The sequence below is a fragment of the Enhydra lutris genome, unplaced genomic scaffold (genome assembly GCF_002288905.1).
Source record: "Enhydra lutris kenyoni isolate GAN:26980312 unplaced genomic scaffold, ASM228890v2 scaffoldscaffold62, whole genome shotgun sequence".
In the NCBI taxonomy this organism is placed as follows: Eukaryota; Metazoa; Chordata; class Mammalia; order Carnivora; family Mustelidae; genus Enhydra; species Enhydra lutris.
The window spans coordinates 13,918,811-13,990,899 of NW_019154146.1; the positions used below are offsets into that span (position 1 = coordinate 13,918,811).

General features: G+C 35.8%; 2 pseudogenes; one reads left to right on the forward strand and one right to left on the reverse strand.

The window, feature by feature from the left end:
• Positions 1 to 32,885: 32,885 nt before the first annotated feature.
• On the reverse strand, positions 32,886 to 35,488 carry LOC111158734 (annotated as a pseudogene).
• A 4,144-nt stretch (positions 35,489 to 39,632) lies between these two features.
• LOC111158735 lies at positions 39,633 to 40,045 on the forward strand (annotated as a pseudogene).
• Positions 40,046 to 72,089: the final 32,044 nt, after the last annotated feature.

Here is a 72,089-nt window from a genome sequence, read left to right on the forward strand (position 1 = left end):
TCTCCTCGGCAAAAGATGATCAATTTCATTGTAATATTTTTTCACTTAGTCATTCAAATATTTTGGCTTTTATGTAGCATCTTCTTTAAAGTTTGCTATTTTTTTTTTCCTCTCCTGATTCATTGAAGCTAGTTAGCTTACTAACTTTGAAACAAAGACAGTGCTTTTCTTTAGCACTGGCAATTTTTCATTTCCTTTTGTCAAAAATGATTAGCTTAAATGTGTATACCCTTAGACTTTTACCAAGTGAAATTATCTTTTGACCATTAAATACTAAAAAGTTCTGAATTCTTCAGTAATTCACCAATATTCCAACTTCATATTATACTTGATATTTTTACAATGTAGTTTTGCTTATGTTTATTTTCTTATGAGACTCCTTGAATAGCTTTAGTGACCTCTTTATATACCAATTATGTGAAATTTGCCTACTCATAAGGCAGTTCTCAAGTTTAGTTCCACATGATGAAATACTCAGTTCAATTATTTTGTGTGCTTAATGAAAACTAAAATGCAATTTAATACTACAGGAACTAGGCAAAAACTTAATAATGAACTTTACTATAATAATAATTATACTTTCAAAATATTATAGCTTAACAATATCAGTATCCATTTTTCTTAAAGACAGAATTTGAGTTATTGCTAGCTATTTACATTTTTTCTTTCACTTTTGAATTAGAAAAATCCCTTCCCTCCAAATTAATCAATTACTCTCAAATAATTTTCAATAAGCACAATCTTTCCCTTTTCAAATGCTCATGCACTGGGTCAAAATTTGAATAAATACAATAGATTCTCCTTTTAGTTTCACCATCTTTATTTACTTACCTGAGTCACAAGATTGAAATCATGAGAAAAATGTTATTATGACAGAAGTCTGATGTGTATGTCTCATAAATGTCATTGAATGGCTATATCAAAATATATCCCATTCCCACCTGATTCATGGGCTTATTGGGTCTTAGATAACATATATAGAAGCCCTCTGAACACTAAAAACTAGAACAGTATCAAATGAATAGTTTTTATTTGCTTCATTATTTTCTCCTGTTGTAACTCAACCTTCATTATTATGGGATCAAAGTTCTGCCTCCATCATTTAACTTCATATTTCTCATAGTGATTAGAATATCTCCATCAGCATCACTAGGGAGGGAGATATTCTGTTTGAGAATTTCTAGACTATATCCCAGACTTGGAATCATAACAATGGGGGATCTGGCCCAGGGATTTGCATTTTAATGAATATCTGAGACAGTTCTTTTTTCACATTAAAGTCTGAGAAGCATTATCAATGTGTTTTTCATCTCTTTCTTACTTTGTTATTCTTCAATAACATCTTCACGCAGATTGACTGAGAAAAGGGCCAGATTTTTCTCACTGCTGTTTATATCCATACTCTTTGAGATGTGATTTTTTTAGTTCTTTCCAACCATAGGTAAAATTTATTTTCCCATCGTTGAATTTAACTTGCTTTGGTGGATCAAATGCCATGGAGGTGGCAGAGTACCCAATCTCAAACCTAGGTCTTAAAAGGACTTGAGCACTTTTGCTCACTGTCCTGGAAACCTGCCGCCACCATGAAAACAAATTGAGGTGAGCATTATAGAGAATGAAAGATCACATGGAGATACCTCATGGTCCAAGCTGTCCCAGTTTAGGACACCCAAGACCAGTACCCCTCTACTCCCGTTGTAGTCAAATGCAGATGTACGAACGAGGGCAACCAAGAAAGAAGTAGCCATCTGACTAAAAGATCCATAAGCAATAATGAATGCTTACTGTTTAAGCCACTGAAGTTTAGAAGATTTGTTATATAGAAATCAGTAACTAATATAGTTTAAGCATCAAGAAACTAAACTTAGGTAATTTGGGTGGTTTTCCAAGGCCTTTGTAATCAGAGAAAACACTTTGCCTTTAAAACTCATCTGAAACTATACCTTAATTATGTCTTTTTCTAAATAAATAGAAAACGGGCATATAAGCTATTTTAATTTAATTTCACAAAGTAAAAACATAAATCCAAGTAAATAAATTTAGTCCACATCATTGTCTGACTTAGCACTGCCTTCAAGTTTGCATCTCCATAGCACCTTCACATAGCTGTATAATCCTTAATATGATTGAAGGTAGTTTGTTTGCATTAGCTAGAAACTTCATTTGAAGAGAAGAATAATTACTTGGTTAATTGAATATGCTTAAATATGTAAGATAACATGACTCTATAATAGCTGAAAAGGGAGAAATAACAATGGAAATTTTTTATTTGCCTATACACCTTTCTCTGTCTACGCTTTTTGCCTCTTCAAATTTAGTCACTTATTTATTCAGTTATTAATTCTATGCAGATAAGTTCAAAACTTCAAAAGCATGGAGATGTCTAACAACAGCTTGTTTTTGAAGCATCAGATACACTATACCAACTCCATGTTCGATAATTAAACTTGGTATAATGCAGACACCTGTCAAAGGATGAATAAAATTCAAGGTTATGTTTGGTATAAACCCTCAGCTTTATTTTTTCAGGGCTTTGTTTAAACTTTATGAAAATCATGTTATGGCTCAATATAATTTTTTTCCCAAACAAAGCAAACACCCTTTTAGAAATACTACAGCTCTAAAGGTTAAAGTTGTATGTCAGAAATAAAGCAATTTGACAGCAAAGGAATCCTTAGGGATTTTTTAAACATTGAATTCCCAATATAAACTATTATTCAATCTATCACAGTCAAATTTTACACTTAACAGGTTATGTAAGCCCTTTTATTTAACAGACATACTTTGTTTAGCATTGTGAGCATTTAATCTATGGTTGTTTATTAGTTTTAATATAAGTAATTTACAATATAATGTCATTTAAAAAACAGTATTTTAGTTTTGTGAGAATTGTTCCAAATTTTCCTTTTAGTGAAATCTGTTTCCCTACTTAAAAACTAACATTGATGATTTCGTATTTTTCTTTCTCAAAAAGGATTTAATTAGACAAAAACAGATGTATTTAAAACTCAATTCTTCATTTTCTCCAGAAAACCTCAGATAAACCGTTTTGTTGCTCTTTTTATCAGGGTCAAAATTATCTCTTTAAAAGACTATTAAAGTTTTAGGTTTTTCTTTTGTTATCACGTTTGTAAATATTTGCCAAATGAATTAGGAGCAAATACTTAGTTTTGCAAATAAGCACATTCTGTTTTCATAATATTGACGTAAATGGCCATTAACTGCAAATAATAGTAATAGCAACCAGGAAGAGAGAGACTGAACAATTTTTACGTTTCCAGACACTGATTCCAAACTGGGAACTTGTTAGTGCAGCAAGGAATATCCTTATATTGTCTGCATAGTAGTTTATTTTAATAATTTATGTAATGGTCCATTTTTACAGAGTGTGAAGTACTTCTCTGTAATGGTAGAGGGTGATTTCTAGGTAGACTGAAAATGCTTATCTACACATGGGTATCGATTGTCAAGGAGATGAAACTTTCCTTTTGCCACTTACGCCAGCAACAAGAGAGGGAATAGTCAGGACAGCTAGAGCAGTTGGTCTGCAGACTTGACAAAGACATTTGTAAAAGTTACCCACACTCGTAGTCCTCAAAAAAATCAGATTTCATGTAATCTGAAAATGCTAGATTGTCAAAAGACAACCCAAACTGGAAATTCTGGGAGCAAAAGACAGAGGGACTATCTTTCTCCTTCTAATATCAGCCCTGAAGCAAGAGTCTCCCTTTGTTGTTCATGAATTGCAGTGGAATGTGGAAATGGTAGGGAAAGGATACAGGGTTAAAACAGTGATAATAAAAGAGAATATCGTTATATTGTTTGTGCTATAGCTTATTTCAAAGATAATTCTAGATAAATGGTTTGATGTTTGTCTACAAATGTTAGTTAATATTTGAAGAACCCAATCAGAAATTACAGTAGAGGTGGGGGGGTGTCTAAATAGCATAAAGTTTGCCTGGTTTGGATCAACATCATCAAGCATTGTTAGTATTAACTCATGGAATGGAATAAACAAACCTAACAAGCATGGAAGTTTTATACAACAGATTACCTTTGACTGCAGTGTTCAGAGTCCCCACATCCTTCCATTTTATGGAGGTTCTGCCATCAGGTTTGATCATAAGTCTAGCCAGTTTGGCCATTAGAATATCATTGTGCCTGCTTCATATGTTTTCCGCTTAAGGTTTTAGTCGCAGTGCCTGGGCATAGGGACAGACTTCCCTGTACTTCACTGTGTGGCTGTGTTTGTGCCCACTTGTATTAATTCATGATTTGGCAGAATTTGGCTTAGAGCTTACTCTCGTTATAATTTACCACTTGGTAACAAGGTTGTGGGGAAGGACAGAACAATTCTCAACTGTCTCTAACCCTTGAAGAATATCAATATTTAAACAAAGAATGTGACATTTTCTAAATGACTAAATCGACTAAGCCAAATATAGAGGAGAGTTAAAACCATGAATTTTCTTTTAGTTCTGCTGAGATAAAACCTTTCCAATTAATTGTTGAAAATGTCTATTATTTAATAACAGAAACTTACAATCCATGATATTGGTTATTCTGTATTGTACAGCTGATATATACATGTAAGTATGTTATAACTTCATGTGTATTTATGTATGGTAATTGTTAAATCAACCCTAAACTCTTCATTTCATGGGTTAAAGTCATCAGTGATGACAATCTTATCATCAGACCTGTACTGTATTTCTATTTTTGCTGGAAAGTGCTAGAGTGTGTAATTAATGTGCAATAGGTCCTGTCATGGGTTATTTATAAGACTGTAAGAGAGACAAAGTGACAGGTCATATGACACAAAAGCAGGGTATGCTGAATTATGATGTCTTCAAAAAAGTGTAAGGGAAAGACAGCGTGCCACACAAATATCATATCAGAAAATCAAAAGAAGCTAGATGAATGTGTGATTAGAAGCTTTCTAAGCAAAGAGGGATAAGTAAAGATACACCAGATAAATGGAATAGCACAGCTTCATAATCTGTCTATACCTCTGGGACAGTAAGAAGCTCAAAGTCACTATGGTAGAGGAGAGAAGGGTATGAGAAGGGAAGAGATGCCACTAGAAATAGTTATGTTAAAATCAGATTACAGAAGATTTTGATCACTAAAGAAACAAGTGATCATTTTATCTTAGGGTGATGGCAATAGAGGTATTTCTGTTTTGTTTTTCAAAGATTTGTTTATTTATTTTAGAGAGAGAGAGAGAGAGAGAGCACAAGTGGGAAAGGCAGAGGGAGAAGGAGAGAAAATTTCAGGCAAACCTGGCACTGAGCAAGGGGACCAAGATGCGGCTCCAACCCAGGACCCTGAAATCATGACCTGAGCCGAAACCAAAAGTCAGTCACTAAAGCAACTGTGCTACCAAGGCACCCCATATCTGTCTGTTTTTAACAAGTAATGGGGGGCACCTGGGTGGCTCAGTCATTAAGCATCTGCCTTCAGCTCAGGTCATGATCCCAGGGTCCTGGGATTGAGCCCCACATGGGGCTCCCTGCTCAGCAGGGAACCTGCTTCTCCCTTTCCCATTATTCCTGCTTGTGTTTCCTCTCTTGCTGTGTCTCTCCCTGTCAAATAAATAAATAAAATCTTAAAAAAACAAAAACAAGAAATGGATGACATAATGAAATCTACAGTGATGAATGTGTGAAATCAACAGTTAAGAATGTGTTCCATTGGGGATTGTTTTCAAGGGTATGAGACTGTGGAGGAAGGAAAAGTGAGGAGAATGAGTGTACAATAACAATCCCATTTCTTTCCTTATTAAGTATAAAGGTTAACAAGATAAACCCATTTCTAGGGTTTGAAATGAACAGCCACCAAAACCAACCAGAATCCTCATTGCATAAAAATTATGTTGGGAATCTTGCTAAGACTGACATAGACACAAAATTTCCAAAATGTAAAGAAAGGTATTAAGAACAAATAAAGTGAAATGAAAAATTAATTTGAAGTTATCTTTACATTTTCCAAGGAGAAGAACTTTTCAGGAAGGCAAAATTTGAGTAACTTCTGATGTGTTGTTAGCCTTTCAACCTGCCTGTAAATTACATTTATAAATTAGCTTATCTTTTTGTATGGATACAACAAAAGTCTTTTTTTATGCATTCTCACTATATGCCCTATGACAAGAAGTAGTTTCAGGAATCCTGTGTCTTTGATGTAGGTTCACTTAGAATGTCAGACTCATATATGCTCTTTATATAAGCTCCTTGAATCTGTGTAGGCATAAAAGTGCTTAAAACACCAATTCATAAAGCAATTCTGTCAAATACTATAAAAACATGTAACCCATGCTTGAGGCTCTATAGTTCTGTCCCTTGCTGTGACCTACATTGATTTGCCATTTAATATTAATAATTGTTCATATACTAGGATTTTTTAAAAAGCATTCAAAGCCGACTTTGATGTGTGCTTTCTTTGAAAAGTCATAATTTGTAGCCATATATGACACTACCCATTTGCAATGCTCTGTGACCCCTCAATTTAGATCAGAAACTAATGTTGCATATTTGCCACATTCTATCTGCCATATTCCCAAAGGTCATCATTAATTTTTTATTTGCTTTTTTATATTTCAGTGTCAATTAGAGCATAATTCAGTACTCTTCAATTTCCAAAATGAGAAGTGAAAAAGCTGAGAGTAGCAATTATCGAGACTTCTTACTTTCACACCAGACTTTGTAAGACTCTATTATCAGTGCTAGACCTCTAAAATAACAGAAGCCTAGAAGTATAAGCTAGCGTCTGTCCGTAGTTTTTAATAACAGAGAAGTTTTGCTACAATGTTGGACGTAGAAAAAAATGTCAGATACAAAATCCACACAGAATAAATAGGTCTTAAAACTGAGCATAGAGAGATAATTAAAGGACACCAAACTCAGTGTGGAAAGAGAAGGAATTTATGATGTATCTGCCAACTAGTGACTTACTATGGGTCTGCAATCCTTTGACCCTATTTCCTGGTGTTCAGGGATTCTTATTTATAATGCAGGTATAATACCTGCCCTACTGTTTATCTTTCTGTATTAAACATTTTCCTGAAAGATAATGTATAATTTATAAGTGAAGAAGCATGCCATAGGAAATAATGTTTTCTGTATTTTATGCTTATTAGTTTCACCAAAAAATGAGCTTATTAAAGAATCAAAAAGTAAAATCGTATGTAAATATAGAGTTCAGTTTCCAACACTAAAGTAAAATTTCTATCCAAAGAAGCCCAGTATAGAAGACCCCAAACTGCTGAATAAAATATTTTAAAAGTCTTCCAAAATGTAAGACTAGTTTAGTATAATGGTACAAAAAAAAACTATGCAACTTAGAGTAGGAAGGAAAGAAGGAAGGAAGGAAGGAAGGAAGGAAGGAAGGAAGGAAGGAAGGAAATAAGAGAGGGAAAGGAAAAGAGGGAAGGAAAGTTTTAGAGAAGATGCCGTTTACTCTTCTGGATTCTTTCCTGGGATAGCTAAATAGTCTTCTCTGCTTAGAGTTTGGTTTTAGTGAACCATGAGAGACTATGAACTCTGAAAAACAATCTGAGGGTTTTGAAGGGGCGAGGGGTGGGAGGTTGGGGGAACCAGGTGGTGGGTATTAGAGAGGCACGGATTGCATGGAGCACAAGGTGTGGTGCAAAAAACAATGAATACTGTTACACTGAGAATAAATTAAATAAATAAATAAATAAATAAATAAATAAATAAAAAATAAAGAGGTCAGAAGAAAAAGCCAAAGGTAGCATGAAGTAGAACATTTTCTCTGTGAACTCCTGTTTAAAGAAAGGAGCAATATGGTGACAAACTTTGTGGGTAAATTAGGAAATATCTACTCTCTAATAGAAGACTATGAGAATACTGACTATCATTAGTATTGCCTCTGGATGGTAGTTAAAAATTATTTTGTGCAAAAAAAGTATCTAAAACAAACCAAATTCTATTTAAAGTAAGAGCAGGAATTCTTACTAGCTTTATGGCTAACTACCAAAAGACAAACAACAACAATGTTGGAAAATGTGCACCCAATCTTTGGGGAAAAGCAAAGAAAATTTTGAAAGATTACATTTAAATATACATGAGCTCATAATGGAAAAGACACAAAACAGATACAGGTACAGAAGAATACCTTGCAAGAGTCAGAAGAAATAACAAATAGTATATTCTAACCCTGAAATACTGTAGATTTTGGCATTATCAGATACATAATATGAAAAAATAATAATATCTAATATGTTAAAGCATTAAAATGGAAAAACTAACAAGAAGTGAATAAAAAACTACAAAGGTTGACCAAGAATATTTGAAAAACATACAGAATTTCAGTAGATAAGGTATAAAATAACTGAGGGACACCTACGTGGCTCAGTCGGTTTATCATCAGCCTTCAGCTCAGGTCATGATCTCAGGGTCCTGGTATTGAGTCCTGCGTCTGGCTCCCTGCTTATTGGGGAGCCTGCTTCTCCTTCTGCTTGCCATTCCCCTCTGCTTGTACTCTCTCTCTCTCTCTCTCTCTCTCTCTCTGACAAATAAATAAATAAACTCTTAAAAAAAAAAGTATAAAATGATTGAGCTCTGGTACTCAATAAAAGTGCCTAATAGGAAATTGAAGTCACCCAGGAAAGAATTTGTGAACTAGATCAATCTGAAGGAATCTTTCAGAATGTATCACATAGAGGCAAATAGAAACTATGAAAAAAAAAATTTAAGAAACACAAGAGAGTAATCAAATCTAATGCTTAATCAAAGATTGAGTAAAAGAAAAAAGAGGTTTTTAAGTTCCACTTTGTGACAATTCTAGGCTTTTCCTCTAATATACTCTAATGTCTGAAGAAATAATGGTTGAGAACTTTTGAGAACAGATAAAAGCATGAATTCTTAGATACAAGAAGCTCAATCAATCCTTCCCCAAAATGATAGGTGGTAGATAGATAAATAGATTAAAAATCTAGATACATTTGATGAAAATATAGATTACCAAAACATTTTTTAAGAGTGGCCAGAAAGAAAGGCAATAGGAGAACAGGCCATTAACTGCTTCAAAGCAAAAACTGGAAAACAAAAAAGAGAGCAAGTCTGTACAGAAAAACATGGAAGACTAACAAACACCCAATTACATAGAAATTCAATGAAACTCAATGACAAAGAAGTAGTCTACAGACTTTAAATTATTCAAATTGGAGGGAAACTGGAGGGTTTTATTACCAGCAAGATTGGCAAGGGAAGCCACAGTGGGGGATGAGGTGAGCAGGCTCAGCCAAAATAACTGGGATTGTTAAAATATCCTATTGAGGGCAAAGCCAAGAAATAGCAACAAAAAGTCCCTTCCAGTCAAAAGCAGCCCACTACCTTTAAAATCCAAAAACAATCAGGGTAGAGGAAAAAGCCTAGCGATGTTGGCGAAAACAAAACATGGAAGGTATGGACAGAGGTGTCAGAGTGAAGTCAACACCAACAACAACCAACAGTCAAAGGTAAAGAGAAGGAAAGAAATACCTATTGGTAGAAGCCCTCAAGAAATAACAAATATCACAAGACCAGAAAAAATCTGACCACAAAAAACAATATACCATAAAGAAATTATTCATCATTTTACCAGCAAAAAAAAATCGTCTTTTGGGCCAAGAAACCAAGTAAGTACTCTAACTTCTTCCTATCTTTCATAGATCCTTCTGATAAAAGCCAGTCTAGAAAATCCAATTCATTCAAATATTGATGACATAAAAATAAAACAGTAGCATTCATACAAAGACACTTCAAGAAAAATGAAATACATTAAGCAAAGCCTCTTAGAAGTCAAAGAAAACTCACCAAAAAATGTCATCACAAACAGAAATAATGAAATATTTCAACTGAATTTAAAAGGAAATGCCAACAGAAAAATTGCACCAATGAAGAAGCATCAGAAAGCAAAACTAAGAAAATAAAGAGTAAATATGGTCAAAATATTTGGAGTTATAAGTGAACAATGAGATAATGAAAAGAGAACTCACAGAATTCAGGAAAGAACTGAAGAAAAGAACAACAATGTTTCATAAATGAAAGCTTTATTACAAGGAATGCTAGTGGGTACAGTCACCACAGGAAGACATAATAAGGGACAAAAAATAAAATGAAACAAGATGGGATCGGGGAGGGAGACAAACCACAAGAGACTCTTAATCTCAGGAAATAAACTGAGGGTTGCTGGAGGTGGAGGAGGGAGGGATAGGGTGGCAGGGTTATGGACACTGGGGAGGACAAGTGCTATGGTGAGTGCTATGAATTGTGTAAGACTGATGATTCACAGACCTGTACCCCTGAAGCAAATAATACATTATACGTTAATTTAAGAAAAATAAAAGTTTAAAACCCAACAAAATAACACTGACTTGAAATGAGAAGACTTAGGCACTCACAAATTTGAAACAAATTGATACTTATTAATCAGTGTCTCCAATCTCTGAAATAAAGCACACGAAATGACAAAAAAAAAAAAGATAGAAATGAAGAAAATGAAACAAACAAAAAAAGATTAAATGGGATTAGAGAAAACTGTGGTTCCAGCTAGAATGATTGGCCTCATTGCAAATGTGGATTCTTCTTTTTGTCTGGGGGTGACAGGTGCATTCTAAAGGAATGACAGCTGCAGCCTTTTGTTCCTGAGAAAATATCACTTCCACCTATAATTGTGGCCCCTTCTGCCTTTCTTCTGGGGATGCCATTCACTTTTCCTTCAATGTCTTTTTCATCTTCCTTCTCCATCAGCTTTACCATGGTGGAAGTGTGTGAAGGCTGAGGGTGGCAGGCAGGTGACACAGATAAACCAAGAGGAAATCAAGTGATGCTAAAAGTCCTGGAGATGCTAGAGCGTTCAAACGCATGAGAGTTTTAGAGCATTCTGGTGGCTGAGTCCGTTTAGCTTCTGGCCCTTGATTTTAGCTCAGGTCATGATCTCGGGGTCATCAGATCAAGCTCTAAGCTGGGCTCCATGCTTGGTGTGGAGTCTGCTCAAGATTTTCTCATCATCTCTTTCTGCCCTTCCCACCCTACCCCACCCCTGCTCATGTACACATGCTCTCTTGCTCAAAACAAAAACAAAAACAAAAACAAAAACAACCTACCACAGTTTAATAGGTGAGTTATACCAAACACTTAGACAAAGAATCAAATCTTATATAAATCTTTTAAGGAGCAGAAAAAACAAGACTAATGTAATGTTTATACCAAAGCTAGACAAAAAGCACTAGAAATTATAATTACATCAATTTTCATTCAAAAACAAATATGCAAAATTATTAAGGAATATGTGATACTAGAAAATAAAATCAACAATGTATTCAAATGAATGAAACATTACCAAGTTCAGTTTATCCCAAGAATGAAAAGTTGATCCATCATCTGAAAATTTATTCATCATATTAATAAACTAAATATTATGTGTATATGATCATGTTATTGTACAAAAAAACCCACATTTGATACAATTCTATTTCTAGACAGTGTTATATTTGAATTTTAACTGGGGGTCAAAAAGGTCTGTACCATGTTTCATATCCCACCAGTTTAGTCAACTATAGCAAGATACTCATTGAGAAGCACTTATAGAACATTGTTTTTGAATTTAATATGACCCAAAAGTTACATAAAACAAATTAGGAATTTTTATCATTGTGCAATTGTGATAGATACAAAATATGACTGAATAATGATGACAGGTCAAAAATAACCACTCAGACCTAATGAGCTTTTTGTTGTTGTATTAGTAACCCATATCTAGGATCTGATATAATATTCCATCACACAATTCAATGAATTGTGAATAAGTTTTCTCATATTGTACATTTTTAAATACATGTTTAAACAGATAATTGAGAAAAAATCATATCTTACTGAAGTTTTTCTTAAGTGTGCCAGAAGCAGTGTCACAATATTTAACACACAGCCATTAAGTTAGGTCCAGTTAAAAAGCACAAAACATATTTTTAAAGGGAAAAGGTCACCCTTTGACACAAAAGCCAAATGTGTTTGTACTCAGCCTCTACCTGGATTTCACACATTGTCAATGCCAATGGAATCACAGAAATTGCAGACCAAACCTGTCTTACATGAGAGGAGCCTCCAGAAACACCAAGTAAGCATCTTCCGTAGAAAAAGAAATCATGAAAATAACTACAGTTCTTAAGAGAAAAACTTACATGTTGATTACTGCATTTTATTTAAAAACATTTCTACTTAAGTCAAAATGAAAAGAAAAGAAAAATTAAATTCAGCTGAATGCAACAAATTTTCTTTAGTGCTAAAGTCTAATAAATGAAGAAGAAAGGCTTAAATGTATTGAAATTTGTTTTTCATGCACCAATACATCCGGTTTCTTTACCTTCCACTTCAACTAAAGAAAGCTCTTGCTTTCTCTTTGTTTTGTTTTTCTTTATTTTAAATATGGAAATCAGAGATAGGATGAGTAATTGAAATCCGGTAAGGTTTTATTTGTTGATATAACATTGTCTTATGTAGAAAACACGGCAACAAAAATGAGTGACTGAAATTATTGCTTCTTTTTAGTCCCAGCTCTCAGCTGCCACAAGGTACAGACCAAAAGTGTAGACAGAGAGAAAGACTATATAAATCATTAGCAAGGTAATTAGCACTAGAATGACCATGTCTTACACACTAAGAACATAGGTAAGAGCCTATTTCATGTTTTCTAAAAGGCACTAGAAGCATCTCTCTACCTCAGTGCCACTTAATCAGGTGCTACCATGCCTAAATTCTGTAGTTATAAATCTACTCTGTTGTTTTAATGAAACTGTTCTCCCCCTGACTCAAAGGTATCCATTTCCTTCCTCCTTCAGGGCCACCATCAGTCTACTTTCCTCTGGAAAATTCCACTCCTTACCCATTTGCTTTCCTATCATTTCTCTTTCATTTTATTTTCCCCATAAGAGTAATTTCTATGAAATATAAGTCAGGTCATATCATTACCTGCTTCAAACACTTCAGTATTTTCACCATGCACTTGCATAAATCTAATCTTTATCTTAAACTCCTAAGCTTTACAATATTAGAACCATGTCAATGTTTACAACCTCAATATATGTCCCCATTCCTCTTTATCACCAGGCACGAGTCACACTCCCTCTTCCTACAATGTGACATTCTCCACTATGTCTTTTGCACTTGTAAAACCTCAGATGCTGTGTTCTCCAGACCTTGCCTTGACTTCTTCCTAATTCCTAATTTCCAGGTTTAGATACTTCCTTCACTGAAACTTCATTCCCTGTCTATTGAAAATCAAGTGGTCCTTCTCTATAATTCTTTGTCATCAAATACTTTATTTTTTAATGGTTATAATCACAGTGTATGTGTTTATATAGACATGCTTTTATTGTTTAAGTCTCATCATTGAACAAAAGCTTCTTGAGGACAGGGGCTGTGTGTCTGTCTTATGCGCCATCACATACCCATGACCTTGGACGGTGTCTACCATAGAACAAGTACTTGTTGAATGAATGACAAAAGAAGGACCGAGTAATTTCAATTACATATAGATACATGCAAATGCAGAGTCCAAAATTTCAAAGGAAGAGTATAATCTCATAATTTTATTTTTATTGTTCATTTCAGTTTTCGCTTTGCTGAACAGACTCTTAAACTCAGGCCAAAGACATTAAGCAACTGGGATCCATACAAAATTAATGTTTTCTATCAAAAACTATTTCTTTTGGGTGGTGATAAAGCCATTGCCAAAGTAAAAGTTCACTGTCTTATTCAGTTCCGTAGAAAACATTTTTAGTAGAGATGCTAAAAAATAAGTCTATAAATCTTCAATCTCCCTTGAGAAAAAGCTTTTAGAAAGAGTGATTTATAAAGGCAAGACATGAAGACACTTGCAAGTAAACTCATATACTAACCCTCATTTTTCTACATTGAGCTGTAAATTCCACAGGCTTCAGAAAGTTGGAAGAAATAGGGGTGAGGGAAAATATTTGGTTTATATGTACTACAGAATATGATTTCTTTTGATTACCTCTATTACTGAATTTACTGATTATCTCGTATGTTCTTATAATTTTTGCTTAAATATTACTTTAAGAAGTTGTTTCAAACTGTGTAGTGAAATTTTGAATTGCTGAAACTTTGGTACAAGATGGACCAGTATCTGAGTACCTATATGGTTCTTAGTGGCATGGACTTATACAAATCATGTCACTTTCAAAAAGTGGGTAAAAATATCAAAATCAATGATTACTGTTGACTTACATTAAATAAGATATGCTAATAATACAATCCCTGGCACAGAAGGCATACTAAAATACTGTTGTGATAATGATTGTGATTCTTTTGATGCAGGTATACGGAGATGACGGCTTCCACAAACACACACACTTTGTTCCTGCCTTCCTGCCTACGCCATCCCAAGTGCGCAGAATTTGAGCCGTTAGCAAAACATTGTTGTGACATTAATTTCATCCATAATGTGTTTCTTACAGGGGATCCTCTGCTGATCGTTGAATAATATTATCAAAGAATTGGGAGAAAGAGAATGTTAAATATAATGTTTTTTCAAAAAAGAGTAATTATAATCATAAGTAATAAAGAATGAAGAAGAATAAAGAATGAAGAATATAAAAATCTTGGGGCCTGAATTCTAAAAATATCAGTGGCATTATCATAGCTTGCTTACATACGGAAAGTTTATTGAGCACCTTCTATGTACGATGGACTGTTCTAAGCACTGGCAATGCAGACTTTTCTCACTTTTTTTTTTTTTCACCTATGTTTATTTTTTCAGCTTTATTTGGTATAATTGACCAATACAGTTGTGATACGCTTAAAGTATTCAATGTGATGGTTTGATATATGGACATACTATGAAGGGATTTCCACCACTGATTTAAGTAACACATCCATGCCCTCACACATTTACTTTTTTTTATTTTTGGTGAGAACACTTAAGTTTTACTGTCTTAAAAATTTCAATAATACCATGCAGTATTGCCAAATTTAGTCACTGTGTTATACATTAGATCCTCAGACTCATAACTGAAAGTTTATACCTTTTAACCACCCTCTCTCTGTTTCATATTTTCATTTTCCATGTATCATCAGTCAGTGGACACACAGATGTTTCCATATCATGGCTATTGTGAATATTAAATATTGTATATTGTGACTATTGCTGCAATGAATGTGGGAGTGCAGGTATCTCTTTTAGGTAGTGACTTCTTTTGCTTTGGTTATCTACCCAGAAGTAAGATTGCTGGATCATTTGTAATTCTTTTATTAATTTCTTGAGGAATCTTCATACTGTTTTCCATAGTGGTTATACCAAATTACATTCCCTCCAATAGTGTACAAGTGTTCCTTTTCCTCCACATCCTCATCAGAATTTATCTCTTGTTTTTTGATAATAGGCATCCTAACCCAAGTGAAATGATAGCTCATTATGGTTTTGACAGAGTGGTTTTGTGCAGGAGATGAACCTCATCAGTCAGCCCAGCCCAAGCTCCTCCTTGTCTCTCAAACCTTATCAATTGTCCTAGCCACCATCTTTATTCTTAGAGCCTCCCAGTAGCTGAGGGTGTGCCAAGACCCATCAGTGTCCCAAAAGGGAGGATTGCAGTCAACACCTTCATACAAATGAATTAGAAGCTGGACTTTTGGGCTGCAGCTGAGAAAGTATGAGGTTAGGTCCCTTTCCAGGGAGAAACTGGGAAATGGATGTTTTTGCCTATTCCATCTGTGCTGAGCCCAGGTGCATAGCAGTGGGGGTGGACTCCTAGTCCCATTTAAAAACCACTTTGTTTGCTATGGTCCTGTGGGCCACATGGACACAAGCCCTGCTGGCTTTCAGAGCTAGGTGTTTTGGGAGTCTGTCCCTTGGGTAGGAGCCTGAGAAGTTTGGGCACAAGGTATGAGGTCCAAATCCTTTGCTCCTCAGAGAGAAGCTGGGAGTCAGGGGTCCTCTCCTGCTTGTGCGGCACTGTGCCAGAGACCAGGGATGGGTTTATGGGGAGAGTATCTCAGCCTTTCCTACTCTTTTCACTGTGGTTTTGTTGTGTTTTTTTTGTTTTGTTTTGTTTTGTTTTTTTTGTTTTTTTTTTCTCATTCGCCTGATACATAGGAGTCACTCAACTAGTGTCTCGTTTTCTCTCAGGGGAAATTGCTGCATGAGTAGCTGTATATCTGACGCATTTATGGGAAGGAACTTCAGGAGCTTCTTATGCTGCCATTGTGGTCCTTTTAATATCTGTTTTATTTATTTTTATTTTTAACTTTTTTTTAGAATCTTATTTACTTGAAAGAGAGTGAGAGAATCAAGTAGGGGCAGAGGCAGAGGGAGAGGGGGAAGCAGACTCTCCGCTGAGCAGGGAGCCTGATATGGGGCTGGATCCCAGGACGCTGAGATCATGACCTGTGCTGAAGTCAAACACTTAACCGACTGAGCCACCCAGGTGCCCCTTAATACCTGTTTTAAAAACAGATCTAAACCTGCCTTCATGGAGGTTTATGAAGAAAGAAGACATGAAGAAAAAAGTCAATCAGCTGTCAATCAAATAATAATATAAAACATTATTATTTGAGATAAATGCTGTTGAATAAAATAAAATATTTCTAAAAATAATATACAACATACAGAGTCATGAACTTATGCAAAAGAAAGATCTGAACTGGCGGGATAAAGTGTTGAAAGATAGGAGTCACGTTTCATTACTAACAGATGGTATACAGGAGAAGAACAGGAGTTAGTGAGCTAAAAAATATTCATAGAAGTCCTAAAAGATCATGATAGACTAAATAGGCTATCGTAGTAGCAATGGAACAAGCAAATCTCCTCATTTCAACACTTGCAGAGACTTAGAATGGGCAAGTCAGTGTAATAGACAAGAAAAAATTACTAAGAAAAATTTGGAGTGACTAGAATGTGACCAATCACTCAATCTAACATAACAAGCAAATAATCAGACAGTAATCACTTAATTATCATTAGAAAGACACCAATTCCAGGGACCACGATACTGGAGTTCTTCTGCCAGCTCTGTCACTGAATAATTGTGTGACTTTAGGCATACAATTTAACCGCACTGGTTTCAGGTACCCAACTGAAAATCCTCACCAGTGAAATACCGAAAGTAGTATTAAACTTAATTATCCCTTTTGTAGAATAAAGGAAATTGAAATATTGTAACATTTTATTTTTGAGTGACAGTTTCGTCATTACTTGTTCTTTCCCTCCAGGGAGGAAATCAAGTTGGAAATCAGCCAACTCCACTGTGGAGTTAACACTGTGGAGTTAACAGTGGTCCTTCATTTCTAGATGGTACCTTGACTGAAAAAGAATCTTGAGGAAAACCATCTCTACCCAGCTTGTCAACAGCATGGAGAAGCAGGTACAACTGAATTGGGAACGGCATAAGAGCTCTCTCACCTGGAATGAAAGTACACAGCACAAAAGGCCATATCTATAAGTGCTGCATTTTTGACAACATGATACAATGTAGCCTAAGGCTAAGTGGAGTTTTTTTCACAATAGGCTGCAGGACAAGCTCTAAATTTTGTAGCTCATACTAACTGTATTGCTTTAGGGGAAAATTAGAAATGATAAGGACATGCTTTCTAAATATCAGCGTGGTGATGCTTGGGGCTTCCTCATTTTTAAATTGAATATGGATATAACAAATACTTCCTCAGGATACCAGAATAGGTGATATACAGAATACAGTTAAAGAGCAGAACAGTATTTCTCTGCATCTGTTGCTTCAAATCCATTCCTCTACCTAAAGAGAGAGAGAGAGATTGAGAGAGAGTGTGTGTGTGTACATGCATGTGTGTGCGTGTGTGTGTGTGTGTGTGTGTGTGTGCTATTGACAGGCAGGCCACACGGTTAAGGAGAAAATGTTTTCCATGATATTGTGTCATGGCCCACCTCACCCCCTAGGTTTCAGAGGGATGTGCTTTTCTCTGTCACCCTAACAATTTCCTTTTACAACCTTAGAAACTAGAAATGTAATAAATACCCAGTGCAGCCCCATCCTGTGTATGTGCCCAGGTGATGACATATCCTAGAAAGTCCTCTGTATAAGCACCAAGATCTGAAACAAAAGAAATAAAAGTTGGGACAACATGTATTAGAGATAGGAACAGTGTCTTCCATGCTACGCCACCCAGAATACTACCGATTTGGGGTTTTTAGAGTGTATTAAATAGATGTGTTTACTTCTATTCACTTCTGACACGGTTATGAAATTACATTCAAGTGGTATTTTTTAAGGAATAAATACAAAAAAAAAATTGTAGAGGAGAGAATAGACTAAATTTTAGAAACTAAGAGTAAAGAAGTGGTACAGAAAACTGGTATTCTGACTTAGCAAAACTGAAAAAGCTGAAAGCTTTGTGTGGTGGACATTGTAATGTGCCAGTCCTCTTTTTGGAATGAAAGACATGTTGATCCAACTGCTGGGAAAGCCGAGGATAGACAGCTTTCTGCTTTCACACTGCTTTGGAAATAGCCTCAGCTGAAGAAAGCTGTCCAGTCCAAAGACATGCAACCCTCCCAGGAGATTTTGCATCCAGTGACTGACTGACACTGAGATAAAGACCTGGCCCCTTGACTCAGTTCTGGAGGACAGTTTCAGCCTAAGCTGGAGGCAGAGGGGGGTCTTTACTGGAACTGTATTGGAACTGAATTTCTTCCTCTTCTCTCTCCTACCTCCTTCCGTCCTCCAAAAGATCATCTGAAAGGTATTCCTTAATAAATTCCCCACATGCTTCCCAGGGAAATTAATTTGTGGCAATTGGTTTTGACTTGAGGAGCACGTGGGTGACTCAGTCAGTTAAGGGTCTGACTCTTGATTTTCACTCGGGTCATGACCTTGGGATCATGAGATTGAGCCCTGCATAGGGCTCTAAGCTGAGCATGGAGCCTGCTTAAGATTTTCTCTCTTCCTTTCCCTTTGCTCCTCCCCACCACTTGCATGAGCACACTCTCTCTCACTGTCTCCCTCTTAAAAAAAATAAATAATAATAATAAAAGTGACTTGACAAAGTAGACGGTAGATGGTAAATATAGAACTTAGGTTTGGTCACTTGTCATCCAGTAGCAATGCAAGTGTGGAAACCTTCATGGGTAGTGACCTTGGATAATATTCCAGTTCAAGATACCACATTAACAACTACCATATATCTAGCAAATGACAACTATGAGTAAATTGTGACTATATAGCAATGGAATTGGATATTTATGGGTAAGTGCAAAAGAGGATTTTGAGGAAAAATGTAACTAATGCCTGAGTGTAAATAGCAGGTCAAAGAGCGAAAGTCAGAATGTCTGCTTTTAGCTCTAAAGACATTCTCCCCTACTGCACCTGGCAGGCCAAGAAAGATTAAGGGTAGAGATAGCACTTAACATTAGAGTAGAAATGTTCTGACAATCCCAAACACAGTGGGTTTGTATGCCAAGGTCAGGGTCCTGCCTGGAAAAGAAAGGGGCCCTGACACTTGGAATAGGATCACTTGACTCGATGCACTTAAAACTCTTGAATTCCAGGATTTTCCTTAATACTTTGTGCCAACAGAATTGAGCACCACTTGCTGTCGAAGCTTGGTACTTTCCTCTCACTTGAACATAGTGGAGATCCTCATACCTGCAAGAAAGCATGAGCCCTCCCACCCAGTGTTCTGACCCCTAACTCTCTTGCTGATCACTAAGTCAATAAACAGTGTCATGTCTCACCATAACCAGTCAGTTTTCCTTCTCCTCCTAAGGGAGATATTGGACTGTGCTCGGAAGGAACTTGAAGGGATTAGTCAACATGTACATTTAGAAGCCCAGTGAATAAGCCTGAGACTGGATTCTGAGTATATGGGACCAAGATGCACAAATCATAGATTTAGATGAATGAGAGTTTATCGATATGTGAGCATTCTCCCAGAATGTAGGATTTGAAACTCCTGCAAGGACCCTGGGAAATGGTGCGTCCAACTTCTAGGATGATTCCGAAAAGCATTCAAAGTAACTCCACGAACAGTGAAAGAAACAAAACATGATGGGATTATTCTATGTTCTGATAATTGTACATCAAAACATTAATATTATAGTACATGACTTAATACTTTGTTATATGTAACATATAGTCAGTCTCAGAAGAGGAAACTCAGGAACCAAAAGTATATGGCAAAATGCTCTATCATATTAGTTGTGAGAGAAATGCAATCCAAGCCACAAGGAAACAAAAGTTTGCTCTCAACAAATTGACAACAGTTGTATGGCAGTGGCAATCCCAAATATTGCCAAGGCTTAGGAGCAACACTATTTCTCATACAATACTGATTTCAAGAGGAAATAGGCAATATCTAGAAAATGTGATAATGCATGTACCTCAAGTAAAGCAATCCAAGCCTTGAATGTGTACACCAGAGCAGAAGTTAACAGACTATTTTTATATTATAACTTTTTTATAGTCTTACAATTTATTGAGAATAATGGACATACAGAACATTTGTCTGTACAGATTATATGTGTTAGATACTGTTTGATTCCAGTTACAGGACACTCTTCTAAAGATGAAATAGAGATTGAAGAACAAATCCACGGATGCCAGAGATTGTAGGGTGTAGAGGATGACTGTAAAGGAATAGCACAAAAGAAAAAAAAATTAGTGCATTAGAAAATTAAGATAGAAAATTGAAGATAGAAAACTAAGAAAGAAAAACTGGCTGGATGGCTCCGTCAGTTAAGCATCTGTCTTCAGTTCAGGTCATAGTCTCAGGGTCCTGGGATCAAGCTTCACATCTAGCTAGAAATTGAAATGATACAAATATTCATTCAATTGGAATACAGTACACTAATTCCTATAATAAATATTATTTGACAGTAAAAATGAACACCTAGAGACACATGTAGGGACAAATATTACAAACTTGAGAGAAAAGAAAAAGTTGCAGTAGGATGCAGATAGTATGATAAAATTAATATAAAATATGCATACAAAGTAAAATCATATTTTCTGGGCATACATAGATTTATCCTAATGGATAAAAAAAAAAGTGTATGAGTTGGATAAATAATGAATTCAAGAGAGTTGCCTGTTTTCTCTGGGTTAGTAGAAAGGACTACAGGTGAAGAGGGGTACAAAGGTGATTATCATTTGTCACTGAATTTCTAAGTTTGTTAATTATTTTATGGGCTAACTTAATTTTATTTATTTATACCTCCCAGCATATTTGAAATAGTTCATACTTTTACTAATAATAACAAATGTTATTAACTGATAATTATGATAATTGCTGTGGTAATGTTTAAAGTATGAATGGTATGGTTGTGTAATAAGGAAAGGTTAAACACTTCTAGTTATAAAACATATAAGAATGGAGATATGATATACAGCGCAGTGACTACAGTCAATAAAACAGTATTGTGTATTTTATAAATTGCTAAAGGAATAGATTTGAAGAGTCTTTATCACAAGAAAAATATTTTTGTACCTATATACACTGATGGATGTTAATTAGACTAGATAATCTTGCAATATACACAAATATTGAACTATTATGTTGTACATCTGAAACTCACTTAATATTAAAGTCAATTATATCTCAATTTTAAAAAATGAATGGAAAAGCAAAATAGTGAGTGCGGATTCTTTGAGAAGCAGCTACCAAGGTAAAAGGTACTTTTAAAAAGGGACTTTTGAAAAGTAATATAGGATTAAAGACGGTATTTATTTCCTTTTAGGTGGGTGTGACCTGAGCAAGGAGGAATTTGAAAAGATGGGGAAGATAAAATTCAGGTATGAAGGGGGATCATGGATGGAGCAAAGTGTGTGCTGATGAAAGGGGACAGAATTCATAGCAAAGCAGAAACAGATCTCAGGAGCAAAGACAGCTTTCATTGGAGAATCTCTTAGGGGGACAGAAAGATTAGTGTTATTGCAGCAAAGTTTGGTCAGAGATTAAAAGTTAAGGAGAGTTCACATTTGATGGATTCTGGTTTTTATTTTTTAATAAAGAATGGAGTTATGTACTGTGTCAAATGGAGGATGGGTAGACAGATGGATCATTTGAAAAAAGAAGTTGACTTAACATATTCAACTTGGTAAGTATATAGGATTTCTGGTCAAGATTCAGGATTGTGCCCACTTCCCTGGTCTTCCTTATTATTGCAATGAGTGAACTGTCCATGGTCCTTTATAAAGCTAGGTCTTCTGCTGCCTAAGCAGTTCCCTATCCCCTTTCACCTATCCAAGGTAATTACTCCTGTAGTTATATTCCATATCCCCATTTTACCAATATTCCACAATTACTGTAGAATTCCTGTGATTTCACTAACACAGTATGTTAACTCCATCACTGAAGGAAGTCTCTCCCCTTACCTCAAATTCCCTTTTTGTTGTCAATCCTTCCTGGCTATCTGTTACAGCAGTTTATATGTGGAATCTGAAAAAGTCAAACCATAAGACCAGAGAACTGAACAGTGGTTTCCAGGTCTATCTTGTAGCACATGTTGCCGTGATACGCACATGCACTATTTCCTAAAAATCAAAGTACGTTTCATTTTCCTCTACTTCTGATAAAAGTAGTATCCATTATCAATGACCTAACACATGTAAATATGTGATTATTTTAAGATTATTTAAGACTAGATTAGATACCATTTTTAAAAGATTGTAAATCCTTCTGATTATAAAATATGAATTGATTTTTATAATTATCTTTTATTCAAATTTTAAAAACAATATAATTCTGAGTATGAATACCTCCTTTCCTCATGTCAACCATGAGAGTAATTTCACACTGCATTCATACATAAAATAGACTTGTTTAAAAGGAAATGAAGCTAAACATTACCAGACTCAATCCCTGCATGCATCACTTCTCTAGCATGTATTACTTTTCTTGCAATGCCATCATTTTACTTGTAAGGCAGAGGTTAGAAAACACCTGATGATTGACTGAGCCTCCCCAGAACAGATCCACTGTGTAATTACTTCCCCCATGTAATATGGGTGCCATGGGGAAAGTAAGATAAATTAATGGTTCTTTCATCTGAGAATATATTTCTTATACCCAAAATACTGTATGTGGGTCAGCGGGAATGGTTTTTATTTTGACCATAAGAGCAGTGTTTTATTGAACCAATTTTATTTAGTAATTGTCTGAAGATTCTTCCTTCTTCAAAGTGTATTTGCTCTTAGAGTGCCTACCATACAAAAAAATACCTTCATCTTCTCTTTGGCTATTTATTCAACAAAATAGAAAATGTCAGCAGTCACAAGCAAAAGGTATGTGTTTACTTAATGTTGGTAAATTATAACAACAGCAACAGCAGAAGATTAACTAGACAGAGCATCACTCTCAAATAGGTAACCCACAGCACCTCGAAGATCCCACTAACACACCCAGTTGTCAATTTTATCATCTCACAGCATTACAAATTCCCTTTGTGAAACTACTAACTTCTTGCCTTAGGGCAGAGTCCAACAAAATAATCCTTTCCAGCATCTCTCAATCATTTAGGAAAACGTACGGGTGTGGGTAAAGAAGCTAGTTTAGACTTCTGCGGACTTAACATCATTTGTCCAAATGAAGTTATAACAAAGATGTCCAGAATACTTGAAATAGAAACTATTGTCAGATTCCTGGAAGCATCTAAAGGAAAGCTGCAAGGACATCCTGATGATGTTGAAAATCTACTCATTGATGACTGTTGAAGTTTGGACTATTGATATTATAATGTACTGACAACCGTTTCTGACAGAAATAACTCTAATCTTTCACAGGAGAGATAAAGTTCTAAAATATATATTTTTTAATTTCAGTCTCTTGATGGTTCTTTTGGCCTCTACATTACCATATGAAAGCTCTAAATATTATTTTCTCAAGCTGCTAGAACAATTCATTCAAGAATTTAATGACTTTAACAAATACGTCAGGTATCCTGCTAGGAACTAAAAATAGAAGAACAACAAAAAATAAAACATTAATTTTTATGCAGGGCTTCATAATGTAGAGGAATATATCAACATTAAAGCCTGAAAAAAAATGTTTGCAACTTCAAGGCAGAAGAACTCACTGAGCCCCAAGCAACACTAATAACAAGATACCAATTCCAACATCTGTTTATTTTCTTTCTAAATTTATGGAATTAAGAAAAATGTTTACAACCATGCAGGTAGTAACAAATAACTCATAGACAAAGAAAAATTAAAAACTGGATTAGTTATCTGATGCTAGAATGCATTTCAAGTGGGGAATATTTATTATAAAAATTAAATTTCAAATTGAGCTACTATTCATGAGCAGGGACATTCTTAGACATAACCAATGATGCAGAAGTTTCCTATGCTTTCTCATAAATAAAAAGCTGTCAGTTAAATATCCCCCAGAAAACAGAAATCAATTAAAATCATAATCTAAACAGTGAAAATGTGGGGCACCTGGGTGTGTCAGTTGGGTAAGCCTCTGCCTTCAGCTCAGGTCATGATCTCAGGTTCCTGGGATTGAGCCCTACATTGGGCTCCTTGCTCAGTGGGGAGTCTGCTTCTCCCTCTCCTTCTGCCTGCTCTCCCCACTGCTTGTGCTCTCTCACTGCATCCCTGTCAAAAAAAAAAAAAAAATTAAAATCTTAAAAAATAATAATAAAAAACAATGAAAATGTGAAATTTTTAATAAGTGCTCTGTGAAATCAGTAAAAGTGATTTTTAAAGTCTACTAAGTATATTTTAAAAAAATTATGAAACACAATTCAAATATTAATATATATTGTGGAGGACTTTTATAAAAATTAATTAAAAAGAAACTACGCAAAAAGAAATTAATAATAATATTGAGATGTGTTACAACTATCTCATAGACTTTTTGTAAGGACTGATTTTTTTAATGCTTGCAAAGTGCTAAGAGCTGTGAATGGCACATAGTCAACAATAAAGTAAACCATGATGATCACATAATGATGATGAGATGATATTATCATTCTCTGATAGCCCAGATTATCTCAATAATTCCAGCATATGAACTAAAGATATAGGGGAGCAAAATTTGCCACCCCAAAATGTCTCTTTGGCATTGGATTATTTTAGGCCGAATATTTTTAAAAAACAGAAGCCTCAGGAAGAATCCTTCACCTTCCCCCAAGCTACCTGAAATAATTTAGGTAGAGAACCTGCTCCAGCAAGAGAACCATCATATAGATAACTCCTATTATAATAAGAATTAGATGTGGTAAACATGGAGGAACATAGCAAAGTCTTTTTGTTGAAATTTTTATGTACCATTGATTCTGAGTGACCCTACAAACATTGTTTACCAAACTTTTACTCTTTTTCATCTTCCTGAGAATTGTCTTCCTCCACTTTGAAGTTCCAAACCCTTAAACCCCTTCTGGATGGCATGTGAGCCTCAACTGCCTGACTGCGTGGGGGGCTCAGAATCTTATGGAACCTCCATATGTACATAATTAAATTTGATTTTCTCCTGTTAATCTTTTTCGTCTCAATTTAATTATTAGACCAGCCAAAAGAATCTTGAAGTGTAAATAAAAATGTTTTCTTCCCAACAGAAGGAAGGTAGAGTATTTCACAATCCTTTAGAAAAGATACATAGTGTCTAATCTCATTTTGACCTTAATATAACCCAATTAACCTTTTTCCTGTCCCTAGACAACACTTTTTCTGAAATTTTAGATATTTAGCCTTAAGCCAACAATCAACACATCCTTGACTAGGTTACTATCACTCTGTTTTCCCTTTTTCTTCCTTTCACAGTGAAAGTTCTTGAAAGAACCATTTTGGAATGATGTTAGGAAGGATAGGAAGGACCAATAAATGGCATACCTCACATCCTAGAGTCCAAAAAAAAATTTCTTTTATGTTACGTTAGTCACCATACAGTACATCATTGGTTTTTGATTTTGTGTTCCATGATTCATTGTTTGTGTATAACACCCAGTGCTCCGTGCAGTACTTGCCCCCCCTTAATACTATCACCAACCTAACCCATCCTCCCACCCCCACCCCCTCTAAAACCCTCAGTTTGTTTCCTGGAGTCCATAGTCTCTCATAATTAATATAAGACTGAACAGATTGAGAACCAAAACATCACTTACACTTTTGACCACTACTTTCTGCCTCTGTACCCTACTGCCTTACTATTGTTAATAAACATTCCCTTTGTATGTATTCATTTTATTAATGCATCATAATATTTAAAATAAATGATAAGTGTCCTGTTATTTTGAAAATCCATTTTGTGGTTTGTGTAATTATGCTATCTTCTCATAATTACTCCCATAGATTTTCTGAGACATAGAGAATAATTTTAACCTACTGAAAATGTTTTTTCCCTCTCCACTTGAAACTAAATACATGCATATGGCAGAGTTACTTTTACTCCCTGTGAAGATGCTAATGAACATTTCCGGACTCAAAGAATAACACAATCTCCAACCAAGCATATATTTAAACATTACAGAAACTTAAATGAAAAAAACAACAATATTTGACACATTCAAACCAAAGCTTTTTACACAATTAAAAGGAATGCTTTCATATTTAACAACTTGCATAAAGTCTTAGAAATAAAAAATTGATTTTTTTTTTTTAGTATTAAGAAAGCCATAAACATAGAAACTTCCAATTTGGGGCTTGCTTATTAACAATCATCCAAATTGGTTTTCTGAGAGATTTATATTCAAATAACATAAATAGAAATCACAAACATGTAATTAGCTGAGATAATGTCTGGAATTACAGTTTTGGTGTGCACTTTGAACCAGCAGCTTATCTGGGGCTTTTGCTTCTCTCTAAAACCCACATATAATTTTTGGAACATTATTAGTAGCCTCTGGTTGGCCACACATAATAAAAATGTCACAGGGAGAGGAAAGAGAAAGGATTCATTGGCCAATCTATCAAAAAGCCAGGTCACCTTAGCTGACATGCTAACTATATATGATAAACAAAGTTCTCTATTGATCCTTTTGCACTGACCTCCCAATGCACTAAACACTGGAATATGTCACATGGGCAGCATTGTGAAGTTCTGTGTCAAAGACTAGAATTTCTTGTGAATGAGAAGGCAGAAGGAAAAATGATAAAGTAGGTGGAACTAATGGCAAATAGAGGCACTATACCCTCATAGACACATTGCATAGTATAAAATTGTCCAGGAAAACAATCTGTCCTCTTTGCAACACTTCATCTATTCTATTAGCCCTTAGGCTCAATCTGTTATCAGAGCAAAGTTTATACTGTTCTCCAAGGCTTTATCGGTTTATACTGTTTATACTATTATCCAGCTCTACCGTTTATGCTGTTATCCAAGGCTTTATCAGTGTAATTAAGCCTGTATTAATAATATCACCTTTTTCCTCACAATTTTCTCCCCAATGTAAATACCTATAACCAAAAAATTCATGGCTTGTGTTCAGAGATTTTTTTTTCCCCCTTATCTTTTCCTTCCACTGAAGGTCAACAAATATTTTTTCCTCCTTTAATAACCAGCTAATGGTGAGTTGAATTTAAGATTCAAGAGAGAATAATGAGTATGGAAAGAAACTGTGGCCAAAGTGGTCTTTGAAGTAGGGATATATGGGAAATAACTCCACAAGTAAAAGTTAAGGAAGTTATGTTTCCAAAGATAACTCCAGATGGGAAGAACTTCTTAAAGAGTAGAGAGAAGATAGAAACAAGGGAGGAATAAGGGCAGATTTATTCTGAAGGCTTGTGTTTTCTTTTATATATATATATATATATATATATATATATATATATATATATATATACACACATTTTTTTTTCAAATGCAGCCGTCTAGAACAGTTGGCTTTATCACCTCTGAATTTCCTTCAACTAAACCTCATAAAAAGGGTGTGGAGATGGATGTCCCAAATAATCATTTTATAGTGTGCTGAAATTATATGACTTACTGAAGAAAATAAAGTGGAATAAAAAAAAATAGAAAGCATATTTTAAAAAGCAAAAAACAACAAAGAAGCCAACACTGTATAAGAAGACCAGAAATCCTAAACAAAAATTTCATACAAACCACAAGGAAATTAGAGTTTCAATTGATGTTAATGCCAAAAAGGATGTCAATCCCAAATCAAAGAACTGTCTCCAAAAATAGACATTTCCACATGAATTCAAAAGAAAAATCATTTGTTTCAACTACATTTTTTATATAAATGACACTATGGGAGATTTACAAACCAAATACAACAATAGATATATAATATATAACATATTGCATATTCAAAGTAGCACTTTCAACAATTCTAACAAGTAAAATAAACAATTTGGACAAATGAAATTCACAAGGTAAAATAGTATCTTTATAAATATGTCTTGAGGGGTTCCTGGGTGGCTCAGTTGTTAAACGTCTACCTTAGGCTCATGTCATGATCCCAGAGTCCTGGGATCGAGCCCCACATCAGGCTCCCTACTTGGCAGGAAGCTTGTTTCTCCCTCTCCCAATTCCCCTGCTTGTGTTCTCTCTCTCACTGTGTCTCTCTCTGTCAAATAAATAAATAAAATATTTTAAAAATTAAAAAATAAATAAATAAATAAAAATATGTCTTGAATTCTAGATCCAGTTTTAAATCTAACCTAACAGAAGCTTTGAGTCATATTTAGAACTTGCTTGAATAAAGAACTATTAAACATAGACCACATTAGTCTCTGTTGTTATTCTATAGTAAGCTCTAGATGATTAATCCATTCACTAGTTTAATATAATATCTACAGGGGCACCTGGGTGGCTCAGTGGGTTAAAGCCTCTGCCTTTAGCTCAGGTCATGATCTCAGGGTCCTGGGATCGAGCCCCGCATCAGGGTCTCTGCTCAGCAGGGAGCCTGCTTCCCTTCCTCTCTCTCTGCCTACCTCTCTGCCTGCTTGTGATCTCTCTCTGTCAAATAAATAAAAAATTTTTAAAAATGTTTAAAAAATATAATATCTACACAAGCAAATCTTATTAGAAAACATATTACTTAAATGTGCTTATTTATCTAAAATAATTGGGATGATGCAGTTTACAATTATAAAGATTTAAAGCTAATTTTTAGCAGGTGTGTTAGACTTGTATTAATTTTTCTAAGCCACAGAATAAATAAAACAAACTAGATTTTTATGAAACTTGTTACTAATTTAATGCCCCCTTTAATTTACACCAAAATTAAACATTCTAAATGGCTTTAAAAACTGATATCTGAACATTAGTATATTTACCTAATACTATCTTAAAAATGATAACAATAACTTATCCTCACAGAGTGTTACTGTGTTCTAGGTATTGTTTTCACGAATTTAATCCAAACAGCTACCCCAGAAAGGAGGTATTACTGCTATCCCCCTTTCCAAGACAGAAAAGCCAAGGTTCTGAGAAGTTAAGTGATCTGCCAAAAAACAAACAAACAAACAAACAAACAACAACAACAACAAAAAAAACGGGAACTCAAATACATGCCAAGGTGCTATAAACACTGATCCCTTAATCATCTCATTACATGAATGGCCTCCTCAAAGATATTAAATGAAGAAAAAATTGTGAAATGTAGAGGACATTCTAGAGATACTATCCTTTCTAGAGATACTTAATTTTTCTCTTAATACATAGTTTAGAATTGGATCCAACATATTTAATAGTCTTCATTATTTTGCCCATTCTTTGTACCCAAATAACTACTTCTAAATTGTCTTACAATCCTATGTTTACACCCTCTACATACTCTGCCTCTTCCTGTTTCAATTTCTTCCTCCTCTCTCTTTTTTTAAATACCATGGATGGACTCAGATGTATGCATCGATATTAATTTTGATTTGGTTATGTACAAAGAACCTCAAACAGAACAGCCGAGAGAAGACATTTAATAGAATTACTTGAAGAGGTTGAATTACTGTTTCTGCCCAATGGGAATCTGCTTCTAGCTGAGACTCCAATAAAAAAAAAATGCACTCTCCCTTCAAAACTTCTCATCAAAAATTACTCCTATATTATGATAACATAAAGAATACATCCTTAGAAAAAGAACATTGTCTTTAGAGAAAGAACATTGGTTCAAGACAAAGAGAAAGAAATCAAATGAGCTCTAAAGTTAAATACGGAAAAAAAAAAAAGAACAATACAAACAAGCAAAATCTTTCTCTGGGATAACTGGATAAGTATAGTGCAGCGAACACATTGCCAAACAATACATACGAGGGAGTCACAGAAGAGAATGCACAAATGGACTTTAAGATGTAAAAAGTTGCTCCCCCTCCGAGGTAATCAAGGGAAAGCCTGATTAAAACACTGTTAGATCAAGAATACCAATTAGAGTGTTTAGCCTCCTCTTCCCTTGCCCAATTAACTTTCTTTCCTCAATGAATAATTGTCCCATTGATTCATCTTGGTCTTTCTTTTTGTGCGGTTGCTCCCCTTCAAAAGTCTAGCGATGTTTGAGGATCAATCATGTTTATGAATGAAGCCCCTGGTTGCTGTACAGAGGTGACTCGGGTCAGTTTTGCTTTTGTGGTATAAGCCTGTTTCCTGTTTCCCCAGGAGCCCAACTTCCTGAATTGGAAGCTGCACTGAAGGACACAGAAGGCAAACTTTGTGTAAGTGGAAAAGGGACAGCTTAGCTATAAAGCACACAGGCAGGCCTCCAACTGGGCTTCTTGCAAATAGACTACAAGAAGTCACATGCGAATAGCTCATTGGAGAATGCTCCTTGGAAATACAGCTGGAAGAAAGTGAGCACGGCCACACTGAGCAGATGCAGTAGCGGACTGACAGTGCAGCGGGAGATGAGACTCAGCGTATCCTACCAGAGCTACTGAGCTAGGACGGCCCTTCAGAGTTGTCCCAAACTTAGGCAAACACACACCCCTGTGCAGGAGGTTTTCCTTAAGTACTGGGAAAACACTATGGCTTATATATTTTTCCTTGGGCCAGCAGTGAATCATCATCATTGTTCAATAAATCCATGAATCAAATGTACTCAGCAACTGCCTCCCAATTCATAGTCCTTATAGTTAACCCTTTCCATCACACTTCCCAAGCACCCGAGATACTTAGCAGCAGGCAGTAATTCCCCTCCATGAATTACACCTTCCATTTCACCACTGGTGAATATTTTGACAACATGCTATAGCTACCCACAATCTATATTCCACCAATTGCCAGACAGCTGATAAAAGACTTAGCACTAAAATCCTATTTAATATCTGTTTCCTATACCAATCCTGAGGCCAGATATCCTGGCTTGGGTTCCTTGGTGATAGACCCTGAGGTATGGAGTTGCATGGAGTATTAGGGAGTGGTCTCAAGAGAGAGACTATAAAAAGTGAACAAGGAAGGATTAGACCCACAAAAGAACTGACCCTCAGTGTGGCTGTAAATGAAACTTTAGGTGATCCTAGTTGAAGAAAAACAACAGAGACATTCTATTTCTGTGTCAACCAGTTATTACTCCTCTACCGTTCTCTCCCTGGGGGTTAAAACTTTGGGTGGTCCACTTCTCTGTTCCTAAGAGCAGTTGCCTGAGAAAAACACAGCAGTGACCTTTCAGCAACCAATATTCTTAGTTGCTCTGGGATCGGTACGTTGGCCCTCAGGAGGGAAACTAGGAGGGAATACAATGAACTACATATACACAAGTAGAAATTTGATGAGTTTTCACACGCCCCTCCGCAATTGCATCTCCTGCCCCTACCCCAGCCCAGGCAGTCACTCAGATACTATCAATGTATCAGATACCATGGGTTAGTTTTCATTTTCTATAATTTTATATAAACAGAATCATATATTGGGGCACCAGGGTGGCTCAGTAGGTTAAGCATCTGACTCTTGATTTTGGATCAGGTCATGATCTCAGGGTTGTGAGACTGAGCCTGTTTAAAATTCCCTCTCTCTCTCCCTCTCCCCGCCCCTCCCCAGTCTCCTTGCATGAGCTCTCGCTCTCTCTTTCTCTCTCTCCTAAATAAATAAATAAATAGAATCATATAGGTTGTACTTTTTGTCTTGCTTCTTTTACTCAGCATAAGTATTATGGATTGCTTCTATTTTGTTGTATTTATCCATGATCCATTCCTTCTCTGCTGAGTAGTAATTCAGTGCATGGATATGTCACAGTTTTTGTATCCATTCTTTCACTATTGGAGATTGGATTGTTGCCAGTTCTTGATTATTACAAATAAAACTACCATGGACATTCAGATACATGTTTTCGTATAACTGCAGGCTTTCTATTCCCTTAAGTAAATGCATAGAAGTGGAATGACTGGGGCACATGCTAGGTGAAAATTTTACTTTTCATGAAACTGCCGAACTGTTTTCCAATGTGGCTGTATTTCACATTATCACCAGCAGTGCATGAGGACCACTTGCTCCCCATCTTCACCAAGACTTGGTGTTACTAAACCTCTTGACTGTAGCCATTGTACAGAGAGTATAGTAGTATATCACTGTGGTTTTAATTTGATTTTTTGAAAGATTTTATTTATTAATTTGAGAGAGAAAGATAGTGAGAGATAGAGCAAGAGCAGGGGAGAGAGGGAGAAACTGGTTCCCACCTGAGCAAGGAGCAGGACATGGGGCTCGATCCCAGGACCCTGGGATTATGACCTGAGCTGAAGACAAACACTTAACTAACTGAGCCACCCAGGCGCCCCTATTTTTTTTTTTCAGTCTGTCAGGATTTTCAGTTGTTAGGAACACAATTCACACTAGCTGACTTAAGCGCAACAGAATTTATCAAACAACATTAGGTACCTCGGTGTACCTTAGGAGAGCCTGAAGAGCAAGTATGGGTGTCATTTGACAAGGAACCACATAGCCAGGAAGAACATCAAACTACATATATATTGTAGGATAGTTACAGTAAAACCCCACTCTTAATGCTGCCTGCCACTTTTTTTTTAAGCTTACACAAAGGCAATATTAACAGAAAACAGTAATTTGAGGAATGCTGTTCAGAGACGGCAACCATGGTGACCCCCCTTCCTGCGGGTGCTGCCAGAGGGGATGGGGGTGACATCCTCAATCCTTCCGATCTTCATTCCTGAGCAGGCAAGGGTTCTGAGCACTGGCTGGGTCCCAGGTCCAGGGGTCTTGGTTCTATTTCCTCCTTGTCCTGTAGATGGGAGGGCAGTGATGCCCAGCTCCTTCCACCTCTGGGCTACATCCTGGGAAGTCAACATGGCAGCATAGGGAGAGGACCCATCTCCGTCAACCTTCACCTTCATTCCTCCATCACGTGGCAGATGGTTTCCTTGCCAGAAAGATCGGTGACAGGGACCAAAGTGTCACTGAAGGACGCAAAGATGTGGCGGACACCAAACACATTTTCTCCTTCAGCTACCTGAGGTCCGAGGCTGATGACCTAATGATTAATGATGCTGAGCATTTTTTTAGGTGCCTATTTACCATTAAGAATATAGACATACCTAAAAAAATGTTCAACATCATTTGTGCACATGTGCACGCACACACACACACACACACACACTCACACAAGTGAAACTTTCCAAATCTTCTGCCTATTCTAAGTGGACTGTTTTTTTTTTGTTTGTTTTGTTTTTGTTTTTTATCGAATCGTCATAGTTCTGTACATATTCTAGATAAAATTCCTTTGTTGGCTAAATATTTTGCGAGTATTTTCTCCCAGGTTTGCCTTTCATTTTCAAAAGAGGATCCTTCAAAGAGTAAAAGTATTTAATTTTGATGAGGTCCAATATATTACCTTTTAAAACAATTTGCATCATGTTTAAGAAATCTTTGCCAAGCTCACATCCCTATATGCTTCTGGTTTCGTCTATGAATTTTATAGTTTTTAGCCATTATTTTTAGGACAGCAATCCATTTAGGGTTAATTTTTATTCAAAGCTTAGAGTTGAGGTTAACATTTGAACACATGGCTATAAAATTGTTTCAGCACCATTTGCTGAAAGAAAAATTTCCTTTCCCCTCATTGACCTGCCCTGGGACCTTTCCTGTGTCTTTGCTTGCATGGTAATATTTTTATTAAGTGCCATATATTTTGAATTTTAACTCCTGAGTGATAGACATTTTTGTATTACTGTAAATTCAGTCAAGCAACTTGGAATTTGTCTGATCCTCTCAAGTCTTATTTATAACATTGTTAGACGGGACAGAGAAACCTTTATTCTAGGGATAATTTTTCCCCACTACTGAGGCAAGAGCCTTTCACTCAGAAACCCACAAAGTTTGTTTCTTAGGTAGGAAAACAAACTCATTCTGGCCCCCCACGAGACCAAGAATTGACTCTTTTGTTCTTTTCGGGTGATTTTTTCTCTGGTTTGAGATAATTTCCTCACTTGAACATGCTAATCCATACTCAACAAAGAATTGAGGGAAACCCTGGACAGGTCTAGAGATTCTTGCTATCTTAGTGGGCTCTGTAGGCAGTAAACAGAAACAATCACAGGGTTAGCCTCCTCTGTGTTGCCTCTCTCAGGAGTCCTATACTGCCATATATATACAATGGAGTACAATGCTTCCATCAGAAAGGATGAATACCCAACTTTTGTATCAACATGGAAGGGACTGGAGGAGATTATGCTGAATGAAATAAGTCAAGCAGAGAGAGTCAAGTATCACATGGTTTCACTTGCTTGTGGAGCGTAAGGAATAACATGGAGGGCATTGGGAGATGGAGAGGAGAAGTGAATGGGAGGAAATTGGAGGGGGAGACGAACCATGACAGATTATGGACTCTGAGAAACAAACTGAGGGTTTTGGAAGGGAGGGGAGTGGGGGTTGGGTGAGCCTGGTGGTGGGTATCATGGAGGGCATGTATTACATGGAATACTGGGTGTGGTACTTAAACAATGAATTCTGGAACATTGAAAAGAGATTAAATAAAATAAAATGAAAAAATAAAAAAAGGAATCCTATACTGCCTGATGCTCAGTTTCTGAAAAACTTGTCAAATATTTGGGGATTTTTTTTTTCAGACAGGAGGTTATTAACTCTGGCTGTATCTCCGTAAGAATAAGAAAACAACAATAGGCTTTCAACACATTTTAAAGATCTTGTCATCATAAGTCAAGTGGTTCATTTCTGTAGTGTGATGATTCTCAAAATATAGTGGGAAGCAGAAAAATCACTTGAGAAACTTGCTCAAAGTACATATTCTAATGTCCTGCCTCAGAATTCAATTGAATAGATCTAGAATGGAATAAGTTATCTGGATTTTTAGTAAGTCTGATACAAGTTTGATACTGATACTGATTTTCAATAACTCTGATATGAAGTGTTAACAGACTGTAATTTGAGAAACTTGCTTCTGTGATTATTCTGCCTGGGTTAATGTGGGCAAAAATGGCTTGGCTGCATGCTTGAGGTAGGGAGGGTAGAGATTTTGTCAGTATTTGTGTCATTAACCTTTTGATTAATTATGATTGTTATATCACCCTTTTCCTCTCCAACCCTGAGTGCCTTCTTATCCAGAGTTTGGAGTCTCTCTGTACCTGATCCAAGTGAAAAGAGCTTTCAAGCGATCTAGCCATTCTCTGTGTTTTTTGCATGTTGCTTTCTCAGCTTTAGATTGTGATTATGTTCCCATCTTCCATCTTTCAGAAATTTTTCAAAATCTCTGAATGCTAATGACAAATCCATTTCTTTATAAATATTTCATTGTCATTTCAATTTAATTTGTTGGGGGAATAGAGTAAAGGTAGATTCAATTCACTATCTTCATCTGGAAGACATGATTTTTTAAATAGCATTGGAAGTAGTCTCTTAACTGGAGTGGTCTCTTATTATTTGACTGAGGAAATTCCTATAAATTTCAACCAAGATAATACTTGTATAGTCTTAATAATAATATTTGCATTTTCAATAGCAATGAAATTGCCTTCCAACATTTTTATTTATCACCTAATTTCATCCTTAGAACATGTCTTTTACAAGGATCAGCACTTTTTGGTACATTTTACTAAGGTATGTTAAATGACTTACTGAAAGCCACACACTGGCAGGAAAAAAATTCAAGGCTTTTTGAATTTTAAGATCATTAAGCTTTATGGGTTTGCCTTTGTTTTTTGTTTATGTTGTTAAAAATCATCTCAATTATAGAAACATTGATTGCTGTTAAAGTCCATACAGCTGCAAAAATTTGAAGATGAATAAAATTAAATAAATCTATTGGGTATTTTGATTCATCCAATTCATATTAATAGCTTAGCTTGTTGACTTACAGTGATTACTAGTTGCTATGCATTGGTGTAAGTGATTCTGGTAAATCAGCTCTTAGTCTTCACAAGAACATCATGAAGTATGCATTATTACTCTGGAAATTTTGCTAATGGAGAAACTGAAGTACAGAACAATTCAGATCATACAATTGGAAATTATAAAAGCTCAGACCCAAAATCTCTGAATTTTGCTCAAAGCTATGTGCTTTTAGTGACTATACTCCACTGCCTCTTATATTGAATAATTCTCTGTATTTAATCTAAAGAATCATTTTTTAGTTGATCTGTTCAGTATTATAAATGCTGTCAGAGGACATTTTAAGCAGTCTGCTTCACAAAAATTCAATTTCACAAAAATTCTGATTATCCTCTTCAGTGACATTAACTGACTGATTTTTCCAGCCACCATTACTCCTAATTGCCTTCTTATCACCTGGGAGCTAAGTATTAGGTTTGAATATTAATCTCTCCTACCAGTCAAGAGTCATTCTATTAGAATCTTAAATTTACCTAGCAATAAAAGCAAAACATAGAAGTCTACCTAGGAAATTGCTATTTCAATATATTGTGGATTTAAAAAAAAAGTGGTTTTGTGTATTTAAGTGATTGTTTACCTTATCCTTTGATTTTGATTCCACCTTATTTATTTATTTATTTAACAGAGAGAGAGAGAGAGAGAGAGAGAGAGCAGGAACACAAGCAGGAGGAGTGAGAGAGGGAGAAGCAGGCTTCCCCACAAAGCAGAGGGCCCAATGCAGGGCCGATCCCAGGACCCTGAGATCATGACCCCAGCTGAAGGCAGATGCCCAATGACTGAGCCACCCAGGTGCCCACCGCCTTCCCTTTTTAACCAGCTTTTACTTTTTAACTGCTATGTGTCTGATAGAGCAGTTAACAGGTATATAAGGAATAACTTTAAAGAATCATTTAAATTTTTTTAATTTATTTTTTTAATTTCTTTTCAGTGTACCAGAATTCATTGTTTATGTACCACACCCAGTGCTCCATGCAATATGTGCCCTCCATAATACCCACAACCAGGCTCACCCAACCTCTCACCCCCCTGCCCCTTCAAAACCCTCAGATTGTTATTCAGAGTCCATAGTCTTTCATGGTTCACCTCCCCTTCCAATTTCCCTCAACTCCCTTTTCCTCTCCATCTCCCCATGTCCTCTGTGTTCTTTCTTATGCTCCACAAATAAGTGAAACCATATGGTAATTGACTCTCTCTGCTTGGCTTATTTCACTCAGCACAATCTCTACCAGTCCTGTCCATGTTGATACAAAAGTTGGGTATTCATCCTTTCTGATGGAGGCATAATACTCCATAGTGTATATGGACCACATCTTCCTTATCCATTCGTCCGTTGAAGGGCATCTTGGTTCTTTCAACAGTTTGACAATTGTGGCCATTGCTGCTATGAACATTGGGGTACAGATGGCCCTTCTTTTCACTACATCTGTATCTTTGGGGTAAATACCCAGTAGTGCAATAGCAGGGTCACAGGGAAGCTCTATTTTTAATTTTTTGAGGAATCTCCACACTTTACTGTCTTGTTAATTTTGGCCATTCTAAGTTGTGTAAGGTGATATCTCAATGTGGTTTTGATTTGAATCTCCCTGATGGCTAGTGATGATGAACATCTTTTCATGTGTCTGATAGCCATTTGTATGTCTTCATTGGAGAAGTGTCTGTTCATGTCTTCTGCCCATTTTTTGATATGATTGTCTGTTTTGTGTGTGTTGAGTTTGAGGAGTTCTTTACAGATCCTGGATATCAGCCTTTTGTCTGTACTGTCATTTGCAAATATCTTCTCCCATTCCGTGGTTTGCCTCTTTGTTTTGTTGACTGTTTCCTTTGCTGTGCAGAAGCTTTTGATCTTGATGAAGTCCCAGAAATTCATTTTCACTTTTGTTTCCTTTGCCTTTGGAGACATATCTTGAAAGAAGTTGCTGTGGCCAATATCGAAGAGGTTACTGCCTATGTTCTCCTCTATGATTCTGATGGATTCCTGCCTCTTGTTGACGTCTTTTATCCATTCCGAGTTTATCCTTGTGTATGGTGTAAGGGAATGTTCAAGTTTCATTCTTCTACATATAGCTGTCCAATTTCCCCAGCACCATTTATTGAAGAGACTGTCTTTTTTCCACTGTATATTTTTTCCTGCTTTGTCAAAGATTATTTGACCATAGAGTTGAGGATCCATATCTGGGCTCTCTACTCTGTTCCACTAGTCTATGTGTCTGTTGGTCTATGTGCATGCAGTACCATTTACTACTATCATTTGTAGTAAACCTTGAAATCAGGCAATATGATGCCCCCAGTTTTGCTTTTCTTTTTCAATATTTCCTTAGCAATTCAGGGTCTCTTCTGATTCTATATAAATTTTAGGATTGTTTGTTCCAGCTCTTTGAAAAATGCCGGTGGAATTTTGATCAGAGTGGCACTGAAAGTATTGATTGCTCTGAGCAGTATAGACATTTTAACAATGTTTATTTTTCCCATCCATGAGCATGGAATAGTCTTCCATCTTTTTGTGTCTTCTTCAATTTCTTTCATGAATGTTCTGTAGTTCCTTGAGTACAGATCCTTTACCTCTTTGGTTAGGTTTATTCCCAGGTATCTTATTGTTCTTGGTGCTATAGTAAATGGAATCGATTCTCTAATTTTCCTTTCTGTGTTTTCATTGTTAGTGTATAAGAAAGCAACTGATTTCTGTACATTGACATTGTATCCAGGTGGGATTCATCCCTGGGTTGCAAGGATGGTTCAACATTCGCAAATCAATCAATGTGGTAGAACAAATCAATAAGAGAAGAGAGAAGAACCACATGGACTTCTCAATTGATAAAGAAAAAGCATTTGACAAAATCCAGCATCTGTTCCTGATTAAAACTCTTCAAAGTATAGGGATAGAGGGAACATTCCTCAACTTCATATAATCTAACTATGAAAAACCCACAGCAAATATCATCCTCAATGGGAAAAAGCTGACAGCCTTCCCTTTGAGATCAGGAACACAACAAGGATGCCCACTCTCACCACTCTTGTTCAACATATTATTAGAAGTCCTAGCAAAAGCAATCAGACAACAAAGAGAAATAAAAGGTATTCAAATTAGCAATGAAGAAGTCAAACTCTCTCTTTTTGCAGATGACATGATATTTTATATGGAAAGCCCAAAAAACTCCACCCCCAAACTACTAGAACTCATACAGCAATTCAGTAATGTGGCAGGATACAAAGAATCATTTAAATTTTAATGGAGATTTTAACCAAAATATTGGTTAAGGACGCATCTGATCTTGGACAGCTTTGGCAGGAAAAAATATTCACGGAGCCTCTAGTTAATGAATAAAATGAGTAACATACTGCAGCATGCTGATTCTTGAGAGAATATTACAGGAGATTTAAAAAAAAAAAGCCATATTGCTCTTTTACCAGGGACCTGTCAACATGCAGTGCATTGGCACCCAAACGGTAAATACTGTGGCACAAGTCATCATTGAGAAATACTACACGCACCCTGGCAACGATTCCCATACTTCCAAGCACGAGTTGCTCAGGGTCGCCATTATTCCCATCAAGAAGCTCCACAACAAGGTAGCAGGCTGTGTGACACATCTGACCAAGGGATTCACGGAGGCCCAGTGAGAGGGACCCCAATCAAACTGCAGGAGAAGGAGGGAGAAGGGAGAGACAGTTATATTCCTGAGGCGTCAGTCCTGGATCACGAGATCTTTGAAGTAGATTGTGACACTAAGGAGACGTTGAAGGTCTTGGACTTTGGCAGCCTGTCCAACCTGCAGATCACTCAGCCCACAGTTGGGGTGAATTTCAGATGCCACATGAAGCCATATGCCACATGAAGCCATATGAATCTTTCTACTATGCTGTAATATCTTCAGTAAGCCTTGGAAACAACAACAAAAGAGCCTGATTATAGAAGAAAAGCTATTAGTATTATTACTATATCCGCTTTATCTAGAGAAAACAACCTTTATAAGTCACTCATATGGTAAAGTAAACAATAGCTGGAGATAAGTAAATGTTGAGGACAAAAAAGTGAGGAGTGGAAACTTCCCTTATGCTTTTGTACCTCAAACATGCTCTAGAGATCTTGACCTGGCCTATTTCAAGAAGGACATCATTCAATAAAGCAAAAATATGTAGAAGAAAACTCAGGAAAATATTCTTACACTGGATTGGGAGGAAGTTGTCCAAAATCCCAAAACAACAGAAGATTTCCTCTGGTCAGCATCCTGCTATATCCCTACCCACTGAGTTTCCTGGACACATTTATTTATGTAATGGAAGCATCTAGCACCATCAGCAGGTGCCCAACATGTGGTAAGAATTCAAAAACAATTGTGGAATAAAATTTATATTACTGGTTTGAAATTAAATTAGTATGGTATTAAAATAATAAGAATATATGTTTTATAAGTTACTGACTAGTATAAAACATATTACTTTAAGATATATGGGTTATTAGTCCTTTCATTTTCCTTTCATAATGTTTATTGCCTCATAAAATACATAAATTCAAATAACATCTGAATGTATTTCCATCAGGTTATTTCCAATTAAGATCTAGAAAGAGATGTATTTCCATCAAGGTATTTACAATTAAGATCTAGGAAGAGAGGTAGGGTATCTGATTGCATATTCCCAAATTTCCAAGGATATCCATCTCACTAACTTGGCCCTTAAACAACAAAAATACAGAAGCATCTGTTTGTTTTTTAATGTTACCGTAAGGAATTTGGCAACAACAAGAAGCACTTTTTCCAGGAATTAATGGAAAACTAAACTTATTCTAGCTTTTGTTAGAAAACACAGTTCTTTGGAAATATAATAATTTGTTATTTAAAAAACTAAAAGTAATGCTGTTATAAACCATTGAAATTGAAAGTAGCAATTCAATTATCAGCTCATACTTTTTGTTTGTTTGTTTAGTTTCCTTATTAACCAGCCATTTTTACATTTGAGATTATCTTTTAAAATAACATTTAAATAAAGGAAGAGGACTGGACTCTGAGTCAGGGAATGTCAATGTGTTCTTCGTTAATTATCATCAGTAAAATGAAAAAGGAAATTAGATTAGAACACCTCTCATTTCCATCCGTAAAAGTTTATAATATAAATGTAATTTATATAATACTATGTGATAATAATGCCTACTACATAACCAGCCAGCTAACTGGAAAATAAGGAATGAAATAGAGGTGTAGAAGAAAGATAACTGACAAAGATTCCTAGTTCCAGCTCCATCCAGCTCTCATAATATCACCTTTAAATGTCATACGAGGTCTCTGGGCCTCAGTTTGTCATCTGTAAAATGGCCAAAATAGTTTGGCCCAGAGGGTCCCCATAGTTCTTTCCAGCTCTCAGAATTATTCATTTTGAGGCACTGGATATCTTCTCTCATATCGAATCTCTGCTCGTTCGTACAAGATTAAATATTTGAATGGTTTTGAAATAAAAAATTATTTAGGAAGCAGAACTCTTAATACAGTGACACAACTCTTAGAGCTGTCTTGGTTAGATCATATCGTGAGCCCGAATTGGCATCCAGCAGATGGCACCATGCCATCATCATGGGACAGCCGGCCCTTAAAAGCAGGCACTCTTCTCTCAATCAGCAATCTCGATCATTTTCAGTAATTAACAGTGCCACACTTTTTTCTGTATGATTATAAGATGATCTTGATACTTTCTGATTTGAATAATTATGCTCCACTTAATTCTTTCTGCCGTCAGGCGGGTAAAGGCTGAAAAGGGAGTTTGCTAGTTCTAAACCTTGAGCAAATAACATAGACAGAGGTAACGAAGTTGTCTCCTCTCTGATAGAATGATGACCCACTTTCTCAAGAAGACTGCTGGCTCCACCAATGAGGCTGTGAACTCTGTGAAGGCAAGAACCATGCCTTATCTCTATGCCCTCACTTACTAGGAGGTACTTAATAAATCTGTTGAATGGATTAGAAGCAAAATGTAGGATCAGTGAATACAAGTTGTGGAAGGATGTAGAGCTAGTAATATATAGATATTCTCTATTGATTGCTTCAATCATCTAAAGAAAGTAGGCAGCAAAATGATCATCTGGAAATGAAGATGAGGTAGGGGTGTTAGAAGTTCCAAGGGCAGGAAAGTTGTGAGATGTTTTCTAGGAGAGTGTGAGAATGAATGAACCATACTGGAGTAACATTTCATGATTACTGACCAGTTTTAAGAATAATCTGAATCTTTGGTTCTGATTTTTTTTAAAGATTTTATCTGGTTGTTTTGTTTTGTTTTGTTTTGTTTAGAGAAAGAGTGTGCATGAGTGAGGGGAAGGGCAGAGGTAAAGGGAGAGAATCTCGCAGACTCCTGCTGAGAGGGGAGCCAGTAGCAGGGCTCTATCTCATGACTCTTGAGAACATGACCTGAGCAGAAACCAAGAGTCTGATGCCTAACGGATTGAGCCACCCAGGCACCTTTTGTTCTAATGAAAAAAAGAGAACAATAAAGTGAATTTATCTTCAGCTAATTCATGGGTCCAGGCATGGTGTGGGAAGAAAGTTTGGTAACAGTCATGGTTGAGATTTATCAAAGATTCAGGGAGGAGAATGGGAACAAGGGAAAGATAGGAATGATTATAATGATGGAACGTGGAATTTAAGGTGAGTAAAGGGGAGACAGAGAGAATGTCAAGGAATAAAATTGAGGAAGTATCAGTGAATTGGAAATCCTAGTTGGGTTAAAGCATTTTTGGGGCTCTGGATGAAATCCAATGAAATGATAGGTAATGGTAGTGAGCAAGAGGTGTATGTAATTATGAAAGGATTGAAGTTATTGGCAATGATAAGTTCTAGGATTCAACCACTGTAGTTAGAGTAGGATGGAGGACAAGATTTTTGAAGGAGAGAAGTCATAGAAAGTAAGATGCAAAGCTGTTGGAAGTTTTATCTAGATTTATCTTTAAATTAATAGGAAGAAAGTCAGGAGTAATGTAAGAGTGACAGTGAATAAAAATAGCAATAAAGAAGAATAAGGCAACGGCCTTTTAGATGACACTAACCATGTTGATGATACAATCTAATGAGAGGATATTCAAAGGTAGAGAATTTTAGGTAGGAGGGAAGGAGAATGGTTTGAAAGCTATGAGGAATAAGAATATTTCTTCAACATAAGAACAAGAAGCTAAAAGAAGCATAGAGGGAGAGCATTCAGCATATCATACTTAAGTAAGAACATGTACATGATATTTTTGACAAGGATGGGCCATGATAGAGGGCAGAGTGGAAAAGGTTTCAGAATTAGTGAAGTGTTGGGGAAAGGAGAAGAACAGGGATAGCAGAACTTTGTTAGGATTGGTATGAGAGCTAAGAGATGACATAGAGGTGATGGATACAAAAAAAAAGGATGTAATAATATTTATAAATCCTTATGGGTTAAAAGCAGATCATAGCAAAGAGGCTCTGGATTTGGGGAGAAAGGAAAAACTAGGTTCTGGGACTCTTCTTGACTTCTGTTGATTGTGGCAGTGAGATCTACAGAAGCTGAGTTTTGTTACACTGTATGAAACCCTGTTGACCCACGCTGTTGGGACCAGAAGCTCTCTTCCTTATGCTGGGTTTCACTTTTGACACCTGTTAAGAGAGAGGTAACCCAAAACATCAATGCGCAGTTGCTGCCTTGAAGCTTGAAAATGGAGTTAAAGCTTCTCAAGAAGTCACTTGTTATTCTGCATGGGTAGGAGTCCACTCTGCAATGATGATGCATATAGAAGGTCTAGATAAGACCCATCATTTCTAGAAAAATTCTCTTGTTTTCTCCTTCTAAAATTCCTATTCTTTGGATGTTGGGCCCTCCCGGGATGATCCTTTAATTTTCTATTGTCTTTCTTCTGCATTTTGTTTTGCTTATTCGCCTTGTTCTTTCTGAAAGATGTTCTTACCTTCATTTGTTTCCACTTTTGCATACATAATCGGGGTGATATTTAAGAACAGTTTCTCTCTTTTCCAAAAACAACAACAATCAAAAAAGAGCATCTAGTAGTTGTGTTATGGATGCAAGATTTCCCTTTTTTTCTCCCAGAGGGTATTATCATTTCTTTGATGCTTTGCTTTCCATTAACTGCATATGTTTCCTTAAAGTTCTTTTCTCTTTTCTTCAGGCACTAAAAAGTCAGTTATAATTTCCATACTGGAGAAAAACCTTGTCAATTTGTAGGCTTAACCAAAGGAGACTGAGCAAAGACCCAGAAGTTTCACTGGACTTCTGCCAAAAAGCCATCATAGGAGAATACTTCAATATCTCTAGGAAGTGAAATAATAAAAGTGATCTAAACTATATAAGCTTCAATCTAATTTTTGTTTCTAATAAGATACACTAGTTCCCACCTCACTGAGTCCTTAGTCTTTCTAGTTCTAATTATGTGGGGAATGCATGTGCTACTATCATGGAAGAGAGGGTAGGTGTCTATAAGCACAGGTAAAGAAAAACTTCTGATTTCTTAAGGAGATGCACAACAAATGTCTTCGTTTTTCCTTACTCTTTGTCACACATAAGGTTGCTAAAACACAGGACTTCCTAGCCTGTAAGGGTTCTTCTCTGTAAGTACCTTGTTTCTGCTGGCCCTGGATTTCAGCTTTGTTTGTTCTGCAGAGCCTCTTGCTAATTCATCTGTTTTCCAACCTCTGAATGTTCACTGATGTTTCTCATTTGCTGAGTCCCTTGTCCCCTAGACTTCTGGTTCATTCCTTTTTTTGCCCAGTGTTATTATTTTAGTGGCATATTTGAACAAGGCAAAGATCTGTGCACGTATTTAAGTCCCGCTGTTACTTGTATCCCTTTCGCCAGTGATAACTAGAACCTGGATTATAATGGGAAGAACTCCACTAGGCTTCGACCAAGTGTGGCCTGGAGTTAAAACTCATATGGCCACGTCACCAGCAAAGATTTAGTGGTTGTTGCTCTCGAAACCACAGATAAAACTAGAAAGTGAATCTGTGAATTTGCCATTTTCTCAAAGGAAAAGTGGTTTCTACCCCAGTTTTATTAAATCCTATGTGATAATGTCATTATCAACATTTTTGAGAGTTGCCAGCCGAACATGGGATTGTTTAACAGGGCTGCTGAATGAAGAAATGCACATTTGTCTCAGGTCTCTTTGAATGCAGAGATGATCTTCTTGACATTACACCATACATCTTTCTTGACAACCTCCAGGTACTCCTGGTTAGGAGAAGTTGTCTGGATATGTTATAGTTTAGTGAGTTTGCATGAAAATATAATCACTGTAAGTTTTTTGCTTACAGTTTGCTCCATTCCATTTAGCATAAATAATAATCTTATAAATAATTACAAGAGTTATACAATATACATATTAAATATAAAACGTTAAATTAGTATGCAAAGTCACAGTAACTATTTTAATACCTTCCAAGTACCTCAACCATAACAATACCTAGATTAGTCATTTTAAACGGTCTCCTGAGGTGTCATTTGGGCATGCGGTGGTGGTTGCCAAGGGAGGAAAGAAAGTGAAGTAAGAAACATGAGAATTTGGACTTCATGCTTAATTTATGCCTATGCAGCACATCCAGGGAGACCATCCTCAATCCACTTCAGAGTGAGAGACCAAATATAAATGTAATAAAATGGAAGACATTCCCTCTCAAATGAAAGAAACTACCTGGAAACCAATGTATTTCAAACATTCGCAAGTGAATTTCCTGGCAGAGGCAAGACAAAGAGGGGTACCATAATTCAGCAGATGAGAGTTCAGAATCCTTGGGGAAATGGCCGTTACTTCTTCTACAAATTGGATTTACATGCCTGTATATTTCATCAGTGCTTTCCCATCAAATCTATCACATTCTAAATGGCATTACAAAAACAAATGCTCTTCTTCTAATGAGTTTTTCATGTTTTTCTCTTCTGTTCCCCTGCTAACATTCTTTCCTCAGCAGTGAGGGCAACACATTTGTTCTTTAAAGCAAATTTGAACTGAAATTCCGGAGAAAAGCAGGTGGTAAATGCCTGGCAAGGTAAATAATTTGATGAGACGTAAAAATAATGAAATTGCAGCCACTTTTACCGGAACTTGAAAGCTTAATTGTACTAAGAAGTATTGGAGGAAAAAAAAAAAAGGGGCAATAATATGTTAAAATTGCAAGATTAATCCTTACTACAGCAAAAAGTAGGATGATTCACCAGTGGAAACTTTCATGTCTGAGCCAGTGATATCAATATATTTTTTTTTTCATAATAACAACTAGAATCTGGATTATGGCCTATTTTTATCATTGTGTAGATTTTGTTTTCGGGGTGTAAAGAATGTGCAATAGGAACTCCCTTCAAACATGATACAGCTCAAGATAGAACTCTGTTTCCACCTCCCCTGCTCTTACCCCTTAGCCTAGGCAGTAATCAAGAGCATGGGGCCCCTTGAAGAGAACTCTCCCCCACCCCATGCTTGTATAATTTTTATTTGTTTCTCTGCTTCTCTTTCTTATTCTTGCAACATTTTAAGATCTATCTTAGAGAATTACCTGAAAATTTTTTTTAAAGAACCAAAATAAAGATACTTTTAACTATCATCAAATAATAGATCATTTGGCTATGCAAAGCACTTCACATTATTTGACTTGGTTTAATACTCAAAATCACCATTTCAGGAAAATTATTATTTTTACCAATTTGCTTACGAGGAATATGAGGTTCACAAGGTTAAACAATGTGCTTCAGGTCACATGATTGATTGAGAGTTTAGGCAAGTCCCTCCGAGTCTTAATCCCTAATAAAGACTTAAATTAAATCAGCAACAATACACTTCTTTAACAGAGTTCATTAACTTAAAATCAACTAATAGTGAACTTTTTAAAATGCCAGCTCAAGCATCTATTAACTTTTGTTTAAAATGTTTGTAATTTAATGACCTGAATTAGGAATGAATGAATCCCACTCGTAATAAATTATTCCTTTTGGAAAAGACCAACATATTAGCTAGAAAGAAGTTAATGATACATCAAACTTGGGTTACAAATGAGCTAACATATTTGTCTTATAGAAAATATGCCCTGTCCAGGTCACACTGAAGAATCTAAAGAACTCTGGAATAAACCAAAATGTGTCTCCTAACCCAAAGTAATATTTCCTCTTGCATAATGTATACCCCAACAGCATATAGCTGAATTGCAATTAAATATATTGCCAAAGGTACAGATAAACATCCTGTAGGCACTCAGTAAGTAGGAATTTATTAACAAAACTTATGATATAGAAAAAAAAAGTTTTTTAAATTCAGTCAGGGAATGTTGCATCTGTTCATAAGCTTTTCCTTTCTCAGTTGGTCTCATCCTGTGGAGGACTATAATCAGTGAGGCAGTGGCTCCAAAAAATGGAATCCCTCAATATGGTGATAGCCAAAGAAACAAAGAAAAGAAGCAAAGCAAACCCGAAGGCCCACATTTCTTCATCAAATAGACCTAAGCAAAAGGCCATGGTCAATTTAATTCCTATAATGTTCCCCTTTTCTGCATCTTTGAAATTGATTATAGTTGAATTCTTCATGACTGGCAGTGAAATACTGGATTACTTGTTTGGCAAGAATAACATATATGTTGTATTGTTTGCCATTTAGATAATCAAAAAAATTTCTAACAATAGTAGCTGTCAGTTGGGGGGGGCTTCCTGTATGTCAGCCAATATGTGACTTTTATTTATACAAGTTCACTTCATTTTTTATCCCTTGAAAACCATTGCACACATTTATCTCTAACATTGGTACACTATTCTGTGACACTAATGGTACTCCCACCTACACTTTGGAAGACGGTTAGAATACAAACAGGATAAATATCAAGTTCCAGAGCAAGCATGCTATGTCTCTCTAGAATAAAATGTGCCAATTTAAATGGAAGCGAAGACGGCGGGGCTGCCAGCAGAGGGTGGCTCCTACAGTGTGAGCTGTGAATGAAGTTCAAGGGGCAAGGTAGATGCCTGGAGCCCACTGCCATCAGCATTTCCATGCAGGCCTGAACATCTCCTTTCAATTTATAAGCGTGATGAAATATATCAAAATGGTCCTATTGACTGTTAGAAATTATTGCATGAACAGAGTACCATGGCCTTATTCTTGCAAGATGTCTTCTCTTAAAATCAAATCAGAGCAAAATGTGTCTAGGCAAAACTCAACTGTATTTTGCCCGCGGTTTTCTTAATTTTCAGTGAGAAATGTGTAATTTCCAGTAAGTACCTTCTAGGCTCATGCAGCGCAGAGATAAATTTATGCACCTTATGATTAACTGACTAGGCATAATTAACTTAATTAGGAATATTATTTTGCCTGTCTCTATTACTCCTGTTCTAGAATAAGAACAAAAATAAATGCCTAAAAGACTGAGTTTTAGAGTCATGTCATGTCTTCAGCAAGATACTTTACATTTAAAAAAAAATCAAGAAATACTAAACAATGTTAGCACTAATAAACATTTCTTTTTTCCATGTGATTTGGAGGTTCTCAACTCCTACAAGTAAGTGAAAACACATGAAACTATGTGTTTTGTAAGGACAATAAATACATTGCATTGTTTGTTGTTTAAATATTTAAAACATCTAGGGGTGTGTGGGTGGCTGGGGTAAGCATCTGCCTTGGCTGAGGTCATGATCTCAGAGTCTTGAGATGAAGCCCTGCCTTGCGCTCCCTGCTCGGGGCTCCCTGCACTGCTTTTCCCTCTCCCTCTGTCCCTCTCCCCTGCTCAAGCTTTCTCTCTGTGATTCTGTCTCAGTCTCTGTCTCTCAAATAAACAAAATATTTTAAAAATATATTTAAAACATCTAGAAAATATTGGAGCCTATCATTTGTAGACACCAGTTCTGTGCCAAGAACTATGAAAATTTTATTCATGTTGTTTCACTTGACTTTCCCCACCAACAAACCTTACTTTCCAAAGTAAGGAAAATGAGAGCTTGAGGGGTTGAGCATTTTGCCCAAGGTCAAACAGCTAGTAAGGGATGGGCCCCAAAACTGAGCCCTAGTCATCTGAGCCCCAAACCTGTTTTCTTGATAGCTCTGCTACACTTCTTCTCAAGTGACTCATGGTAAATCTATTGATTGTGTCGTAAAGCATAACCCTCTGGAAGTTACAAATGCCCTTTTAAGCTTTCTAAGCAAGTTTGAGACTGCCTCCTTAGGGGGTGCTGGGCACACATGAAGGCGTAGGTCTGAATTTCTAGGTGCCACAGAGTGAAGCCCCTCCCTTTCGCTGGAAAAGCAGTGAGAAGTTCAAGTCACCCTCTTGGCTCAACAAATGCCCATTTACCCACTGAGGGAGATTGATCTTTCAAGCAGTGTACATCATCCCTTAGCTTCATGAAGTGCTTGATGTAGGAATAATTTGTTCTATAACAATAAGGAAATAATCATGAATTAAATTACCATGTTGCACGTCCCAGTTTAATTCTCAATCATTGGTATTTGTTTTTGTATCAAATATCCAGGCAAAGACCCATTAGGATACTTCCCAATTAGGTAGTGTTGCCTGATCAAGAAATATTTTTTCCTGATTAAAATGCTAAAATGTTTGGAATGGGATATGCTGCCGTGACTTTGTTGTCCTCATTAAATATAATTGTAATAAACACTGTTTTATAATAGTGTTCTTGCAACTCCACGTCCAGTGATGAAAGAGCTTGAAATCAATCTGCCCTTAACAATCGCTGCATTTTATCTCTGTCAACATTAGTGTGTAGTTTCTCCAGCATCATTTAAAGTTATTTATTAATAGTTTATTAAGCATATTGAGAAAAAGCAATGTGAAAAACACATTAGAAACAGATACCAAGGGGTTCTTTTTTGCCCAGATTTATAAATAGTAACAAACGATTTAAAGAAAAAAAAAATGGGATGGAATGCAAAAAGGGAAAAATGTTTTAAGGGAAGGCAGTGAAATAGTTAAAGTTCTCAAATTATAATACCATGGATTAGTCATGAGTAGAGAATCGAAAGAGTTAAGCTATGTTAAAAATCAATATATTAGGAATAAACTTACTGATAAACAACCATGACAACAGAAATAAATACATATCCATTAAATGTTTATTTGCTAGCCATTCCCTATCATGCATTGTGATTTATGACGACTATGAGCATTTTCTTAAAGATTTTATTTATTCATTTGAAAGCGAGAGAGAGAGAACAAGGCGGAGAGGCACACGGAGAGGGAGAGAGAGAAGCAGACTCCCCACTGAGCAGGGAGCCCGTGATACCTCAATTCGGATCTCTATCCCAAGACCTGGAGACCATAACCTGAGCTGAAGGCAGATTCTTTACCATCTGAGCCACCCAGGAGCCCGGACTACGAACATTTTTAAAAAGAAGAAATGTAGGTTCAGAACTTTATTGGTATCTCTTAAATCATAGCCAATATTACTGGAGCCAATTTTAAGTTCAGGATCTACCTGGAAGTAACCAGAGATGGCAGGAACACACAAAAAGTCTCCAATATCCAAGTCTGTGGTAGAACTGGAGACATGGTTACCCTTTTTTGGCATTCATTTCAAAAGACCCACATTGCTTTTCATTTCCCAAAGCAGATGAGAATGGATCCTAAGAATTTTCTGCACGTGAACTATCAATTCAAAAACATAAACCACTCTGATATTAGAGACAAGTTCTGGGAGAAAAAGAATGTAAATTCCTATGGAACCATGATTACTTTATTTTAGTACAAAGCTTATATTTTGAAGACGTATGCTTTGTTAAAGATAAACTCACTTGGATATTCTCTCCAACAGAAAGGAAATATTGTAATTATTTCTATCCATGGGAAATCACTAACAATAACAACAGATCAAAGGATTCTGAGGGTTAAAGTGCCAGGTCAAAATTTAGTGATTGAGAAAGAAGTTACTAGAGTTATCAAGAAACTTGTATTAATAAAACTTAATTAACAAATTCACACTAACTAAACCTACAGTACTGATTCATGGATAAAATTATTTTTAAACTATATTTATGTGAAATAATTCAATACTATACTGGGGTGGAAATTCAGTTACTTCACAGCTATGTATATCTGTGCTCAAAATAACAATTAAAGAAGCGCTTACACTATTAACATGTGTCCCATAATTTAAACTGTATAAGCTATGCTTTCTATTGAAGAATACCTATAAAATATAACTTGTTTCATACTATTTGCATTTATGTAATCTTTGTGTTAATGCCATGATATTTTAATCAAATCTGTATTATGAATTGAAACCAAATGGTGAAACTAGCATCCAAATACTTGTAGATGTTTCTTGCAGACAATAAATAACACACTTGACCTTTCAGAAAAATATAGATTGAAAAATTTGGATAAATATTGTAAAGGACAAAGTTGAGATAATCCCAAATGAAAAGAACATATTTATTATTAATCATGAAAATTCAACTTGCAACTAGTAACTATTCCTAGAAAAGGAATTGGTTAAAATCAATAATCATAAAACTGAGTGCAAAATGTCTCTTCTTGTAACAGGGTAAGGTCAGTAAAAGCAACATGTACAGTAAGTTCTGCTGAACTTTTTGAATTCTAAAAATATTAGGAAAAATGGGGTGCCTGGGTGGCTCAGTGGGTTAAAGCCTCTGCCTTCGGCTCGGGTCATGGTCCCAGGGTCCTGGGATCGAGCCCCGCATCGGGCTCTCTGCTCAGCAGGGAGCCTGCTTCCCCCTCTCTCTCTGCCTGCCTCTCTGCCTACTTGTGATCTCTGTCAAATAAATAAATAAAATCTTTTTAAAAATTTAGGAAAAATACCTTCACAGATACAAAAAAAATGAAGTTTTTGAACACTAAATTTCAGAAGACAGAAAGGGAACATTACAAAAATTTAAGAAAGAAGTCTAATTATCCAGGAATTCAGACACATTTCAAATTATAATTTGTGTATAAAAATAACAAAAAGAATTTTGTTACATGTAAGCTCAAACATTATATCATATATGAGCTCGACATGGGAAAATATAGACACCCTCCTGATCATGGAAATAAAATTATCACTCAAAAATTGAAATGTTTGATTAAAAAAAACTACTGGAAGGAATACTAATATCAAAAAACATATAGGAATGCATCTGAATAATAAATACAAATTGGTTGAAAATAATTTGCACTTACATATTAGTGCGGTAAGGGATAAGATATGTATAAATGTTCATGATTTTTATACTTAATGAGGGCTTATTATTTTGTCAAGGTAAAATGGATGATCTTAAGAAAATTTTTAAAAATTTGAAAAATGGATGATCTTTGCCTAATTTAATTCATTTTAACTATATACTGATTTAATTGTCATTATACCTTCTTCCTTCTTACATACAGTCTGTCCTCCTAAAGTGTATGTTTCTGCACCATGAATTACTTTGTTCATAATGAGCAAGTCAAGGCAACCAAGTAACAGCAGTTGAATGCAAAGTATTTCAACACAGCTAAATGCAGCAAACTGCATATGAATGCTATACGCAATGTCTGTACACCTCAGTTTCCTTCTCTTGACTCAGTTTATACATTTGCTCTGTTTGGAAGCAAAATCCATTTGTGCTATTCCTTCCATAGCTGGGAAAGTTTCCCTTGTCTCCACAATTCAGTAGATTGTACTCTCATTCATACCATTTCCATTATCATTCTTTGCTTTTGTCTTTATTTTCTTAATGGCAAATTTCAAGCACATGCAAAAGTGTATAGCATAGTTTAATGGCACTACATGCATTCATCACCAAGCTTTAATAGTTATCAAAGTATAACCAATTTTGTATTATCTGTATTTTCAATAATTTCCCTCTACACAAGTCATCTTGAAACCTGAAATACAAGGTTTATAAGGTGTATTTGATTGATAGTCCTTGATATTATTTCATGCCTTCCATTCTTTTTTCTTTCTCTTGTGAATTTTTTGTTGAAGAAATCAGTTCCCTTGTTATATCCAAGTTTCCAAATTCTAGACTTCATTGATTGCATCCTCAAGAAGTTAACATGATTTTAATCTCCCATATTTCTTATAAACTACTAGATAGATCTAGAGTTGAAAAGTCTTAAATAGCATCACTTCACTAGGAGAGGCACAATGTCTGGTTGTTTCTCTTCTTTCTTTTTAATGATACACTTCTACATTTACTATACCAAATTAGAACAAAAATCACTATATATTTTACTTTATGTGATCTTAAAATATCTTTTGATCTGTTCTAGGATATTGTTTAGGACTGTTATTGTTTTTTTAGAGGTTAAACAGTTTCATATAAACTTCTCAGAGGTCTAGTCCCAACTCTATTTTCCCCATAAACTCTACCATGATTAGTGTTTTTTGGAAATGCACCTAATGTGTTTTAGAAGCATAACAATTTTTTTTTAAAATTGAAGTGTAGTTGACACACAATTATTACATTAGTTTCAGGTGTACTAGTGATTGAACATAGTGACTCAACAACCCTATACCTTAGAGAAGCATAATATTTAATACTAAGTTGAATTTATGAGCATTGGCTCTAGCAGTTGTGGAATTTATTGCATGTTTATTTTAGCTCACATTTTTCTAACTCGTTCCCTGCTACTTGTGTTTAAGATACTATGTTGTACGTTTGACTTACATAATTAGCTATATAAATATTTTTTAAATTTATTTTATATGCATTTCTGGAAGACAGTCTTGGAGTACTTCTATTAATAACAACATTCAAGTTTTTATAAATGTTTATGCTGTCTTTAGTTATCAATGTTAAGAATGGAATTATATTTGTTGATTCCACCTACATTAGAAAAGGAATTTATGATGTATTTACCTTATTTCTCTCACTTCATGTTTTTTCCCTAATACAATTTAGGAATTTAGAAACAGAATACCGAAATACGTTTTATTTTTATTTTTTCTTCCAAGATTTTATTTAAATTCAAGTTACTTAACACATGGTATAGTATTGGTTTCAGGAAGGGAATTTAGTGATTCATCACTTACATATAGTACCCAGTGCTCATCAAAAACACATGCCCTCCTTAATACTCATCTCCTATTTAGCCCACCCCCTACTCTCCTCTAGTATCCCTGTTTGTTCCCTATAGTTAAGAATACTTTATGGTATTCCTTCCTCTGTTTTTACCTTATTTTATTTTTCTTTCCCTTCCACTATGTTCGTCCATTTTGTTTCTTAAATTCTATGTGAATGAAATCATATGTATTTGTCTTTCTCTGACTGACATTTCGCTTAGCATAATACACTCTAATTCCATCCACGTCATTACAAATAGCAAGATTTCATTCTTTTTGATGGCTGAGTAATATTCCATAGTATATATATACCATATCTTCTTTATCCATTCATTGGTTGATGGACATTTGGGCTCTTTCTATACTTTGACTATTTTTTTTATAGTGCTGCTATAAACATTGGGGTGTATGTGCTCCTTTGAATCAGTATTTGTGTATCCTTTATATAAATACCTAGTAGTGCAATTGCTAGGCAGTAGGGTAGTTCTATTTTTAACTTTTTGAAGAACCTCCATACTGTTTTCCAGGGTGGCTGCACCAGTTTGCATTCCCACCAAAAGTGTAAGAAGGTTCCCTTTCTCCACATCCTTCCCAACATCTGTCATTTCCTAAGTTGTTCATTTTAGCCATTCTGATGGGATGAAAGCTGTCCAGTTTTTCTAACACCATTTGTTGAAGAGACTGTCTTTTTTCCTTTGGATATTCTTTCCTGGGTTTTTTTTTCCCCCTTAGGATTTTATTTATTTATTTATTTGACAGAGATAGAAAGCACACAAACAAGGGTTCTGGCAGGCAGAGGGAGGGAGAAGGAGAAGCAGACTTCCCACTGAGCAGGGAGTCCAACGCGGGGCTCGATCCTAGGACCCTGCGGTTGTGACTGAGCAGAAGGCAGACGCCCAATGACTAAGACACCCATGTGCCCCTCTTTCCTGTTTTGTTGAAGATTAATTGACCATATACTTGTGGGTCCATTTTTGGGTTCTCTACTCTGTTCTGACCTGTGTGTCTGTTTTTGTGCCAGTTTCATAGCTGAAGCTGACACTTTGGAGTACTCTATGATTAGTGCACTTGGTACACATGGGGGCCCTGTGTTGGTCTTCTGAGGAAGAGGCTGCTAAACTGGTTCAGTTAGACCTGCCCTAGTAAAGATGGTCCTGCTGGGCTCAGGGTTGTGGAGTTTGGTGTGAGTGACTCTGCTGTGTTTCTCCTGAAGTCCAACTGTGCTGGTCAGTGGGGTGTGTGAATGATAGCATCACCCTGCTCCCTTGTCCCTGAAGAGGGGGCTCATGGCCTCACTGCTCAGAAGGCCATCACTGAATAGCAATCAATCTCCTCTCTTATGTCCCAGGCTTTTGCCAGTTCCCCACCCTTAACTTTTCTGTGCCTGGGCTGTTGGCACCTGGTGCTACAGTTCTTCTGTATTTTATCTCTGGCCAGAGGCTGGGATTCATAACTCCAAATCTTAAGGGAACCAGCAAGGGGAAGACTGATCCCCTCCTCTGGAGGAGCACCTCACAGCACTGCACCTGGCATCATTCTGTCCCAGAAAAGCACTCACACACCTGTGTGGGTGCCCTGAGTATATGGGGGAGCACAGTGAAAAGTTGTGATCAGGTTTCTGCCCTCTGCAAGAGACTCTGAACAGCTGTTCAGTGGCACCTGGTGGGTTTTTTGTCCTTGGAGAGGCAATATATCCTCTTCCAAATGTACTCCAGAACAGGGAATGTTTTCTCCCAGTGGGACCTAGGGGATCCCCACACCAGTGTCTTGCACAAACTCCACCCACTGTTGTCTCCTTCTCTCTCCCTGACTTTTCTCTACAAGAAGTGTTCCCTCCCCACCACCATACCATGGCTTTTCTCTCCCCCAATTCATGTCTCTGAAGTTTCCATCAAGCACATTCTCTTCCTCCAGTTGTGCAGACTGTTTTCCTAATTTTCAGATCTATTTCCTCATTGTTCAGAATGATTTGATGTTGATCTACTGGTGTTCAAGGGACAAGCCCAAGATCCCCCTACCACTCTGCCATTTTAATTCCTCCCAGTAAGATGTATTTTTAAATTTTTAATTTTGCTAACATGTGTTTTGTATTTAAAATCCATCTTATAAGAATACCAATAGTTTATATCAAAAATATGCCCATAATAATTATTCAATATTTATATATTACATAATTGATGCCATATATATTCAGTTCAGTAATAAACAATGCTTGTATTCCAAATCTTCTGAGTCATTATTTCTACATTTGTTTCATTTGTTATTCAAATTTAAGTAATTCTTTCAGAAATGCAATGTTTTAAACACAAATGTGCTCTTCTTCCCATAGAACACTTCTCAATATATTTCCAAAATATTATGCTACTGATGTACAAAAAAATGATGTGTGTTTGTCTCATTTTCAGAAATGAACTTTTCTAGAAAATTAGATAAAATGCCCAAAATCAGTGTAAATAATAAACAAGCATAATAAAAAATCATCAATATTGCCACCAAACAAGTCAATGAAATATCCATTTTTGCCTCTCAAATTAGTAAATATTTTTTAAATGTCAATATTGATCATTGACATGCATGTGATGATACAGTCCTTCTTATGCACTGCTAATGGGCTTGTAGCTGTCGTGTATTTTTAGAGGACTATTGAACATCATATTTCCAGAGACATAAATATATTTAATCCCTTCATCCAGTAATTCCACTTCAAGAAAATTCCTATAAGAAAACTATTTTCAATTGTTGTATTTGAATGCTCATCAGCTGTTTTTTTATAATACCAAAAATAAGAGACAGTACAAAGGCCCAACAACTGGAAAAACTTTAATAAATCATAATCCACATATGAAATCAAATATTCTACATTACTAAAACGTTATTTTGAAGAATATTTTATGACATAGGTAAGAAATAATGTTAAGTGAAATAATAATGTTAATGAAAATAATGTTAAGGAAAATAACTGAATAGAAGTTCAGTGTATAATGGTCCTATGATGGAAAAAAATATGATTAAGTTTCAACAACTTGGTCACATTTAAAGAACAAGTTCAGGGCAGGCAAATGCTGAGACATGGTTCAACTTAACCTTCGTATTATCCTTTTTAAAAAAAGTGAAAGAGACATAATATATTTTATAAATTCTTTTTCACATATCTTTTAAGATACACCTTCATTTATACATGTTTCAGGAAAAAATTCTGTTTTTCCCCAATTCCTCAGAAATAATGATCACTCCTTAACACTTAACAAAATTTTACATTTCCAAAATTTCCTCAGTAACTGACTTGCTTTTCTTTCTTTCTTTCTTTCTTTCTTTCTTTCTTTCTTTCTTTCTTTCTCTTCTTCCTTTCTTTTCTTTCTCTCTTTTTCCTTTCTTTCCTTCCTTCTTTCTTTTCAGAGACAAATCTTTGGCCTTATAATTCTGTTAACATTTTGTGAAATTAATTTTATTCTGATTTTTCTGTCTTACAGAATTATACTTCTTCCACTTAACATAACTCTGTACTTATCTCTACTTTTCCTATGACTTCAGAAGCCATAATATCCTCTCTCTCTCTCTCTCTCTCTCTCATCCTTTTTTAAAAATGTCTCCAAATGCCCATTCCCTGGTCTCTCTAATGTATCTTCACAATTTTTCATTCTTCAATAAGCTTTAGATAGAGTTGTATCTTTTGCGGCAATTTTTTTCTCTTCCAACACCAGTCCTTTCTCTGCTTTGGTACTACAGTTTCCTAAAATATTATAAATTTTGATCATTTTACTACTTCGGAGATATTCATTGATTTTTCTCCATCCAACAATTTTAATTTAGTCTACAAAAGTCCCTTTCATGACACTCCTAAAAATCATTCATGAAATCAGTCCTCTCATCCCCTCTCCACTCTCTGCACCACCATCAGCTTATCTCCCAGATCATCACCATTTATTGCATACCAGCAACATGTTTCTAAATCCTAATTTTCCCTTTTCCCTTCAAACTGCTGAATCTTTGATGAACCCCCATAATGTTGAACCTGCTGATCTCCATTGCTAGGACATCACCATCCACTCCTTAAGTGGCAGCAAGAAAAGACTTACCAATTCTCTAAGTTCCAATTAATGTTATCTCTTTGATAGACTCTTCACAATCTATCTGAGGTAAAAGAGTTCATTTCTTTTTGTTCTCATGACATTTTGCTTACATCTTATTATATCATACTGAAGAAGATCTGTTTATCTATTCCCAACTGCAAAATGGACCTGGTTGATTTTTTCCAAAGCTCTGTTTTCCATGCTGGTATTTTCAGTCCAGTACCAAACAAATTTGACTATTTCTCATGAAATATTTGTACCACAAAAATATCTTGCTAAGTCACTCTGCCTCCTTTATTCATTACTTCCTCCCTGTTGAGTATAAATTGAATCTTTAACCTTAGCCCTCTGGGTGGAATTACCAAAATAAATTCTCTCAGCAGTCTTTTTCTTTGTTTCTTAATGCTTTCTCCATAATAAATACATTTTCCTGCTGATTTAATTGCACTGAACATCTCTACATGAGATTTTTTAAATTAAACTCAGCAAGGAAAAAATGAAGTAAATATCAGTGCAAAATAAAATGAACCTACTGATCTGTGGTTACTCATTTCCTTTGAAATAAATACTTATGTAATTTCACTCCCACATTAGAATTGAAAAATATCTTCTACACAAAGCACCTTTCTTTCTGCCAAAATGGATGGATGATGAAATGTTAAGTAGTTTATATTTGTGAGCAATGGAGAAGTGCCAATACCTATAGTCAAAACTGCAAACGAATTATTATTTGGAATTCTGAGTTGTTTAAACATTGCTGCCAGAACTCCATCATGTGTCTTTTATGGTCCAAGTCTGGCACCTGGATGTGCCAGATAAGGGCCGGTTACTGACTTTCCTGTGCATCTCCAATTCCTCTGAAATTCTTTAAAAATCCTATTTTCCAATTGGACAGCTATATGTAGAAGAATGAAACCCAATCATCCTCTTACACCATACGCAAAGATAAACTCGGAATGGATAAAAGACCTCAATGTGAGGCAGGAATCCATCAGAATCGTAGAGGAGAACATAGGCAGTAACCTCTTTGATATCAGCCACAGCAACTTCTTTCAAGATATGTCTCCAAAGGCAAAGGAAACAAAAGCAAAAAAATGAATTTTGGGGACCTCATCAAGATCAAAAGCTTCTGCACAGCAAAGGAAACAGTCAACAAAACAAAGAGGCAACCCACAGAATGGGAGAAGATATTCACAAATGATAGTACAGACAAAAGGCTGATATCCAGGATCTATAAAGAACTCCTCAAATCAACACACACAAAACAAATAATCATATCAAAAAATGGGCAGAGGACATGAACAGACACTTCTCCAATGAAGACATACAAATGGCTAACAGACACATGAAAAGATGTTCATCATCACTAGCCATCAGGGAGATTCAAATCAAAACCACATTGAGATCCCACCTTACACAACTTAGAATGTCCAAAATTAACAAGACAGGAAACAGCATGTGTTGGAGAGGATGTGGAGAAAGGGGAACCCTCTTACACTGTTGGTGGGAATGCAAGTTGGTGAGCCACTTTGGAGAACAGTGTGGAGATTCCTCAAGAAATTAAAAATAGAGCTTCCCTATGACCCTGCAATTGCATTACTGGGTATTTACCCCAAAGATACAGATGGAGTGAAAAGAAGAGCCATCTGTACCCCAATGTTCATAGCAGCAATGGCCACGGTGGCCAAACTGTGGAAAAAACCATGGTGCCCTTCAATGGATGGATGGATAAGGAAGATGTGGTCCATATACACTATGGAGTATTATGCCTCCATCAGAAAGGATGAATACCCAATTTTTGTATCAACATGGATGGGACTGGAAGAGATTATGCTGAATGAAATAAGTCAAGCAGAGAGAGTCAATTATCATATGGTTTCACTTATTTGTGGAGTATAAGAAATAACACAGAGGACATGGGGAGGTGGAGAGGAGAAGGGAGTTGAGGGAAATTGGAGGGGGAGATGAACCATGAGAGACTATGGACTCTGAAAAACAATCTGAGCATTTTGAAGGGGCAGGGGGTGAGAAGGTGGGTGAGCCTGGTGGTGGGTATTATGGAGGGCACGTATTGCATGGAGCACTGGGTGTGGTGCATAAACAATGAATTCTGGTACACTGAAAAGAAATTAAAAAAATAAAAAATGTTTTAAAATCCTATTTTCCAGCTTCTTCCACAATTGTGTGCTATCTTAGTCCCATAATGAATCCCTTGTTCTATAGTATTTTCATAATATCGTTGCAGGTTTGCTTCTTTGTCAGAACACTGACTGATAACATTGTTAGTATCAGAAGTTCTTCTGGGAAACAGAAACTTACAATGGGAATGTGTAATTAGTTCTCTGATCTGATTACATTTAGAACCAATAATGTCATTGGTAAGACACACTGGTAGTCCACAACCTACAGTAGCAAAAAAGGATTACCTTTATTATCACATATAATGAAATACCAACAGAAGGCCAGGCCATGTGTGACCAAGTATTTGCTTCCATAAAATATTGTAGTGAAAAATACTAAGAATAATATGAGTGAATGTTTGCTTCTAATGCACAGAGAACTTGTAGAAAGAAAATTATAAGGCCAGTCCTTTAAATTCTAAGCTCAAGTTTCAAGTAGGGAGGTCAGAGAAATTTTAAGACTACACTAAAATAATTCATTATTTCACTGGGGCTTCAGGATCAAGATTTTTGAGAATGAAGTCCTAATTCTAATCTACAGATTTCTAAATTACTATTAAAACAGAATTCCCAATTTCATGGGCATTCTAAAATTATGTCAAATATTGGAAATCTGTAGACCTAAAAATTGGGATAAAAATTGATTAACAGATTGTGATGAAGTTGAAGACTTTGAATTCCTAAATCTTACTGAGCCTTATTTACCCATAAAGGCAACTCTATTCCTCTTTCTGAGAATATTAAACTCCCCTTACCTTAAAACCTGTATTTGTCTCCAGTGAAGTAGGTGCTTTGCAATGAATTACTGATCTCACATCCATGCATCTTGTCTCTACAACTGTAACCAGAACTAAGTCCTAGCAGGCTTCCAGCATACTGGCAAAGTATGACCCATTTGGAATCACCCTATACACCAAAAAAAAATTGCATGATTTTTCTAATTTTTAGCACAAGCCTACAGAATATGTATGGGAACCTAACCTAAGGTGTAGAATCAGAGTGGAAAAAGAATAGTGTTCAATCAAGTTAAATATATTAATATAGGAGCACTAAGCAGAGATTCTCTATTCACTATGTTAATTTGAGTGACTAGGAATGCTCCAACAACTTGCTTAATCAATATATTCAAACTTGGACCAAAAAATGGTCCACACTAAATGAACATGAGATTTCATAACTTCCTTGGTATTCTCTTGAATAATCAAAGGCTGGAAAAGGTGAAATGCTGGGTTGACTTTTTTATGTAAGATCTACTCACTCACACCCTAACTGTGAGAGCCCTGTAGATATTCTTGTCAACAAAACTTTGGTGTTTGATACCTTGGAGAAGAGTGCCCCAGCATCTGTGAAGAGCGCCACACAGGCCAGGAACAACAGCGGGAGTTTTTACTATCAAAGTGGGCTTTCTGAATCCAATAAGAATGATGAGATCCAGAAGTGACAAGGACCATGTTCGTTGTCAAGGACAGAAAGGTTTGACCCACAGGGAACGTTGACGTTACCTAAGTAATCATAGTGCCCCTTGGACTGAAATTGATGGTGGCCCATTAAAGTCTTACTTGATTTGTGTAACTGGAAAACTTCAGATAGTGTGAATGTAAGTTTGAACTTAATTCTCACAACAGAGAGTGGTGCACACCGAACATTTTCCAGAGATGTGCCAGTTCAAAGAACTAGGGTCCTTGAAATGAAAAGTGAGTTCATTTTATACCAAACAAAGAGTGGAAGTGGTATCATAGCTTAAGGAATTCACTATTCTCACTGTGTTCTCCATATCCATGAAGCAAGTGGCTTCTTAGAATTGAATGATATTTTGAAGAGTCAATTATGGAACAAACTGAGTGATGACACCTTATGTATCTATGGTCAAAAAATCTCTAGGACATTCTCCTATGAAGTGGTCAATTTACAGTGGTGTTTTTTCTATGACTAGGATATAAAACAGTTTAACCAGACCAATATGGGTGGGGGAGGAGAATAAAAAGCATGAAGATAAGAGAAGAAGAAATTAATCAGTCGCTATTTACAGTTGACATGATGGTTTTCATGAAAAACCCCAAGGACTCCAAAAATTCTAACTTACTGTTTAACCTCCACAAACTTATATTATTTCCACTGAAACCAGTTAGAAGGTTGATATCTTTAACCTGACATCACTGCAAAGATTTCTGTATCTCTACACTGAGATAGACCTAGGAACTATCATCCTGTCATAGAAGGAACTACTGTTTCTTGGATAATAAGCTGTAAATCTAAGCTAGAAGGGTTAGTTCCATTCAGGCATCATGAACCTGTGTGGAGTTGAAATAATCTTTGACCTTTAGTGTATAATAAAGATAAAGCTGGCAAAAAAATAATTAAATGTGAGGCCTAGGGTTAATAGGTTGAGCTTGAGCTTCATAGAAACCAGTTTGAATTTCTAGACTTTACACTTATTCTCTCCAATCTAGACAAGTTTATGGACAAGCTCTCTAAACATCAATTTCATTATGTAGAAAATGAGCATAATTTCAGGGTTGAGGCAAAAATTACATATATTTTATAGAGAGCTTAGATCAATGTCTAGCACAGAATAAAAAAAAATCTGAGTGGTTCCTTTCGTTATTATCATTATTGTTGTTGTATTTTTATGTAAACTAGAACCTCATAGTCAATGACTACAATGAGACACCATTACATGCATTACATGAACTAGAGTAACTCCTGGCTGGTTTTATTTCATACCTTCGAATTTTTTTCTGTCATCTTCTATTTCTCAAACTCTTCTGATATGTTATCTTGCTCTATTGGGTCCAGTGTTACAAGCTATTTTCAATTGTTTTGTGACTATGTTAACTTTATATAAGAAATGGGTGAGTAAATAGATAAATAAATATATGAAAAATCTTGGGCTACAAAGGTATAAAACATCACAGAATCTTAAAAATTGGGGGTTTTTATGATAAAAAAGAGGTATTAGAAGATATAATCTCAGGGAATTATATAAATCAGCTAAATTTCAAAATTTATTACTTTTTTCCTTATCAAATTTAAATATGAAAACTACAAAAAAAGGTCAAAACATCAAAAGTAAATATTTTGAAAAAGAGAGTGATTTGAGCAATTGTTTTGTGAATTTATTCAGCTTCAAACCACACTGAGAAATAGTTCCCAAATTTGCATATTCTTCCTTAAGTGGGTTATTCACTTTTACTTTTTGTTTCCCCTCATGAAAAATTAAAGTTAATTCCACAGTGTTTTTATTTTTCTACTATAGATACAGCATTCAAAAAAGAAAATGTGCTAGAAATAAGCCAAATGAGGGAGGTCCTGAAAAAAGATTATCCATGTTCACCAATTTTTTTAAATTGAATCAGTCTAATGATATATTGAGAAAAATACCCTAGGGAACAGAACTGACAACACTGTTTGCATTTGAATTACCCATCTGCATTAGAAAAACATTTTCCTTCATAACAAAAGAGTTAAAGTAATTTTCAAATACAGTAGAAAATTTTTATAGAAAATATTATAATAACAATGTATTCTGGCTATATTGTGGATCACTATCTACTTTTCGGTAGTAATTTATTAATGCGAGCATTTGGATAAACACTACCATATGGTGAAAGACATAAAATCAAAAACAGAAGGTGGTGCATGAAGGAATAACAAACAGTATTCAATGTGTGTCACCCATAATTCAGGTTGTTTAGTAATTTCAGACATTTTTGTTAAAACATCATTATGCAGAATTGAAATTTTTCTACATTGTGTGTGATATGAATATGACATTCTTTTTTAAAAAGCAAAGATGTAAAGTAGAATAGCTAATGAGTTAATATGACCTTTAGGTATATCAATTATCACTAGTGACACTACTAAAAAAATATAATATTGGGTTTTTAAACAATTGTGATTTTGGACATTTTCAATGCTTATTTTGAGAATTTATGCATACTTATGTTATTTCTTTGAAACATGTCTATTTTAATATATTAAAATTTTGTTGCAGAGGACTGAGGATAGCTAAGACATAAAAGCATGTGTCTTATTCTTGAATATGCTTTTCTTTTTTAATAAAAACCTCTGGAGACTACAGTGCTCTGTAGACTAGACCATGAGAACTGTAGGCTTTCTCTCGCTAGGATGCTAGAATGCATTAAAATTTACTTTAAAAATCTCACACATCTGAAACACATATTTTATACTTTATTTATATTATATATTGTTGTTATTTCCAGTATAGATTTGAGTTACTAGATTTGCCAATTAATATTTCCTTTTTCAAGGAAAAACATTCATTTTGAAAGTAGAAAAGCATAGCAAGCAATAAACAAAAGAAGATTTAATTTGCAAGCAGACTTTTATCACTATCCTTTGCACCGTCTTAAAGTACAATTGTTTTGGTCTGTTCTTATCAAGGTGTTATCTTATGAAGTGATTTACCAGACAATAATATCTTATGTATATTTTTTGAATAAGTGAGATTTGCTTTCCTAATGTCACTCTTACTGAATCAGTCCCTTAGTCTCTATCTTATGAAAAAAAAAGCTGTATATTCATACATACAGCTATATATAGATAAATGAAAAAACTAAGTGTTCCAAATGGAATGTACTTTGATTTAAACTATTAATTTGTTCACATCCACATATACTACGTAATTGTGCGATTATGTAGAGTAATCAGAGCAGGTATTTCCATACATGATCTTATAGTACCAGGACAAATATGTATTTCCCATAAATACTTGAAATTCAACAATTCCATTTTTAAGGATTTATTTCTTTGAGTCTTGAAAGAATTTTTGCCATTAAGAATTGTGTGTAAAAATATAAACACTCCAAACAAATGGAATTTCAACACATGGCTTCTGTCAATCCACTCATTAAACCATTCTCAAACAATATTTTCCAAGTATAATTTACATCTTCTCTGTGAGTTGGATATTCAAGGCAAAGAACCCACTATCAAGTAGCTTTGGGAGTTGAGGAAATTGGCCAGTGATAAATGCATGGGTAATTTCAGATTGAACTACTATAAAGTGTTCTATCCCAACAAGTAACGTGATAGGTGGGGGAGGGTTCCCTTCGTTGATTGGGATGGGTCTTGTCTTAAATTTTTAGGAGGCTGTGGCCATGAAAAGATGAAGACGAATCACTACTTTCACTCCTTTTTGTTTGCCTACTAAAAAAAAAAAAAAAGTCTCTAGTCATAAAGGATCAGAACGAATGCAAGGAGGCTTCTGTAGGACTCCAGGCAACATAAGATGGGCAACCTAGACTAGAGTGGTAGCAGTGGAAGTTCAGAGAAGTAAGTGCACTCGGGATATATTTTGGAGATAGAACAGATAGGTTTGAATGTTGTATTTGTTTCTGAAATAAGAAAAGGAAAGGCATCAAGAATGAGTCTTGTGGCGGGGGCTCGGGAGACACCAGGCTGACTCAGTCAGTAAAACATGTCACTCTTGATCTTAAGGTTGTGAGTTTGAGCCCTACATTGGTTGTAGAGATTACTTAAAAATAAAATCTTAAAAAAAAATACTGAGTCTTGGGTCTTTGCTTTATGAACTGAGTGATAAGGAAAGGTAAGAGCATAATTATTTTTTGAATTTAAATGTTTCATAAGTATGTGCAGCAGTGGGAGGGATCAAGATATACATTTTAGTCATGCTAGTTTTAAGATAATTATTAGATGCCTAGGGATATCAGTTAGGTCATTTGATGTATGTTTGAGAGGCCATAGGAGAAAAAAATGGGGCATCAGCATTAGGTACTGTTTAAACTACATAAGCTAAATAGATTGTCCAGGAAGAGAGAATATAGAGAGAAGAAAAGCAGGTTCAGGACAAAGTCCTGGGTGTTCCAAAATTCTGGTCTAGCAGAGGAAAAGGAACAACTCAAAGAGACTGAGAAGGAGCCAAGGGGAAGATAATATCCCAGAAGCTAAGAGAGGAAAGTGTTTTAATAAGGAGAAAGTAGTTAATGCCACTAAGAAGTCAGTTAGAAGACAGAGAAATTACCGGTATGGAAGTCATTAGTGACTTCATCCTGAGCAGTGTCAATGGAATGGTGGATCAGAAGCTAGAATCTAATGGACAAAGTTCCGATGGAAATTTCCAGTTCAACATGGTGCATAGAACACACATGTTTACCTTAATTTGTTCCCAAAACTACACTCAAATAACAGCAAAGAAGTTTAAAGAATAAAATGTCCCATATTACACTCTTTGACTTAATCAAAAATTGTGATCAGGCCACAAGGTAGAGAGATGGCAATTTGTGTTTTATTTAACAAGGTAAAAGAGCTAAAGTGTCATAAATACACGGTAGTCTCTAATTGTCTTAATATTAAAAATCAACATATACTAATATGAACATTTCATTTAGAATTATGCAATTAATCAGGGTTCCTGGGTGGCTCAGTCAGTTAAGCATCTGCCTTTGGCTTGGGTCATGATCTCAGGGTCCTGGGATTGAGCCCTGCATCAGGCTCTCTGTTCAGTGGGGAGTCTGCTTCTCCCTCTGTGTGCTCTCACTTTCTCTTTCCCTTTCTCTCCCTCTCTCTCAAACAAATAAATAAACATCTTTAAAAAAAAAAAAAAAAAAAAAAAAGAACTATGCAGGGGCACCTGGGTGGTTCAGTGGGTTAAGCCTCTGCCTTCGGCTCAGGTCATGATCTCAGGTTCATAGGACCAAGCCCCACGCCGGGCTCTCTGCTTAGCGGAGAGCCTGCTTCCCCCCTCTCTCTCTGCCTGCCTCTCTGCCTACTTTTGATCTCTCTCTCTCTATCAAATAAACAAATAAAATCTTAAAAAAAATAAAATAATAAAAAAAAGGATTATGCAACTAATAGTAATAACAAAAACAATTGCAGCAATACCTATGTTTTATACACAATGTGCTAAACATTGTTCTGGTAATTTTATCCTCACAATAACTCCTTTGATAAGTTACATTGTTAAACCTTCTGTGGAGAAAAGGCAACTGAATTACAGAGAGCTAAGTGACTGGACCCAAGTCACAAAGCAGCAAGGAGCAGAGCTTTGGAGCAAACCTTGCAGGCCAACTTCAAATTCTGCCCTGGAGGTTAAAGTGTCATCGTCTCCAGGGAGTTGTGAGTTGTGCAATTGTGAGTAAAATCGAAATGAAAATGCTTTCTCATGCCAGTGTCTTTGTCCTTTAAAAAATACCTACAATATTACCTGATAATGCTATAAATTAAGCTTTGAAAAGGAAGAGCATATACCAAATTTAAGTTTGAATTTCTCTGGATGTTGGAATTATTGATAGTTTTTAATTTGTTCCTCTTCTTTGTCTGTATTCTGGTTTTCATAGAATTGATTCTCATCAGTTGTATAATTAAAGAATGTTGTTTTATAAATTTTGAAAAGTATGATTAGGAGTTGAAAAAGTGGAGTATAGACATGTTTTTCTAAAAACATTATAATAGAAGAATACAAATGAAGTGTTGAAGATGTGAGACCAAGATGAAAAATCCCAACATGTGTTGGTATGGTAATGGGGATGATCCGGCAGAGAGGGGAAAAGAAAAGAAGAAGAGAGAAGAAGTAATTGCCAATTGAAGTTTTTGAGAAAATAAGAAGGAATTGGATGTAAAAAAAAAAATTGGTCTTCTGCTAGCATGAACATTTCATCTCATCCATTTCTACAGGACTGAAGGCAGAAAGTGTAAGTTCAGATGTAGTTGAATGGATAAGTCCTATAGAGTGAGAAGATGAGGAATTTCATTTCTGAGTTATTTTTCAAATGACACTTGAGGCCTGTTCACCAGTGAATGGGTCATCAGAGAAGGAAGAGCTATGGAAATTCTGAGGAAAAATTAGAAGATATGAAATGATCTGCAATGGACTCATTAGTAAAATAGATTTCTTGACCATGTTATTGGTCCATTTGATATTTGTGGCTATTAGTTTAAAATGAGGATAGAGAAAATAAATAAATAAAAAATAAAATAAAAAAATGAGAATAGAGAGGGGCACCTGCGTGGCTCAGTCAGTTAAGCATCTGACTTGTGATTTTTGTTTAGGTCATGATCTCAGGGTCATGAGATCAGGCCCTTTGTTGGGCTCCATGCTGGGCATGAAGCCTGCTGAAGATTCAAACCCACTTCCTCTGCCCCTTCCCACTGCTCCTTCCCTCTCTCTTTCTAAACAAACAAGCAAACAAACTGAGAATAGAGAAATCATGAGAAAAGTAAACAATAGCCTGACACATTGTAGGCTATCGTGTAATGCTGCATATTATTTCACTATCACACCTCATGTCCTAACGAGAAATCTCAGAGCCAGATTGAAATTCAGAACTCTGTCACTGGCTTCAATCCCTTTTAGATATTTTCATATTTAATTCCATCTAGTCATCTTCCAGATGCCTATGGCTCTCCCTGCACAATACAGATCTTCCATATAGCATTCTCTATGCATTTTGCACAATATACAAACAAGCAAAGAAGGTTAAACATTTTCTCCATTTAATGATCTTATATATTTTTTGATGATCGGGGAAAGGTGGGAAGGCTTTTAGATGAGAAAGATTCCCTAGGACTCATTTTTCAGTTGCTTTTTGCCATGCCAAATATCTTGCACATCTGTAATTTTTAGTTTCTGGAGAAAAAAAAAAAAACTCAGAACCTATCCTTTAAAATAAGATATTTCAGAATCCCTTGTTCCCCATATCTATTGATTGCTATAAACTATTGACTCAACATCTATTTTCCTGAACCTATTCAATTGATTCCATAAGTGAGTGTTTAATCTTTGTGATCTTAGTTGTGTATATTGAATTTCACCATACTGATCATTTTCACGGGTGTCAAGACAATTAATATGACAATATTAGTCATAATTTTCAATCAACAGAAACATGGGTTGAGTGACTTGACCAAGGTAATCTGGTTAAAAACCAGCAGAAGACGGGGCGCCTGGGTGGCTCAGTGGGTTAAGCCGCTGCCTTCGGCTCAGTTCATGATCTCAGGGTCCTGGGATCGAGTACCACATCGGGCTCTCTGCTCAGCAGGGAGCCTGCTTCCCTCTCTCTCTCTCTCTCTCTGCCTGCCTCTCCGTCTAATTGTGATCTCTCTGTGTCAAATAAATAAATAAAATCTTAAAAAAAAAAACCAGCAGAAGACTAGGATTCATGTCTAATTCAATTTGCTTTCTCTATAACTGGTTTTCAAATTTAATAATGCATCATAATCACATGGAGTGTTTGCTAAAACATATTTCTGGGCTCCAGTCCCAAAGATGCTGATTCAGTAGGTCTGGGATGGCAGGTAAAATATAAATTTCTATCAAGTTCCCAGGGCACATTGATCTGCTGGTCATTTTCTATAGAACAAAACAAAATTTTTTAAAGTTCTGCCCTCCCAAATCTCACCTTCTGGAATCACATCCACAAATCTTTCTAATTTTCTATACCTGCTAATATTTTAATAATCTTTTTTGATGCTCATGCCTTAATCTTGGGCTCAACAGGGGCTATTTCTGCAAGTTAGACAGAATAGTGGTAGTCTCTCCTTGAAGCATTGCCTTTAAATTCCTAGCAGTTACTCTTGAAAGGGTTGACTGTTAATACTTTTATCTAAATATCTGTAGGATATGTAGACTTTCAGTTAAAGAATAACTCCTCTATAATAAATGAACTTGTAACCTTTGCCAGTTTTTTTTTTTTCAGTATTCCAAGATTCATTGTTTATGTACCACACCCAGTGCTCCATGCAATACATGCCCTCCTTAATACCCACCACCAGGCTCACCTGTCCCCCCAAATACCTCGCCTCCAAAGCCCTCAGTTTGTTTCTCAAGTCCAGTCTCTCATGGTTCATCTCCCCCTTCAATTTCCCCCAATTCACTTTTCCTTTCCTTCTCCTAATGTCCTCCATGTTATTCCTTATGTTCCACAAGTAAGTGAAACCACGTGATAATTGACTTTCTCTGCTTGACTTATTTCACTCAGCGTAATCTCCTCCAGTCCCATCCATGTTGACACAAAAGTTGGGTATTCATCCCTTCTGATGGATGAGTAATATTTCATTGTATGTATGGACCACATTTTCTTTATCCATTCGGCTATTTATCCATTCAGCTCTTTCCATAGTTTGGCGATTGCAGACATTGCTGTTATAAACACTGGGGTACAGTCTCTTCAATAAATGGTGCTGGGAAAATTGGACAGCTATGTGTAGAAGAATGAAACTCAACCATTCTCTTATACCATACACAAAGATAAACTCAAAATGGATGAAAGACCTCAACATGAGGCAGGAATCCATCTGAATCCTAGAGGACAACATCGGCAGTAACATCTTCAACATCAGCCACAACAACTCCTTTCAAGATATGTCTCCAAAGGCAAAGGAAACAAAAGCAAAAATGAACTTTTGGGACTTCATCAAGATCAAAAGCTTCTCCACAGCAAAGGAAACAGTCAACAAAACAAAGAGGCAACCCATGGAATGGGAGAAGATATTCGCAAAAGACATTACAGACAAAGGGCTGATATCCAAGATCTATAAAGAACTCAGATTCAACACACAAAAAACACAGATAATCATATCAGAAAATGGACAGAAGACATGAACAGACACTTCTCCAATGAAGACATACAAATGGCTAGGAGACACATGAAAAACTGTTCATCATCATTAACCACAGGGAAATTAAAATCAAAACCACATTGAGATACCACCTTACACCAGTTAGAATGGCAAAGGTTAACAAGACAAAAACAACAAATGTTGGAGAGGATGTGGAGAAAGAGGAACCCTCTTACACCTTTGTTGGGATGCAAGCTGGTGCAGCCACTTTGGAAAAGAGTGTGGAGATTCCTCAAAAAATTAAAAATAGAGCTATCCTATCCTATTGCAATTGCAGTGCTAGGTATCTGCCAGTGTTAAGAATACAAAATTCTTGACTTCCTCCTCCACTCTTCCATGTATAGAGCCAAACCCCATGGAATGTCAGTTCTATTTTCTCCAAATGTCTTTTGAGCATCTTTATGGGCATTGATATCTTAAAGCCAATCACCTATTTCAAGTAGTGTTTGGACTCACATATACATGAAAAATTCAAATTATTTTTTACAAGACACAAGGGTCATATAATTAAATTAATTCCAAGAGAAACTTATAGTTTCCCAAGAAAAATATACAACCAAAACTAAATATCTAAAACCTGAGTTGAATCTCATGTGTGCATTCAATATGAAAAATGATTCTTTAGATAAAAAATGTCATTTTGAATTTAGTTATTCATATCTTATAGTTTAGATACTGACAAGATTTTAGACACCAGTATAATTAATCCCCAGGAATATAATTCTTTTTTCCTTTTTTCCTTTCACCAATTAGGAAAAAAAAAAAAAAAAGTGCAGTGGAACGGTACCTTAAGACAAATGAGACAGCATTCAGGTAAAACTGACTTTATGCCAAAGATTTATTTGAATATGAGTTATGACAATCCAAAAAGAGATCTTTTCACATTAAAAATAGTAGATTTGAAAGTATACTTTGACATGGAACACTGTGTACAAAAAATCTGAAAAGCATTAAAAGAATCTAAGATAGTAAGCATTTTCATTAAATTGTCAAGAAAGATTTCTAAACAATAAAACAGTCATATCATAAAAATGCTAGACTTGTAC